This window comes from Camellia sinensis, chromosome 6, assembly GCF_055761805.1.
Source record: "Camellia sinensis isolate YWXY chromosome 6, ASM5576180v1, whole genome shotgun sequence".
Taxonomy (NCBI): domain Eukaryota; kingdom Viridiplantae; phylum Streptophyta; class Magnoliopsida; order Ericales; family Theaceae; genus Camellia; species Camellia sinensis.
In genome coordinates this window covers 193,898,733-193,970,821 of record NC_138966.1, presented here as the reverse complement: position 1 = coordinate 193,970,821, position 72,089 = coordinate 193,898,733, and the positions used below count along the sequence as shown (strand labels likewise).

General features: G+C 34.3%; 4 protein-coding genes, 2 long non-coding RNA genes, 1 other non-coding gene and 2 pseudogenes across 11 annotated transcripts in view; 2 read left to right on the top strand and 7 right to left on the bottom strand.

The window, feature by feature from the left end:
- Positions 1–1,613, bottom strand: part of LOC145793947 (mannosyl-oligosaccharide glucosidase GCS1-like) — a 3,152-nt gene extending 1,539 nt beyond the window's left edge. The window contains exons 1-2 of the mRNA XM_082876861.1: positions 1,272–1,613; positions 369–619 (exon numbers count right to left, since the gene is read on the bottom strand). Of these exons, the coding sequence (XP_082732987.1) occupies positions 369–478 (110 nt within the window). The 5' untranslated portion in view covers positions 479–619; positions 1,272–1,613. The remainder of the gene's footprint in view (positions 1–368; positions 620–1,271) is intronic.
- A 5,009-nt stretch (positions 1,614–6,622) lies between these two features.
- On the bottom strand, positions 6,623–10,702 carry LOC145788945 (mannosyl-oligosaccharide glucosidase GCS1-like; annotated as a pseudogene).
- A 7,360-nt stretch (positions 10,703–18,062) lies between these two features.
- On the top strand, positions 18,063–23,170 carry LOC114278359 (uncharacterized). 3 transcript variants are annotated; one of them, XR_014333724.1, is made up of 7 exons: positions 18,063–18,535; positions 19,587–19,676; positions 19,760–19,827; positions 19,963–20,025; positions 20,297–20,395; positions 21,060–21,218; positions 22,471–23,170. It is a non-coding gene; the product is annotated as an uncharacterized LOC114278359 (long non-coding RNA). The 3 variants fall into 3 exon arrangements; XR_014333723.1 differs by having other exon boundaries at positions 19,587–19,827; XR_014333725.1 differs by having other exon boundaries at positions 19,587–19,827; positions 22,410–23,170.
- On the top strand, positions 21,938–22,068 carry LOC114316159 (small nucleolar RNA snoR104). The gene has a single exon (XR_003648090.1). It is a non-coding gene; the product is annotated as a small nucleolar RNA snoR104 (small nucleolar RNA).
- A 242-nt stretch (positions 23,171–23,412) lies between the features above and the next one.
- On the bottom strand, positions 23,413–27,542 carry LOC145793128 (uncharacterized). 3 transcript variants are annotated; one of them, XR_014333721.1, is made up of 4 exons: positions 26,306–27,532; positions 25,406–25,543; positions 24,229–24,482; positions 23,413–24,018 (listed from the first exon to the last, which is right to left on the bottom strand). XR_014333721.1 is itself a non-coding variant. In XM_082875749.1 (3 exons), exons 1-3 carry the CDS (start codon positions 25,275–25,277, stop codon positions 23,946–23,948), a joined length of 387 nt encoding a protein of 128 aa, XP_082731875.1. In that variant the 5' UTR covers positions 25,278–25,394; the 3' UTR covers positions 23,413–23,945. The 3 variants fall into 3 exon arrangements, 1 of the variants encoding a protein (XP_082731875.1); XM_082875749.1 differs by lacking the exons at positions 25,406–25,543; positions 26,306–27,532 and adding an exon at positions 25,218–25,394; XR_014333722.1 differs by lacking the exon at positions 25,406–25,543 and having other exon boundaries at positions 23,413–24,482; positions 26,306–27,542.
- Positions 27,543–33,128: 5,586 nt separating this feature from the next.
- Positions 33,129–35,262, bottom strand: LOC145793946 (uncharacterized). The gene is made up of 5 exons (XM_082876860.1): positions 35,122–35,262; positions 34,491–34,668; positions 34,015–34,352; positions 33,856–33,915; positions 33,129–33,212 (listed from the first exon to the last, which is right to left on the bottom strand). The coding sequence occupies exons 1-5, from the start codon at positions 35,260–35,262 to the stop codon at positions 33,129–33,131; spliced, it is 801 nt and encodes a 266-aa protein (XP_082732986.1).
- A 1,195-nt stretch (positions 35,263–36,457) lies between these two features.
- On the bottom strand, positions 36,458–37,542 carry LOC145789299 (uncharacterized). Its single transcript, XR_014333726.1, has 3 exons — positions 37,415–37,542; positions 37,170–37,284; positions 36,458–36,617 (listed from the first exon to the last, which is right to left on the bottom strand). It is a non-coding gene; the product is annotated as an uncharacterized LOC145789299 (long non-coding RNA).
- Positions 37,543–46,182: 8,640 nt separating this feature from the next.
- Positions 46,183–55,619, bottom strand: LOC114295736 (sucrose nonfermenting 4-like protein; annotated as a pseudogene).
- Positions 55,620–56,145: 526 nt separating this feature from the next.
- Positions 56,146–56,913, bottom strand: LOC145793945 (transcription repressor OFP7-like). The gene has a single exon (XM_082876859.1). It carries the CDS (start codon positions 56,911–56,913, stop codon positions 56,146–56,148), a length of 768 nt encoding a protein of 255 aa, XP_082732985.1.
- Positions 56,914–72,089: the final 15,176 nt, after the last annotated feature.

Here is a 72,089-nt window from a genome sequence, read left to right as displayed (position 1 = left end):
CAATCGTTAGTACTGATGAGTGTATTCTTACAAGATCCCATAATTAATGCCTAAACTGCTAAAAATGCAAACCAATAATTCCCAGCATCTTTACTGTGTAAAATTTCAAACAAATAAAAACCATAACATAGAAAAAAATGTGTGCAATTGCCGTAAAATGGTCAATGACAGGTATATGGATGTTAATCAAGGCTAACACACATTTCTTTTTGTGCAAACCAATAATTTCCACCTCAAATTCACATGCTATTTTCTTATAGGTTGTCTTGTAGAAAATCTCCAGTTTTGGGGCTATATCCACTAAACAAAACATGCTTATTAGAGGTATTTGATAAGACAAATGTAAGATTGGTGGGAACGATATTTACTTCTCACTTTGCACATCAATTCGAACTGCCCAGTCCCCTCCATAGCCACTGCCATCTTCTTTGGATTTCAAAAAACTTGTCATCAAGGTCATATCTTGGTCAACTAGCATTGACGTCCATAATCCCGTCCATTGTGACACGTCCAACCATATGTCTTCAATTCATCTGAATCTTGGCAGACATGTCGCATGAAATATCTTCCATCCTTTAATCCAAGCCACATCAATCCAGCAACCAGAGACTGTGGAGTCCTGACAACTACAACTGTTAATTTTATTTATTTTTTGATAAATAACTGTTAATTACAACCATCTTTACCACAATGGATAAAATTGAAAGGGTTAACAACCTTCACCGTGAATTTATGGAACCTCTTGGGATCGAGGAAACAATGCTCAAACACAATATATAAATATCACATATAATATAACACCAGTCATCCTCGGCTCCTTTTATTTCAAATCAAAACACCCATTATTTTGACTCATAATTTTGAAAGCGACCCTGCTACACAATTCTGAATTAATTTCTATATGAAAATTATGTTCGTAAATCATTTTACAGTCATAAAAAAGGAATTTTATTTTCCCCTCTCTCTCTGCCTCTTCTTTGTATTGCTGTGGTAAACGTAAGTCTTAAACTGGAGGCAAACATCATAAACTTTGTTCTTAAACTGGAGGCAAAATAAGCTGTTTTTTTTTTTTTTCCTGGCTAAAGCCCATTTGTTTTCGGCTAAAAAGCAACTAAAAAATCTTTAAAAAATCAACTTTCCCACTAGAAAAAACTACATTTTTTAGAAACAATGAAAGCAACAGTTTATAGATTCTATAATATACATACACACACACACACACACACATATATATTATATGAGTTTATTCAAATTGTAGATGAAAGTTTCACCTGAGGAAGATCCATGATCTTTGGGGCAGGGAATGGGGTCACGACCCTGGGTTTCTGAGGATGTTCAACGGCAATTATAAGTCGATGAATCATGAAAAGGACAATCAAGAACGCGATGATAGCAAACCCTAGAACAACTTTGAGATCAACATTTAAGAGGCGAATGAGACTGTGGTCTCTGCTTCTGTGCTTTCGGAGTTTGGGATTGCGGAGAGGGGTTCGATCTTCGTCGGCGTCTGTATTTGATTCTGCTTCTCGCACTTCGTCGCCCACTTCCAGCCATTTTCAGATCAGTGAGCACTGAGGAGAGAGAGTAGAGAGAGAGAGAGAGAGAAGAAGATGAAGATAGAAATGTGCCGTGGACTTCGGCTGGGCGAGTATGGACCGTTGTCTGGCCCAAGTTTAGGCCCAATAAGTAATAACGCTCAATTAGCAAATATTGGCCCACTTTGAGGCCCATTATTTAATTGAAGCCCATTTTGACAAACTTTGCTGTCCAACTGGCCCAGGCAAACTTGGAAAAAACCGGAGCACAAGCAACAATCAATATTTTTAAAACTAGTAATTAAGGTCGAAAATGAACCAAGTAGTAGGTTGTTTAATTTTGATTTGATAATTTAACGAGTTTAAAATTATATTTAAATTTGATTTTTTTATATAACGAATTGATTTTGAATGAGTTTTTAACAAGTTGTACATAAGTCGAGTTTAAATAACTTTATTTTGGGAACATAGAAAAAAAGCCATCATATTGGTTTATTAGGATTATATCACCTCTACTTTTTTGTACGTTTTCTTAAAAAAAAAAAAGCCAATAAATAGCTTTGTTAGCTTTTTTCCTACTTCCCAAAAGTCAAGTAGTAGAACTTAACAAGTTTATGTTTATGTTTATGTTTGACTTATTTACATAACAAGTTAATCTCGAATGATGAGTTTTTAACTTGATTTATTTAACGGCCATACTAGTAATTAAAATTCTACCAAAGGATGCTTTTCATGGCATTGAAAATTTATAAGGAAAGAAAGAAAAAAGAAAAATATTATTGTTATTTTTCCATGTAAGCAAAAGTGTTTGTTAAATTTCACTTATCACTCGTTCTACCAAAATTTCTTTTGCCTCTGTCACTTTTAATAATTAATCTTTTATGGTTTAAATCAAGTTGCAATTAATGTCACATTTTCATTGTACATATGACCTTAATAAGTTGACAAAACTTATTATATGAGCCATAGGTATTAGCACCTTTATATTTTCATCAAAATTTCACTTTAATTCTTACATCTGTACCAAAATTTCACTTTGATATCTCCATTTTAAATTTGTTTTAGCTTCGTTAACAGTAGATAAATAGAAAATGACATCACAACTATCAAGTATAAAAAGATTAATTGTCACAATTAAGGCCAGGTTTGGCAAGTCCCACAAAAATAAAAAAAAAGTCAAAAAATTACACAAAAAGTAAAAAAGTCATTACTATTCACAAATAAAATATATTAAAAAAATATTTTATACATTTTTGTAATACAAAAGTTTGAATTACACTGTCAGCCGTACTGCCGCAGTAGGAAGGCAGGTCATACACTTTTTGGGGAAAAAAAAAATTTACATATATAAAGCCACATGGCAATGTTGGGTTCTTGGGGGCCCACTAAGGGTTCCGTTTTGATAATCCGAAGCGTTAATATGTAAAACTCGTTGAGTACTATATGTCTGTAAAAAATCACGTTGATCGGATATCATTAACTATATGATCAAATCAGTTTTGTATAAACAAAACGGATGGTGTGATAGTTAACTGTTGAAAAAAAAAACTAATCCAATCACATAGCTATCAATATCCGATCAACGTGATTTTTTACAAGCATATAATACTTGACAAGTTGTACATATTGAACGGTTCAGATTATTAAAATGGGATCTATGGTGGCCCCCACAGACCGACCATCACTGTCCAAACACTTTGCCTCGAATGAGGCAATAATTTGCTGTGTAAGACATGCTGCCCCAGCAGGGCAGCCGTACAACCTACTCAACTTTCTTTCCCTATACACATTGTATAAACAAGCTCCTCGTGCCTGGTTCGCCAAGTTTAGCTCCACCATTCATGATTTTGGATTCTCCTCCAGTGCCTATGATTCTACCATTTTTATTCGTAAGACAGAGCGTGGTATTATTCTTCTTCTTCTCTATGTGGATGATATGATCATCACTGGCAATGACACAGTGGGTATCTCTAGTCTCAAACAGTTTCTCAGCCGCCAATTTGAGATGAAGGATTTGGGTCTTCTCAGCTATTTTCTTGGCTTGGAAATCTCTCATGATCCGTCTGGTTACTTTCTTTCCCAAGCCAAGTATACTTCTGATCTCTTGGCTCGTGCTGGTCTTACCGATTTCAAGACTACCTCTACTCTCGTGGATCTTCAGACTCGTCTCACACCTCTTGATGGTCACATGTTGTCTAATGCTGCTTTATATCGTCAACTAGTTGGCAATCTTGTCTATCTCACAGTTACTCGTCCAGACATTGCTTATGCTGTTCATATTGTTAGTCAGTTCATGACTGTTCCTCGCTCTCCACACTATGATGCTCTAGTTCGCAATTTACGATATCTCAAAGGCACTATATTTCATGGTCTTCACTACTCCGCTCACTCTTTCCTACAGTTACATGCATTTTCTGATGCTGATTGGGCAGAGGACCCTACTGATCGTTGTTCTACTACAGGATTCTGTTTCTTCTTTAAAGCTGATTAATGATATAGATGATGTGAGGATGTGATATTCATAATGATATGTGTTTTTATCATGATGTAGTTTTAGTTTTGGGGATGCTTATCTATTTAATGTATTCAGCATTAAGTGGATGCTCCTTGGCCTAATGTATTGTTATTACCGCTTTGTTGTACTTCAATTGTTTTACATTATAGTGTTTTGGTTAATACAGCTTCAAGATGAAGTTATACTCTCTAATGCTGAGAGATTGCGAATGACTCAAAGTAATGTGAAATTGGTACTCTCTCTTTTTCTGTGTGCGCACCCTCAGTTTGCCCGCATTTTGGGTGCATATCATGGATTTATAATATTCAATTTCATACATGTGATTGTAGCTTCAAAGGCACTTTCAAGCTGATACTCTTCCCTGGATAAAAAGAATGAGACAGAAAAAGCAAGGTCTTCAAAGGCGCCTCTCAAGGGTAGGACCTCTTTTGGCTTTATTATTTATTTTACTTTGAGAACGGAGATGAATGTTCGAAAATTCGTTATACAAGTAGTAAGGACGTGTCTGCATGGCCGGGTCAATTGTCGTTGTCTTCTGTACTCCAAGTGGTTAAGCAACATGGTTGTGAATCATTTTGGTAGTCTGTTTGAACAATTTTGTCTAATTTGCGTAATCTCTCTCTCTCTCTCTCTCTCTGGTACATTAGAGACCATAACTTTTTGGAGGGGGCAATCTTGCCAGTGGCAAGACTTTAACCCTAAAGCTCCTAGCAAGGTGCAAGGGTTCAAGTCTCTACCTATGCTTGATTTCTACCAGATCCGCTAGGCGACGCATACATTTGTTTGCTTTGCGTTCTTGATCATTCATGTGAAAAATCAATGCATGTAGCACGGTGTACTTGTTTTTCTTATATGTTTGTTTGTATGTGGGGGTGTCAAAAGGTCATGAGAATAATAGAGGCATTGGAGGGTAAAGGTTTCAGAGTGCCTTTAATGAAAGGTGAAGCTGAATTGGCTAAGAAGTTGGCTGTAATAACTAGGCAGGTTGGTGTTCCTCGTCTTTCTTGTTTCATACATCCTATTCTTGTTGGCCTGTGGAAAAGCATCATATTGATTAGCACATACCTATACAGTTGAAAGGATCTAGAGCAGAGCTTTCTAGGAGGGTCCAAAATCTGCTTACTATGGCTCGTGTTCAGGCAAATGGTGGTGGTGGTGGTGGTTCCATTTATCTTCCGGGATCAACCAAAATATATGATCAGAGTCTTGTTGATATGCAGGAGGTGAGTGCCAATATTTGAAATGCTATTCTTGAGGCTAGAAGAGGTAGATATGGCGATTATGAGTTTTTCGTTCTTCCTTCTGCAATGTCAGTTAATAAGTGTGGATATGTCTAGAATGAAACGCATGGTTGTAATTTTTGTTCATTAAATGTGTGATGCTCTGATAAATGATAGTATTTTCTGATGCAGGTTTTACAACAGTAGACAGAAGCCATTGCAAGGCTAGGTAATGTGTTGAAGCGGGATATCAGGGACATGGAGATCATAATGGCTGAGGACAAGGAGATGACAGAAAATGGGAGTTAAAGACTGATATCTTGAATAATGGAAACAGTTTTTGCAATTTTCTAATAATGATTTTGGCGTTAAGACACCTTGCATTTGACTTGCTAGTGAAGTATTTTAAAAAAAGTGTTACACAAATTGCAATTGATTAGAGACCATTAGTTTGCATTTTAATTGTTGAAGGAGGGGTCATGTATAATCCTGCTGGACATGGCTAAATTCATTACAAATAATGCATCTGTTAGAAAGACTGGACTAATCTTGATTGCATCTAATTTTCATCTGAAACCATCCATAATCGATCCTCAAAATCCAAGCGTGAGGTTCAGCTCTCCAAACTTCCTGTTAATACTAGGGCCTTGTTTTGGTGAAAATTGTTTTTGGAAATCATTCTTTTCGCATTTGTAGCTGTTTGGAATGACAAAATGAAAAATTAAGCTTATTTGAGTAAAAAATATTTAACTTTTTGAATGGTGAAAAATGTTTTCTAGACAAATTTTAAGCCACACTATTACCATCCCATGATCATCATCACCACCTATTTGACCACCCCACCACCTTGCCGCTGCCGCCACCATTGCCATAAATGCATTATTTTCACCACCTCACCATCATCACTAACACCGCCACTAACGTATTAGTTTCAAGATTGTAATTAAACATAAGAAAACATTTTTTACGAAAAAATTTAAAAACGTTTTCCCCTGAAACAGTAGAGCCTAACAGGAAATGGTTAAATCCAAAAAGAAAATTGTTTGAGAAGCAAAAATAAATGCCATAAATATTGGCTTGATTTTGGGGTCATTCTTAAACAACAATTTTTAATGGGGTCCATTCTGGTCAGCATATCAGTTGGTTTCATCCATGATCAATGTAAAACCAGCCTGAGAGAGGAGGATATTACAAACTCTCAATAACATCATCCATATATCACAACCAATAACTTCAAACCTTACCTTTCAAATTAACTTGCGACAATAAGTATAGTGCATATCTTGAATTGGAGAGATTATACAGAACTAACAAGTTGATTTGTTTGTGGTCTTCTTTATCCTCTAATGACTTTATAATTTTCTTAGAAAATTACAAAATTGAGTCCCAAGTTCCGAGCATTCACTATAAGCTTCTACCATGATCAGCAACACGAGCGATGTCCAGCCAGGAAATACGCGTGCACCTTTCCCCTTACTTTTCTTTTGATCAAACTGTTCCCAGAAATACCGTATCTGCTGGTAATTCTTCGCAACGTTTTTGCCATAATAGAAATGAACAATACTCATCAGAATTGACTGAAGAGTTTAGATCAGAGGCATTGATTAAGAACTAAAAATGTCATACCACTTACCTAATCAAATTGCTCCTCAAGTCATTATAGATGATCTTGGCTTTGTCTCTATACGGTCCATTTTCTGCACGTGTCAATGCCATGCGTTCAGATTTTATTGAAAATCAAAGTTTTTTTTATTTTTATTTTTAATTTACAATAGATAAATCTATGTTTGTATTTGTGTACCTTTAGAGTAATGGTGAAGCGAGGAAAGAATCATGTAGTTGATGTTCATCCAAATTGGGCCTCTCCAATAGGGTGCATCATGCTCCGTGTTGTATTTCATGTACATTGAGCTTTGGCATACAAGAGGAGTTTCACAAATTAATTTCTTTAGTAGTTCTAGAATAAACATGATATCATGCAAATAACAACATACACTAGAAGTTGAGCACACAAGTGAATGCGTGTGCAGAAATAGAAGACAGTTGTCACTGTCTTATGAAAAAAGAAATTTAAATGTAGATGGAGGAGAAAAAAATTGAAATAAGAAACTTCGCAGTTACATAGGTGGGAATTTGGGCATGAGAAATATGTGACATAAGCGCTCACACCAAGTTGATCGTGTGTTTTATATAATATAATAGATGTATGGATAAAGGAGCTCATAAATGATGCACTACTTGAGAAACTTCCATCACCTTGTTTTGGAAAGAGAGCGGAGTCCATAATCAGTCCATAAAATGCTCCGGTTTGAAATGAGATTCAGCTATTGTTCTAGGATCGTTGAGTCCTGTATGTGTATTTGTAAATGCGAATGATATGTAATCACCAATTGAAAATAACATTAAGGCTGTATTTGGATCATGGATTTGGTTAGTAATTTGCTGAGGGAAAAGGAATGGAAATGTGAAATAACATCAGCTCGTATTCCATTCACATTTCTCTTCTCATTTCCTTTCCCTACACAAATCTCCACCTAAATCCAAGATCCAAACACAACCCAAATGAAGGAATGGGGATTTTTTTTGTTGAATCAGAGCTTCATACTACGACAGTGTAGAGGTAAGAAACACTAAACAGAAGCACAAATAGATTGAGAAAACATTGCTTCGTGATGAGATCCTTCATGCAACTTACAAGTGGAATAATCTTCGCCACAAATGGGAAAAGGCAAACATAGCCAATATGAGGAACAAACCTCAATCTTGGCTGTTCTAAAGCTTCCTGGACGAGCTCTCGACTTGCATAATGGTTGTTTCCCATTACTTCTCACCAAATCAAACGAACCTGGAAGGATTAATCATTTTTTAAGACTATGACAATGTAGACAGTTCTTAGCATTTTATATTATGGTTCAGTTGCATATAATAATTTCGTGAATTGTAATTATTGTGTATAAGTTGAATACGAGTTCTACATACACAAAAATTGATCAGTTGTGTCCGGTTTTGTGATCCTAGACTTTTTCAGTTGAATATAGGATAGTGGTACCATAATCTAAAAGGAATAATAAATGGGCAAGGAGCATACCTTTACCGTGTGATTTCCAAAATCCAATTAAGTTCCATGTGCATCATCAAAGTGCATCTGCAAAAACATTAAGCACCTTATTTAACTTCTTGAAACATCAGTTCATATTGAATTGGAAATAATTTTTTGATAGAATACAAATGAATTGCAGCAAAGAAGATTTCCAAATAATTATAAACTTTTCTTTTGCTTTCTACCCAATTATAGAACTACCAAAAAAAAAAAAAAAGGCATCACCAATTACAAAAGATTATAGAAGCTCTAGAAGAACAAGAAATAATGCTAGATAACATAATGAACTTTGCACAAACCTGATTTAGGATTTCAAAATTCGAGAGCAGCTTAGCTGTTGAATCATATTCCTTTCCTGCATTATTTCCATTTGGAGGTTTAATATGGCAAGACATGAACCCCGAGATGCAAATGTCTATTCCTATTGTCATACCTTCCCGAGTTCATGTTCCTTCTGAAGAAGCTTTGAGATTGAATGCATGCAATCTGCTGCAAGAAACATCCAACATCTAAGATCCAAATGACGTTCATCTTCAATTGGGTGCGACGCACATGGATAATCATCCAACCCGGAGGTCAGTGTCTGGACATTCCAGTGACAATGTTAATATGGTAACACAACCATTGGTGTGTTTGATGAATAAATCTGTTTTAAACATTGGTAATGTTACTAAAAGGGGATAAATAGATGGAATAAACTATGATTGGAGATCCAGAATCACCAGCATTCGTGTACTTCATCTAGTTACACAGCTAGTGGTTTCAAAGGTTCTTCAATGAGTTGATTATGATACTCTTGTTTCCTCTTGGATTAGAAGAAACAATCTTTGTAAGGTTTTTAAGTTAGAGGATGAGTGAAAAAGAACAGAATGTTGGAAGAAGAACAAAAATGGCTTAGGTAGATATATGGTGAACCCATAAGTTTGATAGGTTAGAGCAGGTGCACTGATTAAGGGATTCCTACAGCATATTGATTAGGATCAATTTTGATCTGATTCTGCTCAACCTTATGGATTGGCTTTAGTTGACTTGTATACATCATGTACAGAGGCTGCGCCCCTTTATGTGTTTTTTTTAAATTTTTTTTAATAATTTTTCTTCTCAAAAAAGGAAAAAAGAGAAAGAAATAGAGATCCTACTAGTGTACAGGACTACACAACTCCCAATATTTGAACCAAAAAATACTGCTTAAGAACTCATATTCCATATCATGCCCAATATTGAATATCATTCCCTGTTTAAAAGCCCATAAGTAAAAGGAAATAACGAGCATATTTAATTGGAAAAGATCACAAAAACCACATTTTTTCACAGCCTTTATCACTGCCCCCATCACAATGAGAGGGCAGGGGAAAAGTTGGTGTCCTTAGTAGGGCTGTATTTAATTATTCCGGAAATTTCATTAAATCATGTGGAGTGGAACCTTAGGATTTAATTCGCGCATGGTTGCGTTGTCTCTTCCATGCCAAAAATAGCTGCTCATATTCTTGCCTGTTAATCAAAGCACTGACTTAGAAAAGAAAATACTCACAGAAGTAAGAAACATATCAGCATATATCTTATCTTTCTCAGAAATAATGATCCAAGTTGAAACATATTTTGCAGGAATTGTGAATGTCCTTTTTTTGTTTTTGTTTTTTTGATTAGCAACAAAGAACAAAATTCTACTAATAATAGAAAAAAAGAAAAATATTCAAAATGAAAGAAAAAATAAATTGTGAATGCGTTCTCTATATAGTCAAACTCAACAGAGTCGCAAGGATCTTACTTTGCTTGGCTACATGAATAACCATTCGTCCTTTTGCTCACTTCTTTGCTATTCATGGTTTAAAATGTCTGACTAAAGGGGTAGCAGGGTCCATCAGACACATTGTTGACAGATCAATATGATGTGAAATGTGGAAAGTTTATCCTATGATCAAGACGTCTAGAGGAGACGGGCAACATCCATTGGAATGCCCAATTTTGGATTGGTGGTAGAGTTTTCCAGTGATATCTCCAAATGGAAAAAATTAACAATGCTAGGGATATTCAACTAACAATCTTATTACTAACACAACTCATAAGCTTTAATGGATCTACCATCACTTGGCATGGGACCTGCATAAACTTGTTAGTGTGTTGATAAAACTGTTCGTATCCCTAACATTTCTCAAAAATTAATCACCCAATGAGAGAGAAATAAAAATAAAAATAAAACTCCAGATTTACCTAATTGCGTAGTATTAAACCATTGAAACCATGCTTCAAGGCGAACAAATGCCCACTCTAAGACAGAAGAAATCTGATCCCTCTCGGTGGCTGTAAACTTGTTTCTTTTCATGCCACAAACTAAATCTGAAAAAAGTGAAGTTTTGAGCTTTGATTAAAAAATGTCTACATCATGATATATATATATATATATATATATTGTGATGAATAAGGAATTTTTTTATTAGAAAAAAGCACCAAGATGATGCTAAAGAACATCATGATATCATATTATTCTGTAGCAAATATATGAACATACCAAGAATACACACAGATAGACTATAGCTCAACTTAAATTAGAAAGAATGAAATATTACAAAACTTCAATACTGAAAATAATGCATAATTACAATTGGGTTAGATGTCGCTGACCAGGTACAAAGAAGATGTAAATAGAGTTAATTATTGGTTTTATGTGGATGTATGTTAAAAGGATCATCTTCAACATGATTACAATGAAAATAACCCTTTTACTTGAGAAAAAATTCTTCAAGCTCACAAGTCATAAGCCCCCTCCCCTCTTCTTTATTTATTTATGTTACAAAGTATTGTTGCAGCACATACAGTGAATAGTTGAAACACTCTCTTAAGTTGTGACCAAATGATGAAACATAGTTTCTGATATATAACATGTTTTCCTACCCCTCACAATCAAGTTGTCACTAGAACCCTACAACTTCATATTTGAATCATCTGCTGTAATTTGTACCTCAATGCAAATAAATGATCCATTTAGATGTACCATACATTTAGTTATGAACTTATATGATTTAATGTCATAACCAATACTATATTAGTCATAATTACTATCATATTGACTCATAACTTAGTTATATTCAATTATTTATTTATACCATATTACCTCATAATCAAGTCATAACTAAATTATTTAAATAATTTAACTCTCAAATAGGCAACCGGTGTAGCTGGTTACAAGGGGAAGCAAAATTGAATCAGCCGTGTTTGGCCCTTTTGTTGGCTCTTCTCCTCCCTCTTCTCTTCTGCCATAGCCGAAGCTTCCGAGGACTATCAGCCTCGTCGGCTATCCGGGCTTCAACCATGTCGACATCTTCTTCACAAGCTCTCACTCTCTGGATGTCTCCACTATGGGTTTGTGAGCAAAGACCTAGTCATCGTCTTTTTCCTTCCCTTCCAGTCGAATCGAATTTTTTCGAGAACTCTTTTCTGTAGTTCAGGTTTGTTGCTAACTCTAAGCTTCATCCAAATGTGCCGTTGGTGCTTTGATTTCAAAACCCTAACCATTGAATATCTGTTATTAATTTTTTTTTTATCAGTCAAAATTAATATCCATAGCTACCCAAGATAGTTGTGCCATTGGGGCTTTGATTTCAAAACCGTAACAAGTTGTGTAGATAGCTGCTTCCATGCCTTACAAGTTGTGTCGGTGTATGGTTTCTATGTTGTTCTTTTTCTTTAATTTAATTTATGTGTAAATTATGTACACCAACTGTTTGCTAATATGTCCTCGAAAATAGAAAATAGAAAATCTGTTGGTGTCTCAACCATGAATAAAGAGGCATTCTAACTACCAGCCACCAAAATTAACAGCTGATCTTCCTTGGAACAAGTTGCATAACACAATGATTTTTATGTTCAAAACAGACAAGTGAAAACAAATTTTGTATTATTCTATGATGTGGTTTATTGAAGAAAGGAGTATTTAATTACATAGCTGGAAGTAATACCATATCTACCATAAAATATTTCACTTCCTCAAGTGGATTTAATCAGAAAAAATGTAAAACATTCATTCTACTGGTAGATTCCAATACCTTGTGTAGTGTAGGGCCTTATTTTGACAAATTAATATGGCAGATAGACCTCCTGCAAAACATAGATAAATTCCCATCAATCAAAGCTCTTTCAAACAGAATTTTATGCCAATTAACAAAATGAAACTGGGACCAAATTAACAAAATTTCAAGAGGCGAATGCATACTAAGACGAGTAGTTCACAGACCAAATTGGTTGAAGATGGTAAGGTTGCTACAGATTCAGTCAGTCAACTCTCGGGTAAGGTTCATTCACTTCTTCGAAAAATTCAAGCCTTTGTCCCCATGCTTGATGTCTACGTATTTATGGATGTGTTCGTAAACGATTTATTCTTTATGCTTTGATTTTAATTTTAATATATTAATTATGTTTTAGAATTTTGATTAATTATAAATTTTAAGATTTAGGAATGCAACAAAAGTATGTTGAATTGGAGTGAAGGAGAATTGGGTGAAAGCATATATATGTCAAGTTTTCATTGGGTAGTTATTTGAATAAAGGAAATGGTTCTTCCTGCTTAACTTGCATTTTTGGAAACGCTGTTAGTTACAAGGAAGTTTTTTTTTTGTTTCTTATTTTCAACGTCAAAGTAACAGCTTGATAACTATTGTTCTTTTTTAATTGCTTTACTTTCATATGATGTAAATTGTTAGTATTTTGTCTCTTTTGTGTTTTTGTTCTTGGTTTTCTTCTCCTATATTGTTTTAGACGGTTAAGATGTGAAATAATTTTCTCTTGTTTTCTTCAGTACATTTGAGGAGTTCATTATGTTCATCGGTGAGACCATATTCACCTTCATCTTTGTGTCATTCTTTATTCTTTTGTGACCCGGAAATTAATTGGGATTGAAATGTTTAGGGATTAGGAATTATATTTAGAAGAATATGAAAATAGCAGTAGCAAGAATTCTTAGGACTAACTCAGGAATGCATCAGAAGTTAAAAATATTGTTTCTTCATTACATTTGTGAGTTTATCTTAATTTTTTGAGCATACACCATCAAGTCGAATAACTGATTGATAGGATCTTAATTTTTTGGGCATTCTACTCATTATACTTGATAGAGCTAATTCTCAGAGCCATTTTCCTATCAAGTATGGCATTGATGGCTTGGATGGGAGTTTGATGGACCCTGATTAGCAACCATTTGCAATTTATTATTGAAAAGAATGACTGATGTGAGATGATATGCTTGATGCCTTGTGTGACTTCATAATAATGAGATGGTTGATTGCTGGCCACTGGCCGAGTTTATGCCATGTTCTTGTGTTAGTATACTTTAGGTAAAAAAATCTTTCCTCCATGTTTCAGTCCCTTTGAGTTTGAGATCTGGTAATTGTAAGGAAATAGAAATGTGTATCTAGCATATAAGGCCTATGCTAAAGTATGTATTTAGTTGCTTAAGTTGTTGTTGTGCTCTTAAAGATTAAGAAGATGGTGCTTAGGAGGGATAAATTTAAGATGTGAAAATTGTGATCTTTGCATTTGCTTTGCTAAATTGGGAACTGTTAATGCATCAGTTATCATTGACCAGATGGGTTTTGTTTATTGGTTTTGGAGGGTCTGGTTTGATTGAACTTTAAATGAGCTTAAACAACAGATTAGGCAGTGTGCCGCTACAGATTACGCGGTGTACTTTTCACCCAAGCTTGTTCCTCAAGTCATGAGATATTAAGAAGTGTAAATTGTTCAATTTCTTTGCTGCAAATTACTCTCTAGTTTATCAAATAAATTGTTCAATTTCTTACAATGAATGTTCGTTTGAGTGTTGTATCTTCCTTTATTCTGCAGTTTGCATTGGGCTAAACTCTGTATGATTATTTGGCTGCAAATCCAAACAATCTGGTATGTAATTATTTGGCTTGCTGTTTCTTTGTCTTCTATGGAGATGTCATTACTTGATTTCTATGCTTCTATATTAGATTGATGCTTGTTATTGCCCAAATTCTATTTAATATTTGGCTCAGCCTATGTATTGTCTTTGTTTTGTTGTTTTGCTACAATTTTGTCTTTTGCTCGCCATATGTTTGATAATAATATGCCCAAACCAATAATAGCATACTTTCATTGGTCACTTACTGTTATTGATTAGGAAAAACAACTTATTAAAATTGTGTGTAACTGCACATGCAATAGCCCTCGTGTCTTTTGTGTGCACTATGTCAACTTATTACAATTGAAGGAATAGTTTCCTATTGTACGTCTTTAGTTTGGGAAATTTTTCCCTTTTGTATTCTTTTAGTAGCTGTTGGTGTATTGCCTTGATTCTTAAGGGCAGAACCATGTATAACAAAGTTCCCACTGGAAATTTGCAAAATCTAAAATGATATACACTCCACATGCTTACAAAATATCTAACTAAAATATCTACCTAACTAACTCTGTTACAAAAAGTTGAACTAACACTTGACTTGTTTGGTTTGCAGGACAACATATCTCTAGTTTGGTCTTGGATTGAATCCTAGATTGCCGAGTCTTGCCTGGTTGCACTAACTGTACAAACATCTCATTCCTATGGGGACATCATGTTGCTTGCAAAAGCCTCCGTGTCCAAACAGGTCACTTTTCGTGCTCCATGTGTTTTGGCTTTTACAGTTTATCTTGATTTTAGGTTAGCAAAAATGATCTTGTACTTCACTTAAACATTCTATGAAGTGCTAGATTTCAGCTCTTAAACTTAATTTGATGGCCTTTTTTGCAATGGACCAAGAATATTTGATGTAGCTGCAATGATGGAATTTACATTGTCTCCTTGAGATCTCATAATGTTTTAGGTGTAGGCCTTGAAGCACACCATTTAACGCTTATAATTCCTCTCTTCCAAAATAAATAAGTTGAATTAATGTTTTTATTAATGACTATTGATTAATCTATATATATTACTGAATGGAGGAAGGATCACAGATTAATTTGAAAAAATAGAGATGAAAAATGCAGCAGAGAAGTCTTGGAAAAATTAATGTGCCAGTAAAAGGTCTTGTATTCCTTTAGTTCTAGCAAGGAGATTTTTTCATCTTGACTGGAGTCTTGAAACAGATCTTTAAAATGTAAATATAGTATTACTTCTATCTATGTTAATTGGTTTCTTTTCTATGGTTTCAGTAAATAATGAATTGTTAATTAATGGAACATGAGAAAATAAAATAACTTGGAAATGAAATTTAAGGTCGTAATTTTGTGGAAGAAGAGTATACAATATGTTAATGTTTGGTGCGTTATGTCTAAGTCATAGCACTTGACATGTAGACCTTGAACCTTTAGTGAAGGTGTGTAGATAAGCCAAATCAAGCAATATATCTGGCTGTCCAAATTCTTAAGCATACTTCTAGCTGCTTAGCCTTGGCTGGTGAGGAGTAGATTGTTTTCAAACTTGGCAAGAGCTAAGCCAATCTTACTCAAGTTCAGCTCAAAGTTTTCAGACAAAAGATTGAGCTCCTAACCTTGGATAAGCTTTACGTTGTCGAAAAGTCAAAAGAATAGGGGCCTTTGGGTAAAATGTGGGAAAGAAAGGATTTTTTTGTCACGGTGCATTAGAATGGATTCTCACTTTGTTTGTTCATCAACTTTAATAAAACTCAAGGAGTAAAATTAGCCTAATGACCTGCCTGATATTTGGTATTGGACAAAAATTCCCACAACCTGTCATGTCTTACTTCAACTCTCTTTCACATAGGAAAAACAACGCCCAAATAGTACACATTAATGTGTGTTTGGGAGGAGAAAGATTGGGTACACACCTAACCTTTGGCATAGTGCACAAAGTGGCTACCCTGAGACTTAAACCCATAACCTCAAGGTTATTAGGCCAAGATTTTACCATTGAACCAATGGTTACCCCTAACTCTCTTTCACATGCATTACTAAAAATATTTTAGTGTACTCTCGTTTGCCAAGTTTGATTTCTTTCAAATTGGGTTGATTCATAGAACTTGAACTTTGTTCATTTAGCTCAACAATCTAAATTTTGCGAGCACTAAACAAAGTGTACTCAAGGCTCTAGCTGCTTGGTTCTTTTAACAGTTGTAACCTTGAGGTATGGTGAATCTTGCCTAGACATGAGCTTTTGGTGTGGTTAATTTCTAACAGCCTTCATTTCTCCGTTGTATGTTTCCACTTTGATGGAAGAGTATTTTTTTTTTTTTGTGTGCCAAATATGCCTTGCTCCTTCCAGGGAGTATATATGTTGTTTGGCAACATTGTGTTTGTTCATAGTGTTTATTGCCTAGCCCTAGAAAACTGTCCAGGAACTTTCCCAGATGCAACTTTAGCTTCTTTGTTTTCTTTAATATTTTTTCATATTTACTTGGAAATTTTTTTGTAAATTTTTCATTTTGTCTACTAACTTCTATACAAGCCTTTTTTCTAATAAATAATAATGCTAAATTATTTAAAGAGTCATGTTAATGACAGCGCGATGGGCTACCAATAAGGGGAAGAAAAGCCAAAAAAACTCTCAATGTGTTTTTTACACATCCCAAAGCATTTTCATGCATGTATTCAGATTTTTCACAAATTTGGATACACTTTTTACACGTCCACTGGTACTGTTAACAGCCCAAAGGCTGTCTTTAGCATTTTTCCTTATTTAAATTATTCAAATGTATTCCATGTCCAAGAGATATGCTGGAAGACTCATAGGAATGATGGAAACAACCAGTAGAATACTGCATGTTTTACAAAACTAAGTTGCATCTCTCTCTCTCTCTCTCTCTCTCTCTCTCTTTGTGGGGGAGTTTGAAGTCTTCTATGTACACCCTAATTTTTTTGTGATTTGTATGCTTTGTAGGAAAACACCCAATTGTGTCTTTACACAAATATGGTGAGGTTCAAGAAAAACCCATATATTACATCAAATTGTATATAGTTCTCTTTAATCTGCATGGCCTATTACGCAATTTGATGAAGTTACACAAAAACCCATTAAAAATTCACAGCAAGAACCTGACACACAACCTTCAAAGTCTTCAAAAAGTTTCAAAACAACAAATCCACAAAAGAACAGAACCACAATAACTGATGCCATTAACAAAACTCAGAGAAAAATGCACAAAACCCAATACCATAAAAACTAAAATTGAATCAAATAATTCAAAGAAAATGCAAAGAACTCGCCAAATGTCCACAATTCAAAGTGGTGGGAAAAGGGAATGAATACCTTGGAAGAAGGCTCAAAGATAGACCCAAAAATTCCAAAAGATGATGAAGCAGAGGACTCCTTGGAACTGAAAAGATCAGAAGTGAATGAGGAAGATGAAGGAGAACCCATTTGCTTATTCGCGTCCATATTTCTCTATCTTCATATCTCTCTCTCTCTCTCTCTAAAACTCTCTTTATATACCCACAAATGAGAGTAATGGAAGAGAGAGAGTCAAATATGTAGAACAACCACCATCAAAGAACACCCAGAAGGAACGAAACAGTCGACAAATTTTGCTAAGAAACAAACAGAAAGTGCAGACGAAAACAAATGAAAAAGAAACGGAGAGAGATATCGCTAATGTGTTTGTGTTTTTGTGTGTGGGAGAGAGACGGAAATCAAAATCGTTTCTTATCAATTAAGTATTGGGTAGTTGATTAAGGAAGAAAGTGAAAAACGTGGGATCTATTTTTTTTTTTTTCCAAATTACTTAAATTTCACGTGGCAGCATATGTAGAGGCTTCAATAGACCAAATTCAAGCCTCACTTCTAAGCCAGGCTTCGTGACACCAAAGTAGATGCCTTGAAAGCTCACAGGGTGGTTAATGCGAATTTGGAAACATCCAGGGACGATGGGTCTCTATGCACGTTCACCATTTGAAGATTCGTTCAACAAGAAAAGAAGACTCTCTCGCGAGCGAACACTAGGGTTTCGAAAACAGTGAGCAATGTTTCTGCCTCCAAGTCGTAATGTACATAGATCGAGCTCTCTATCTGAAAGGTTAAGCTCCTCAGATTTCTGAATCAGAGAGACAAAGACGAAGAGGCTGCAATCTCAAGCAATGTACAGTGTATCGATTGATGGCCAAGACCACGAAGCATCGCGTCCGAGGAAGATTCCACCATCGTCGTCCCTGTTATGGGCCCGAAACCTTCGCCATTACATCGGATCCGGTTCTGGTCTCGGTTCTAAAGCATTAATGGGTCTGTATTTTATCTAATTCCTTGACAATTATGTGTTTTGGTTGATCAATTGCGAAACTCAAAAAACCAATTGGCAGTTATGACATGATTGAATTTGAATAGACTATGTAATTTCACAAATTTGGCTATCTTAACAGTGTTTAAATTTGTGTCTTTTATCTGAATTTAGTTGTCTATACAAAAACAATTTTGCTGTTGTTGTTGTTGTGATTTTGTCAGTATAATCAATGCCGTGGTGGAATTGGAACCAGCTTAAGGTGGTTTCCAACTCAAAATTCAAGGCTCGGATTCCTTGCTGCCAGTCTTTTACACTATGTTTGGATTTTTAGGGGAGAAAAGAAAAGAAATAATTGTGATTTCTCTCCCTCTTGTTTGGTTAAGTTGGAAAGACTCCAAATTGTTTGGATAGACTATATAAAAGAAAAGAAAAGAAAATCGTACAGTTTATATTACCAAAATAACCGTTTATGTTTTTATTTCTTTTGTTGGTAGATGGACAATTAATTAGTAATGTTCTTATTTATTTTCTCTCCCAATCTCTCCAATTTGGAGAGATTCAAAAAGTGAGTTATGAGAGAAATCAATAGTTCCATTTCTCCTCATTTATCTCCTGTTCAGTAATCCAAACAAGTGATTAGGACCCAGAGAATTTGATTTCATTTCTTTTCTCTCCAAATCACTCAATCCAAACTAGGTGTTAATGATTTGGGGAGGTTGAGGCTTAAAATTCTGTTCCGGAGTTTGTGGGTCATCCACGATAGGGGGGTTATTCATGTGGGTATGGATTATACATTTTTAGGATTTATTTTTTTGGTCAAGCTTGATGGTAATGTTAATGTTAATTCATGTGGGTATGGATTAAAGATTGCATGTTGACAACATATTTATGTTAGTTAGTTATCTCAAAATGGGATTTCTGTATCTGTTGTTATTGGCGGCTTGTATATGGCATTTTGTGCATGAATTACATGGCAGATGTAAACATGGCCATGATTACCACGTGCATGTTTCTCTAGTAGTATAACTGTATACATTGTGCTTTGATTTATAGAACTTGAGACAGAGAATATTGCTTAATATTTTCAAAGAGAAGCAGCAAAAGAGTGCTGAAGCTGGCACAATTCCAAGCTTCTATAAGAAGGTAAGCATTGTTATTGTTGCTTAGGTGTTTGAGTTAATATAGGCCAGGTGATTTTGTCACTTTCTTTCTTGCTCTTTTTGCAGACAAAATTTGTCCATTTGTTTTGGTATCTACTTGGATAGAGCTTGAGTGCAAATGCTGAAGGGAGAAGGTTCCTTATTTTCATATAGTTTTGTTCGTTTCGTTAATATGATAATGTTTTTTACCATTTTCATTTTTTTTTTTCATATTTTGTACTTACTTTAGCCTCTTTTTTTTGTTTGTTTTCTGTTTCCCCTTTGTTCAGAAACCAGAAGAAGGCTCCATCAGTCACAGGGTCTAGAGGGTGGCTAAATATCGTTTTCTAAAGGTATCACTTACACTTTTCCTCGTTTGTTGACTGTTGTTAGTCATCATCACTTAATCAATTCATCTTTGGCAGATTGAAACAAGCATATATCTCTGTCTTTTGGTGTGATATTGGAACTCCATATTGCCATTTTTGTTTTTTTTTTTAGATTGAATCTTACAAAGTTTATTGGGTTGTGCAAGATTTCAATATGATTTCATTTGTAGTGACTAATTATTTGGTTTAGTATTAGGATGTGGATTGGCAATAATTCATCATTTCGTACATGCAGAAGCAATCTGATCTTTTACTAAATGCTGATGATCTGGATGCCATGTGGGTTTGCTTCAAAGAAAATTGTGTGATTGATGATGCCACTGGTGCTGAAAAGGTCTGTACACCTTATCGTTTTTATATAATTTTTCTTTCATGTTGCTAAGAATCTAATATATATGTTCAACTTCTTTGCAAAATGTCTACACTAGCAGTGGTAGTTGACTTATTTTCTTCTTTAGATTCTTCTGGATTTCTGACATGTCCTGATAATTTTAAGTACAATACTTTGTTGTGCAAACATTTTACCAATTCTCCGTATAGTACAATACTTTGTTTTCTTTCTCTCTCATGCCAGTTTTTGTATCTTGATTTTTCATTGTTTTTCTCTTTTTTCTGTCCATTTATTTTCTATTCAAACCTGACCGAAAGAAATGTTGTCTTTCTTTCACATTATTGAATTAGCGGACATTCACTGAGTGTGGATTAGACTGCTATAGCCACATCTGGTGCATTTGTTTTCTTAGATTTCTTGCTAACTGCTTGTTTAAGCTTACTAATTTTGAAGTTAATAATTTGGCATGTTTGATCTAATGTACAGATATTTGATGCTGTCGTACAACTCTTCTTCTTCTTTTATTATTATTATTATTATTATTTTTAACAATTCTGATTATATCCCTCGTACAGTTACAGCCTTATAACTACTCTTTTGTTTGTTTGTCTGTTTTTTTTTTTTTCTCTAATGATGCTAAAACACGTCTTGTTTCTCATATTGTTAGATGAATTATGAGGACTTTTGCCACATTGCCTCTGTGTGTACAGAACAAATAGGCCCTAAATGTCAAAGCTTTTTCAGTCCGTCAAACTTCATGAAGTTCGAGAAAGATGAGTCAGGAAGAATTGTCATCCTGCCATTTTACCTTTATGTCATGCATACGGTGGGTCTTGGTTTTCTATGCATAACAATGTCTTGTTTTCTATATGTGTCTGACATGTGTAATTAGATATTCACCTATAAAGTGTATTAAGTAATTTGAGTTAATAAGGCTCGTTGATACCAAGGTGCCTAATTATTGCAAAAAATTATTATAGTAACTTTTTCTTTGATAAGTAACAACAGTAAAATGAGTAACACAAGTATATAGGAAAATAGAAACTTAACCACCACAACCACCAATAACATAAGCTTCATATGCAAAAGAAAGGATTCAGAACAATAGATAAACAAACAGCGACTGATGTGAACTTCAACATAAAGGCAACAGGCAACATAGCATACGGACTTTATCGTTTTACATGTAGTTGGTGACATTAATAACTGTCATTAAGCCACTTTGTTCTAAATTGATTCCCAATGGTGTGTGTTTTGCTCTGAAACCTGATTGATTTTAGGATTTGATTGTGTGTTTATTCGAGGAAGAAAAATTAAAAATGAATAAGAGAGCATGATCCTTCTTGTAACAAAATATCTCTGATAAATTACAACATTAATAATGCAACTCCACAGTTGTTTTATCACTGTGGTTTGATCACGTGATTGTGCTATTACAGTGAATGCGTAAACATGAGACAAGTTTCATCTGTGGATATTTAATTGTGAACTCTGGCTTGTGTTAGTGTTAGTCTCTTTGTGGATCTCTCTCTCTATCTCTCTCTCATGTAATACTACTTTCGTATTTCACAAGCAGAGGTGTTACCTGATGCAATCTTCCTACAGAAAATCTCTGTAATTTCTTGCTTGTGGGTACTTGAGTTAGTTCTGCAAGTCCCAAATTACAAGACACATGAACCAAACTACTAAGTTTGGAAACCTTGTTGAAGGCTTTTAGACTAGGGAGCTAGTTACCCCTGAATTTGTTTTTGTAACCTCAATGCATATGTACAAGTTTTTTTACCAAGGTCGGCTGACTTTTAAACGAATTTCCCCACTTTTAAACATATTTATCAATACAGGTTGTTTATTCGAGTTGTGGTTTGGTTACATGACTTCAAATACCTTACTGTAACTTTTAAAAAAAAAAAATTGGGAAATAAGTTGAAAACTACTTTGAGATTGGGAAATATGATTTAAAATCACATGCACTTGGTAAAAAAAACTCGCATATATAGAACTATGAGCTTTGAAACAGAGATGTACACCAGAAATGGAACAGAGCTAACATAATTTTCTTCCCTGTGGGTTTGAAACAGAGATGTACACCAGAAATGGATTGAAGGAGGGAACTATGAGCTTTGTATTGAGGCCGTAAGAGATTGGGACATGGTGAAACCATCTGACCCTCTTCGGATCACTCTGGCTGATCTATTGGCTTGCAAATAGGGTGGAACTGTTGCCAGCATGCTTGTAGATGTGCGCGGTTTCTGGGCCCATGACAATAGAGAGAATCTTCTCCAAGAAGAGGGAGAACCGGAAGAAGAATGATAGACGCACCGAATTCACCGTCAGGCATGTGTTTGCTGTATCACGAGAGTTTGCAGTGTCATATAGGTTATAATTTTGTGAAATAATGGCACTAGTGGTAGTGTTAGATTGGAATCAGGGGCCACAAAAAATTGAAGGAATACTTTTGAAATCATGTTTTATGTCAATCTAGGAACCCTGTACTGCATGATTTTTTTAACAGGTATATGGAAGGCAGAGCAAAGGTTGTCATGTTGTGGGTCAGATTTCAGCTTTTCAACATATTGATGTTCATGGTTAACTTAGTCCATCTCTGTTTGGCTGTAGGAGTAGACGACCCCCTTTGGTGCAAACCTATAGCAGTGATAAGAACAACTCAACTGCCGTGCCTGTAAGAATAATTTTGTATGAAAAGAAGTAAAGAGTAAGAACAAAAAAATTATCACATTTTCATGTTGAAAGATGAATAAGTCCATTTGTTTAGTTCTACATTCCTCGCACTTATTACATATCCTGACTTAGATATATACTTGGATCTATATTGATTAGAATAATAATTTCATTTTCTTCAACTCTAATCTTCTCATCACCTATTTCTATGTCCAAATAGCAATTAAAATGAAAATATGCCCGACTATTAAGGCTATTCTCTTTCATCTAATTTTGTATGATTGTATAATATTAATCTCCCTAATAATCCGCAATAACATATGATCACTACAAGTTTGAGGTGTATAATATATCATTTTCCATAAGTATTGAGAGAACTCAATTTTTTGGCAGAAAAAATAGCCAGTTAAATAGAACTTAAGGAAATTTAACAGTCACAATATCCATTAGCCAGTATAGACATCACAAACCATATAAGCTGGATAAAAATGCGACTGGATGAAACTGATAACAAGAATCTCCAATTAGGGTGTACTATTATTTGAATAAACACCCAGATGAACAAGGATAATCTTGAATGAGGAAACTACTCGCTTGTCTTCTTCACTTCTATTGTTCTTCCCCTTGATAACATGATGCAACTCCACCCGCTTTGGCTCATTCTTCTTGGTTTGTGCAAATTGCGTGTATTGTTTTCAAGTCAGGCAGACATGCGCTGGATTAAGACCATTAAGACCATTGACTATCTCTCCAAACAGGCAGATGAAGACACAATTCCAATGACAGCTTGCACGATCCTTTGGAGCCATAGATCTTTTTGAAGAACATGACCCCCCAAGTTGCCAACAAAGCCTTTGAAATTTCTCTTCTGAACTTATTCTGACAATTTTTTATATTCAACTACAGTGTCGTATGTCTCAATGTTGAATGGACTTTCTGCAAAACACCTTAAGAAAGGCATACAGTTTTTGTTCATTAGAAAACTGTCATTCTGAGAAACAAAGTAATTATAGATCATTCTCACCTAAATAAAATGCTAATTGTTTTTAAAATTTAAAAACAAAAAATACATGCATACATAAATTAAGAATTTGGAAAAATAAATTTCTTATCTGGGCAACAAACAATCTTTTGTCAATTAAATGCAGATGATGTACCGGAGTTCATGCCAAAACATATTCATCCTTTCATGCAGAAAAGGTCGCAAAGGTTCAATAAAGTTATCCTCGAGAACAAATTGTTTGGAAGGGGCCTCGTGCTTCTCTTCAAGGCCTGAGATAAAGAGTGAGGATGCCACATGCACAATAACAGATGGATCTGGATCCCCAAGTATAGCTTTCAGTTCCCTATGAATCCATGGCTCTATTCTTTTTAGTATCCTATCTTTGACACCATTGTTTCCTGCTGTGTTCTGATGAAAACATAAGGGGGAAGTCAGCTCTCAAAAATAAAACCTTCCAGAAGGAAACAATTTTCTTTTCTTATTTTTTTTTTTTTTTGGGAAATCAAGTGCAACCTAATTCAACAAAGCCAAAGCCTAACAGTAAAACTAGGTTCAAGCATAAGATATTATCCTACACAGTAATACTAGAAACACTAGCAAACATAGTAACTAAGACACAAGAATGGCAAAAATGGCATGTGACACAGTGTTGGGTAGACATACCAACTAGACACAAGAATGGCAAAGAAGTCAAAAATGGCACGTCTCAGATTTTTTACAATGGACAGTGTATGGTTTTGCATACTTAGTGTTATGCGACATTTATGTGTTCATAATATCAATACATAGCACTCATCATGCATCCAAGGGAACAACTTCATAGAGGCTGTCGAAACAAGAACCCATTGTCCAGACAGATTTCTACGCATTCCAGACTCAATAGAGGGAGCATGCTTGACTGCCAGCTGAATTGGTGAACAACAAAGAAAATAAGAGAACCAAGTGGTATGCAATTTACTTCTAAGGAAACAAAATTTTGGCGATAGAAGGTTGTGCAAATCTTTAAAACCCTTACGTCTTGTCAAACACATGGACTTTCACAGCAATATAGATTTATTTCAAGAAATTGGATAACAAATAAACAAACAGAATTATGTCATTGTCCTCTCTCTGAATCTCAGTAGCTTGGGCTAGTGAATATACCCGCTCAAGACAACTCTGAATCGTAACAAAGTTGACATTAAGTTGTGGTTTTGAATCCATTAGCTAAATACATGAATGATAAAAAAAAGTTCAAACAATACTAGCATATTTGCAGATGACAAATCAAAATCTGACTATAGGTTAAAATAAAATAAAAATTGGGGGGAGCAGAACAATATGGAGAGTACCTAGCACGCCACTGAAGAACTCTCTCAGCAACAGAATTAGAAGACTCTGATCCTGACCTTCCAAACCATCTTTGTCTCGGCAAAGTCATCGTTCACCCATTGACACAATCAAATTCTTCCCTTAATCTTCTGAGGACCCTAAGAACATGTTAAATTTCAACTGTAATTCGCAGACTCAAACACAAACCTCTCTCAAAAACCTAAAAATTCATTAGTAAAAAAATTACTATTGAAAACCTTTTATTTTATGTTTTCTGGGTTTACACCACACAAACAGAAATATTTCATTTCTTTCACTCAATTTTCCCACCAACCAAACAAACAAGACAAAAATAACAGAACCTTGCCTCTGCTCCTCAAAAGATATCTATGACTGCTGTATAAAACTTGATTGTGTACCTTTCTATCCTAATTTTGATTCTTATGCTTCAGGTTTTCCGGGTTTACAACAAGAAACTTCAAAATTTCCTTTCTTTCACCCAATTTTCCCACCAACCAAACAAACAAAGAGGACAAAAATATCAAAACTTCACCTCTGCTCCGCAAGAGGTTCTTCATGGCTGGCTGTATCAAGCTTCGTTATTTACCTTTCTATCCCAATTTTGACTCTTATGCTTCATGTGTTTTTTGGTTTATACCAAAATCTTCAAAATTTCCTTTCTTTCACCCAATTTTCCCACTAACCAAACAAACAAGACAAAAATACCAGAACCTCACCTCTGCTCCGCAAGAGGATATCCATGGCTGGTTGTATAAAGCTTCGGTATTTACCATTCTACCCTAATTTTAACTCATATGCTTCATGTTTTCTAGGTTTACACCAAAAACTACAAAATTCCCTTTCATTTTCCCCAATTGTCTCATCAACCAAACAGAAGAAAAGAAATACCAGAATCTCACCTTCGCTCCGCAACAAGAACTCTTCGCCTGCTACGCAAAACTTCGACATTGAGCTTCCTAATATCCTCACTGATTTCTGGTAATTTGTGTTTGAGGAAGGTTCGAGAGGAGAGGTTGATTTGGGAGAACCAAGCATCGAAGACTGCGTTGCAGAGAGGACAGTTTCGCTTCAAATCGCTCCATCTGCGAATGCAATCGGCGCAATAGGCATGGAGGCAGGCTGTGATCACCGCTGCTCTGCGATGGTCGATGTGATTCAAGCATATCGGACACGATTTGCCTCGAATTGCTGGTTCGATTCGCTTCTGTTAGAATATAATAGGTAAAGTGTTTAATAATTATGTTTTCTTCCTTTGGCTCTTTTGGCCCCTTTGTAACACTCTCCCCTCTATAAAAGGAGAGATCCCTTCACATTATATACATAGCATCAATAATACATCTCATTTATTCATTTGCTCTCTCTTCTCTCTTTCTCAATTTATCTTACATGGTATCAGAGCTATAGGTTAAGCTCTTGGTGCTCTTCGCCTTCTGGCGGGCGGCAACTTTGCCTTGACCGCCCGCCGGACCTCAACCAATTTGAGACCTCCATCAACTCGCAAGATCTCTCTCTTACTTTCGCGTACCATCTCCGAGGAGGAACGGTAGTCAAACAAGAGGGTTTTGGAGAAGATGATGACCACAAAAGCAATACTCTGCTTTTTCGTGCTCTTCTCTTCTACCTCCCATGCCCAGCAGACCAACCACCCGTACCTCTACTACTCCTCAGTTGACAAGCCTAACACCACCACCAGTCCCATGGAATGTATTCTCCATAAGTTCAACTCCTGGAGCAAAAAGGCCGAGATCACCTCCCACAATATCTGGAACCATCTGAAAACAGGGCCATCTGTATCGGGAGTAGCGTGGGATAAAGTGAACCTGACCGACATTCATGTAGTTTTTTGCAGCGATCTGTCCCCTATCCGTCACTGCACCCTCCGGCCAAGAGTCTTGGAGCTATTACAAGGTTATGGTACCTTTGGGCAATATCTGCGCCATCAATTGTGACCATCTGGAGATACTTTTCTGATGGATTATCCCTCATGATCACTGGGTTGATGGCGCAGATATTGCCCAAAGGTACCATAACCTTGTAATAGCTCCAAGACTCTTGGCCGGAGGGTGCAGTGACGGATAGGGGACAGATCGCTGCAAAAAGCTACATGAATGTCGGTCAGGTTCACTTTATCCCACGCTGCTCTTAGGGAGTGCGCCATGAGGTGGCTTGAGTGGTTCCCATGGTGTATAACCATGCTCACCAGCTTGGGTGGTTCGCATGGTGTGTAACCATGCTCACCATGATATAGGTATAATGATATATGTATAACCCCCCCTCAAACTCAAATAGGTGTGAAGATAGAAACCTATTTGAGGTTGAAATAAAGTGAGTGATAAAGGGGATCAAGACAGTTTACGGGGTCATGTCGGACCGATGTAGCAGACACTGTGTGGTCGTGTCAGACCGTTGTAGAAGACAGTTTATGGGGTCATGTCGGACCGTTGTAGAAGGACAGTTTACGAGGTCATGTCGGACCGATGTAGCAGGACAGTTTACGAGGTCATGCCGGACCGATGTAGCAGCTGACCGGAATCAATGTCGGGACAGTTTATGGGGTCATGTCGGACCGATGTAGAAGCTTGTGATGGTGCACCAAGGGGGCGACTTAGGGAGTGCGCCATGAGGTGGCTTGAGTGGTTCCCATGGTGTATAACCATGCTCACCAGCTTGGGTGGTTCGCATGGTGTGTAACCATGCTCACCATGATATAGGTATAATAGAAATCTTTGAGGACTGGTTGTAGATGTATGCGTATGTAGCAGCGATCTTCGTGAAGACGAAGACGAAGACGAAGACGAAGACTCCATTGATTGACACTATGTTTTGGATTGAGTGATTTGGAAATGAAAAATCAAACGAAACGAAGAGATACGTATTTTTTTTAATTGTTTGGGTAATTTAAGTGGGGACGAAAGAGGGAAACGGGGAGAAGTTTTATTTTTCTTATAATCTTTATTTTTAACCTTTATAAAGGTTGTCCGAGAAAAGAAATTAATAAATTTTTATATTTTTATAAAAATAAAAAAAATAAAATGATTCAGTGTGTTTGGTTTGAATTTTTTGGATTAAATTCTTTTAAAATTAACTTTTTTGGTTTTCGTATTTTTTTGTTTTTAGTAAATGTTTTTTAAATTTTAAACATTTTTTTTTACTTTTTTAGATGTACCTTACTTAGATGTATCTAAAAAATAAAAATTTTGTGTAAAAATATTTTAAAAAATTAATAAATACATAAAAATACAAAAAATGTACTGAATTCTTGTATTTTTTTTTATATTTTTGGTATTTAGTGAATTTTTAAAAGATTTTTTGTACAATTTTTTTACTTTTTAGGTGTATTTATGTTAGGTGTGTCTAAAAAGTAAAAAAATTGCTTAAAATATTAAAAAAATTCAGTAAAAACAAAAAAAATATGAAAAATAAGAAAATAGAATTTTCTAAAAAATGCCTTTTGAAAAGTGAAAACAAGCAATGTGACACTCAAGTTCTTAGGGTTTTTTTATATTTAGTAAAAGGTTATTTTGATGATATAACATAAAAAAATTTCTTTTCATTTTTTTTTTTTTTATGAAATCTAACCAAATAATCATTTCTTTTCTTTTATTTCTTATTTATCTAAATAAGAGAGAGATAAATCACAATTATTTCTTTTTTCTTTTATTTTTTCTTATAACTTAAGTAATTATTTCTTTTCTTTTTACTCCTAAGTTCCAAATATAGGGATGTTTTGAGAAGTTGGTTAAAAGTCACTTCTCAACTTTTAATCTACTTCCATCTCTCACAAAAAAATCAAAAAAATTAAAAAATAATTTTTAATCATCTTCTCAAAACACCTCATACTGGGAGTGTTCCAATCAAGAAGAAGAACAAGAAGATGATGATGATGATGATGATGATGATGATGGATCGGGCAAAGACGGTTGGTGGGTTAGATGCTGGATAGGGGTGTAATTTTGGCCCATGGCCTGCGGGTGACCTGAAGCCCGCCTGCTGCCCGAGGTGGGCCCGGCCTGTGAAGGCCCGTTTAGGTCTGAGCCCAAGCCCAGCTCGAGGCCTTGGGTTAGGGCCTGGGCCTGGGCCATCGTTTTGAAGCCCCGCCCCATTGACCCGCTCAAGGCCTACCCAAAAGCCCGGCCCGCCCGGCCCACCTGATGCCGAAGTATTATTTTTAATGAAAAATAATAAAATTTTGGTGGAAAAAATTTTTAAAAAAATTTAAAAATTGTTTAGACCCGCCCAAAGCCCAAGCTCAAGCCCAGGGGCCCAGCCCACTAGCCCGCCCAAAGCCCAAATACCCTTGAGCCTAGGCTTGGGCTTGGACCCAGCCCGATTTTTTGACAGGAGAGCCCGCAAGGCCCGACATGGGCTCGGCCAGGCCCGAACCCGAATGGGCCGAGCCAGGCCAAAATTACACCCCTAATGCTGGATATAGATTTATAGGTCCGACCCTACCCTATTTGGACTCAAAGTCTGTGTCAATTCTCATTTTTAATTTTTTTTTTGTTTCCCAGAAATTATTTTATTGAGGGTTTGAAAATTCAATCATTTTTATCGTATTTTTGTTTCTGTTTATTTATGATTAAGTTTCTTAAAAGCGATAAAAAAAATATTTAATGAAAATGAATTTATGAGGATGAATTGCTTTTTTTGTTACTCAAAAATTACTTTTCTTAGTTCCATTTTTTAAAAAACACTTTTCAGAAAATTCTACTTTCTTATTTTCCTTATTTTTTTATTTTTACTAAGTTTTTTTAATATTTTAAGCAATTTTTTTTTTTTTTTACTTTTTAGACATATCTAACATAAATATACCTAAAAAGTAAAAAATTTGTAAAAAAAACTTTTTAAAAATTCATTAAATACCAAAAATACAAAAAAATATACGAGAATTCAGTACATTTTTTTTATATTTTTATGTATTTATTAATTTTTTAAAATATTTTTTCACAAATTTTTTTACTTTTTAGGTACATCTAAGTAAGGTGCATCTAAAATAATAAAAAAATGTTTAAAATTTTAAAAATATTCACTAAAAACAAAAAAAAAAACACGAAAACCAAAAAACTCAATTTTCAAAAACTTAATTCAAAAAATTCAAACCAAACACACTAGCATTTAGTTTTTTAATATAGTTTTCTAATCACATTTTTGGTATAATATTCGCTTTATTATTTTTTTAACAAAAAAATTTAATTTTGAATATATATACTGTATTTTAAAAGTTGTATGGTCCTTAGGGGTGGGCGCGGGTCGGTTGCGGCCGCGGAACCTCTAATCCGCCATCCGTCCCCCAGATTGGCGGATTGAAGAAAATCAATCCGCATCCATCCGCCAATCCGGCGGATGTGGATTGAGCGGATTGGCGGTTTGGCGGATGGATGCGAATCGGTTTGGCGGTTTAAAATTTTATAAATTTTCAACATAATTCAACTTGTGCACTTCCTCAAAAAAAAAAAAAGTATTACAGTCAATGATATAAAAAAATATTACAATCACTGTATGCCTTATCCAAATAAAGAAAGTTTGAAACTTTAGAATATCACGATCACTACATGCCTCATCCACATATTACAATCACAGCATGATTTATTCACATAAAGTATTACAATCTGTGATTCTTAAAATATAATAACAATTCAAACCACCAAAACCATAAATAGAGCAGTAGTAGAGATTGTATGTCTCTGTATTGTTATATCTACATATGTTTTTGAAAACAAAAACCAACCAGCGTATATCATATTTTCTATTTATTATTTTTAGAGTTAGATTTAAAAACAAAAAAATCTAGATAAATAATACGTTTATTTTTTTCAATTCAAAAATATATTAAAGTTGAAAACTTTTTTACAACAGAATATTTAAACTCTTTTTCAATTGAAAACACAAACATAATATTTAAACAAATTGAAAATACAAAATCTTATAAATTACTAGGGGTGCTAGCGATTTGGTAGTTTGGCGGTTCGGTTGCGGCCAAAGAAATCTCAAATCCGCCATCCGTCCGCCAAATTGGCGGATTGGAGAAAATCAATCCACAACCGTCCGCTCGTCATCACGCATCCGTCCAAAATGCGACGGATCGGTTCGGTTTAGTCCTGATCAAGCCTAACAATATGACGGAAAACATCTCAGGCAACACCAACAATCATCGAGATCCTCTAAATCTTGAGAAAACAATCGAATAAGAAGACCACTTGATCAGAAGCACCAAGAAAATTAAAAGTTCTGATTCACCTATCGCAACAACCATAGAAAATGGGGTGAACATAGAGATTTTAGAGTCGAAAGAGGGAACCCCTGCTCAAGTTCCTACTGCTATGGGATCTCCTTCCCTACCTCCCAAATCCTTCAAATAAGCTCTGAACATGAATAGAAAAAGTGATCATTTATGCGACAATAGGGTAGAAATCCTCTCATCTAATGAAGAGGATAATGAGCTCGAGAGACAAACTGAAATCCAACACTCCCGCTCAGAACACTTGGGCTTTCCCAAAGTCACCCTACCCAAAGAACTACTGGAAAAGATTAGGCAACCATGGAGGAATGCTCTAATCATCAGGCTTCTGGGCAGGAGCATAGGCTATAAAATGCTATGTACTCAAGTAAAGAATATTTGGGGTCTGCAAGGGGATTTTAATGGCATTGACCTGGGTAACAATTACTTCCTTTTTAAATTTTCTGAATAGTCAGACTGTACTCATGTTTTCATGGGAGAACCATGGGTGATCATGGACTACTATCTCACTGTGCGACGGTGGGAACCGAATTTCAAACCATCGGAAGCCTCTGAAACCACAACCGCAGTTTGGGTTTGGTTTCCAAAGCTTCCGATTGAGTATTACCAGGAGAAACTTCTTTTCGCCATTGCCAAATCTAGTGGGAAACCTCTTAAGATTGATTAGATCACGGCTATGGCGACAAGAGGGAAATTTTCAAGAATATGTATTGAAATGGATCTTAGGGCTTGTTTGGTTTGTATTTGAGAAATATGTTTTGAGATAAAAAGTACGAAAATTTGTTTGGTTTGATTTTTTTTCAAAAGATGTTTTGAAAAATTATTTTGAGAAAGAGTTTTGAAAAAAGTGATTGATTTGATGTGTATGAGAGAGAGATTTGTTTGGAAAACTTGTAAACCAAACAAGTTTTGGAAAAAAAATTTGGGAAAATTTGTTTGGTTTGACTACTTTTGAAAACTTATTTGTAGAAAATTTTTCCCAAAATTTTTTGAGAAACACAAACCAAACAAGGCCAGTAAACCTCTAAAACCAAAGTTTATTTTGGAGGATAGGAACTACAACATAGAATACGAATCTCTACACTTCTTTTGTTTTCTTTGTGCTAGAATTGATCACAAGAAAGAAAGAAGCCTGCAGGTTCAAAACTCCCAACGTCCAACCGGCGGCAAATAACATAGCCGTTACCGGCAAAGACGTCCTGACAATCCCATGACAGAAGCTAACGGATACTTGCAAACAGAGAGAGGGGAGGAAGATGCATTTGACCCATGGATACTAGTCACTAAAAGGGGTAAAAGACCAATCCAACCGAAGAGGGCCCAAGCTATACCTGGCCTAGCAATTAAAGATATTTTACAATATGGAGCACCAGTATCAAGTACTTTAATAAACAAAGAAATATTACTACAAAATATTGTAAATATATAACTGATGGGCGTGTACAAAAATATTACTTTAACAGCGCGGAGACCAATTCTCCATACTATACATGATGGAAAGATTTCCTTGGGGTTGGTGCTCGGTTCTTCACAGACTGCAATCTTTGTTTCAGATGGAAAACTTCAACCTGCAAATTTTTATGTATATGGAATTGGAATAGTATAAGCCCACAATTTTATCATAAAACATGTTACAAGGAAAATGGTATACAATCTCTATTACTTTCATAGTGACTGTCCTTGAATTGCAGTGTTCAAAACTCGATGCATTTTTTATTAGGAGGTGGTATGTAAATCGGGTCCTAATCCGAAACCAATTATGAATGAGAATTTAGAGTCTTGCGTGCGAGTTAGGATGATTACATATAACTTCGATGGCTACAATAGGCAATTTTGAGTCCAAGTACATGTCTAAATGTCAAATTTATTAATTCTCATGTCAATCACACCAAGACACAATTAGATTTTATATTTCGAAAATACTTGTTTTATTCAAATTTATTTAATTCTCATGTCAATCACACTAAGACACAATTAGATTTTATATTTCGAAAATACTTTTTTTATTTGTAAGAATAAAACGATGTTTACATACTAAACTGAACTACTTATACAAACTTGTTGGGCATGTAGGATACGTATCTCAAACTCTTACCACGGGTCAAATGCCCGAAACGGGTACTTCACAACTTTACAAGAGTCCATATAACATAGTTTAGAACAATAGTATAAACAGTTGTAATAAAGATCAATATCATTTGGCAGCCATACCTGTGGTTGGAGTGCCCTTGCCCTTTCTCCCGCAAGTACTCCTCTAGTCGAATGCAACTCCTAAAAAGAAAAGGGGGAGGACAAGCAAACCCGATGATATATTCAAACTTACAAATCACAAATTTGAATCCACATGAGAAGATGATGTAATTACAGTACCTTCTTTGTATCATCCAACACTGCCTTGAGGAAAGCCACATCATGCTCAAGCCTTACATTGTCAGAGTGGACAATATTTGATACGTTGTTGGCCTCTTCTTGTGCCAGCTCAACTCCAGCCAGCTTCTCTTTCAGCAATTCCATCTCCTTGACTGCATCTGTCAGTTTTTTTTCCATCTCTTGTCTGCTCTTGAGAACAGAAGATAAGTTCTTCTCTGCAGCTTCCCAGCTAGCCAATGCAACTGCCAGCTGTCCTTCCAAAATTTCGTTCTTTTTTATTAGGGCAGCCATTTTTGTTCCATACAGTTGATAGATGCTTGAAGGAACTGAAGGTCCTCCTGATTTACCGTCAGTTCTAATAATACGACTATATCATCATTATCAGTCGGAAGATTTTCATTTCCTTTGTTGTGGGTGTTCGAACCATCAGATTCAAATAAAGATGTTTCTTTCTGAATTGGCTTTATTCCATTTACCGTCAGTTTCTAATAATACGACTATATCATCATTATCAGTTGGAAGATTTTCATTTCCTTTGTTGTGGGTGTTCGAACCATCAGATTCAAATAAAGATGTTTCTTCTGAATTGGCTTTATTCCCAGCAATGTTAGCCTGAACACCCATATCAAGTTGTTTTGTTCTTTGCTCTGCTACCTGCTGGAACAAGAACTTGGGAATATCAGTTGGATAGGGTTTTTGAGGTTCTAAGCAACATCGGTTACTTTTTTGGTTTTTGAACTTGGGAATATCAGTTGGATGGACCGCCACAAAGCGAAAATGTTGGAATCCAGACCATTTGGTTTCAAAAGATGGATAGTGGGAAAGAATGACAACTGATGAGTGGGAACAAGAAAATCCTAGGGAAACAGGTTTCTACATCTCAACAGCTTATCTTTGATTTCAATGTAGAACATATCCCAGGCCGGGAAAAAACAAGGTAGGCCAATGAAGTCAACAATGACATACACAAAACGTGCAAAATGAACTTTCATATGTCCACAGATGATGGCATTGTTGGATTTTCAACAAGGGATATCTACTTTCAGACATTTAAATTAATATTGAAATGCAACAGTGAGCAATTACATTGGGGAATTAGTAGTTCACCTGTGAAGGACTTCCATCTTCAGAACTCTTTGCCATCATGCTGTCTTCCTCATGATGAAATTTCTTGCGGAGTGAAATATTACCAGAAATAGGATTTGAATCCACAAGTAAAGACTCACAATGATCTTCTACTAGAGCCATGGTGCTCAATTATAGATGCCAGATTTTGTTTCGCAACAGCATCAACTGACCCATTAAAAGAACCAGTACTTAATTGTGTAGCCAATCCTGTGGATGATAAGCTTGTTAGATAAATTTTTCAGAACATAAAACCTTAGAGTTTGGATCATGTATCATGTGTATTAGCAAGAAAACCAAACAAAAGCGTACCTGATTCCATCGTAATGGTTAAACGGAAGCGTGATTGTCAATACCACCTTTTGTATTGCCTTTGTTATTGCCTTCCAATCCTTTCCTTTTGGTGCCTTTAGTTTCTCCTTGAGAGGATATCAAAGAAGTTGGCAGTTCTTTTCTTATCAGGCAGGATTAGGGACCATAACATCTTAAAGTAAAAATAGGTTTTCAAAAAACAAAACCGTGTGGCAGTTTCTATGAAAACCAACTTAACCAATTTTGTTTTAATTTCTATTTCTGCCCCTCATAGAAATAGAAATTACTCAACTAGTATCTACACATTAGGTCCATGACACATATACCCTTAAGCCTATTAACTAAATTGAATCACTTAAATTGTAGGCTTCTTATAAATGATAACACCACATTTAAATATGTGGTCCCATTGAGACATTATCTAACAAAGCTGTTTTCAGAGAGTAAAGATCCTGGACCTTTACTGGGAGCTAATCACCGGCCCATAGATGATTCATTCTTTTCCATGGTCAGTACTTCAATCTACCACAAAACAATGTGTTGTTGGGTATCAACTGATGCGTTAACAGGAAACAATATTTGAAAACTTATTTTTAACCTGATTTGAAGGCTCCTTCTTGGATCCCCCGAACACAACAAGAAAATCCCTTTCCTTGTGCTGCATTAGCACAAGGCTAAACCCTTGTGAAACAGTAATCCATCAGCAAAATTGCCAACAAATAGGAGGAAGTAAATATCTATTATTCCCAAGTGACAAAAGTTGAGTGAGAAACAAAAAAGAAGAGAACAAGATTCAAGTCTTGCAGTATTATATTCTAACTAGCATACAAGTTGACAATCACAGCCATATCAGGTATGGCCAACTGGCCAAACCATCCAACTCCAAAGGAAAGCAGAAAATAATTTGAAAAAATGTGAAGGAGAAAGCATAACATAAACATCCTCAGGAATTCATTTTAATTACCTTCCAATGAATGATAAAACCTACAAGTCACACTTTGTTGAAAGTCCAATAATAATGTTGTAAAGACCTACTTTTATTAGACTTGGACAAGCTGCAAAATCAACAAACTGTACCTTGTTGGTGGTGATAGAAGATGGAGGAGATGCAACAGAAACAGACCACTCTTGTTTTAAAACATCAAAAATCAACATTTCTGTATGTCCTGGAAAATAGAGAGAATAGAATAGAAAGAAAAGTCAAGAAATTTCTCTGTAAGAGCAAACAGAAATCTAAAATGCATATTAGGTGACATGCATAAGTGTGAGTCATTGGATTCTTTGGAGATACCAAATAACTACACAACCAAAGGCAATAAAAGAACCAAACAATAGCAAAATTATAATAAATTCAAACCAATAGTCTCAAGTGCCAACTAATTTTGCCATTTTCCCTTTCTTTCAAGTAATAGGAGTTACATGGGTAATCCTTCTCTTTGATTTTATATTATTCTTCCCACTTTTAATAAATATAAGTATATTCTTCTTTCTGCTTTTAATCTTCTCCTCTTAGAATGCATACATAGGTCCCAAAGTCCCAAACCACACATGAGATGGTCACCATCATAACAAAAATAGATGAAAAGAGTAGGCAATAAGCCAAATTGTCACATTAAACCCGACATCAAAAAGAAATTATGTTCCTCATTCAGAGTTGCACCGTGGAAGAAACAGATTAGAGAAGTTTGAATACGTTCTTCTCGGATTGTGCGACATACGTTTTTTCCTGCTACCACCCCCAGCAATGTACCATTTAGTTCCACGCAGGACTCCACAACAGCCAGCTCTAGGTGATGGATGAAAACCTCGTATCTTAATTCTCGACCATATCATCTGAAGAAAACATCCATATGCATGTATCAGAAATTTGCAGATAAGATGTGATTTTGCATCACTAAAGAAATCAGATGTCAACCACCAAGACCAATAATATTAACTAGAAAAATTTAAAAGCTGAACGCACCGTCTCAAAGTCAAGTGAATATATGTCATTCAAAGTCTTAGACTTCGATGCTCCTCCAAAAATTAGAAGCATTTTATCACCATAAAGAGCAGCCACGTGGTTAGATCTTGGAGATGGTCCTTGTTCTCTGCACACATGCACAGTGCGCCAGGGACCCAGTTAATAGCTTCTAAATGGAATTTGATGTACAACAAAGAATTAAGGTCTGAAATTGTCGACAAGCAACATTTTTTTTCAATCGTTTCAGAAAATATTTTGATACAATATGCTGCAGACTACTCACGTGCAATGAAGAGGAAGCCAAGTCAAAGACTTCAAATCAAACATATGTAAATCACTGAGTTTCTTCCGTTTAGCATTTTCACCTCCAAATAGAATTAAAACAGAGTTTGCCCTAACTACAGTGTGACCACTGCGAGCAACCTGCAATGCATATCCATTTTAGTTAAATATTAAATAATTATTTTACAACCCAGTACACCATTGAAGCACATTCAATTCCCATAAATAAAAAAATTAAAATAAACCCAGTACGTCAAAGTCGAATCTTTGAATTCTACCACCAAAAACCTCAACTTTCCAATGAACAATGCCTCACGGAGTACACAATTAAAGACGCGATTTTAATGAAGCAAATACACGTACAATTCAGAAAATATAATAATTTTTTTAAAAAATTGGTCAGGTTTGAATGACTGCTAATTCAAATGTCAACAACATCCACAGTCAACAACATCCACATTAGTAAATGTCTGCTAATTCAATAATGTGAAAGAAAGATAACATTTCTTTTGGTCAGGTTTGAATAGAAAATAAATGACGGACAAAAGAAAGAGAAAAACAATGAAAAATCAAGATACAAAACTCAATTGAGCAAGTAAACAAAATACAACTAGTACTAGAAAAAAATTGTCTTCCAAATGTCCGAAAAAACGTCAACAATGACCCCGTAATGATGACGCGAATTGAGCGATAAGAAACACTCCAACAGTTGCTCGAAGTCTCTCTCCTCAAACAGCTGCTTCGCTAGTATCATCTGCATCATGGATGCCTTGAAATCTTCATATGGGTCCACCGATTCTTTCACCACCGCGAAGCTGTCCTTCACTTTCCCCTCCGCCGGAAATGACGGTAGCAGCTTCTTTACCCTCTTCTTGCGATTTAGTGAAAACGCCGCTAGTGTCACGATCTCTTCTTCTTCATCTTCTCTCTCGTAGCCAGGGTGTCGTGTCGGCGTCGTTGTCGGAGGAGGAGGAGGAGGAGGGAAGAGCTCGTTGTCAGAATCGCCGGAGATGGAAGTGGTGATAGGGTGTCGTGTCGGCGGAGGAGGAGGAGGAGGGAAGAGTTCGTCGTCGGAATCACTGGAGATGGAGGAGTTGTAGTCGCGACGTAGCGTCTCGTCCCACTTGCATGGCGGTGATTCGGGGAGGTCGTCTTCGTGCGTGCGGAACCCACAGCCTAAGAAGGAGGAGACGTGGTGCTTGAAGGAGGAGCGGTGGGGTTTTTTGAAAGGGAGCGGGGTGGCCGGCTGGCAGTTAGTGAAGAGAGGGCTTGGGGAGAGTTGGATAGGATTTTCTGGGATGTTGGACTGATTTTTGGAGCTGCAGAATTTGAAGGATGGTGTGATACGGGTGATGAAAGACTTGAATGCCATTGAATTGTTTTGTCTCTCTCTCTTTCTTTTTGTTTGTTGTAGCTGTATGATTTCAGTGTATGATTTCAGTGCAATACAATATGTATATATAGATATAGGGGGACGAAGGTGAATTAATGAAGATGAATCAATAAAAGGAAAATGAATATTATTAAATGAAACTAATTTTATAAGGCAATGGAGACCAATCAATAAAAGGAAAATATTATTATTAAAAGAAAATAATATTATAAGGCATATTAATATTATTATGTATTTTTATTTTGAAAAAAAAAAGAAAAAAAGTTTGAATCGGGATCAATTGTGCATACTGGAATAGTGGAATGTAATTTGTAAAACAAATTGAAGATTTTTAATATTTTACCAATATATATTCTTCAAAAAAAGTTTAAAAATTGAACCCATTTCTGAGTTTGCTTTGGGCGTCAAAAAATTCAGGCCGACCCTACCACATGGGCTTGGAATAGTGCCTCTTTCTCTTTGTTTGTTGTATCTGTATGATTTCAGTGTAACGATTAGCTATGCAATACAATATGTATATATAGATACAGGGGGAATGAAGGTGAATCAATGAAGATGAAGGAAAATTTTATTATTAAAGGAAAATAATTTTATAAGGTAATTAAGACCAATCAATAGAAGGAAAATATTATTATTAAAAGAAAATAATATTATAAGGAATATTAATATTATTATGTATTTTTATTTTAAAAAAAAAAAGTTTGAATCGAGATCAATCGTGCATACTGAAATAGTGGAATGTAATTTGTAAAATAAATTGAAGATTTTTAATATTTTACCAATATATATTCTTTAAAAAAAGTTTAAAAGTTGAGCGTCATTTCTGAGTTTGCTTCGGGCCTCAAAAAATTTAGGTTGACCCTACCATATGGGCCTGGATCATTCTGGTCCATGAGGCTGTGAGTATAAACACAAGAAGTCAAACTACATTTGGTTGTTTAGTAGTGAGGACCTAAACAAGACAACTAACGGATGTTTGAAATATTAATCAACAATTAAATATCCTATTGAGACACATTTAAGAGAATGCTATGAAATTCCTTAGAAAACTGACACAATACAACAATCATTCAATGGAAATGAGGTAATGGACTCAACCAAAACACCATATTATGGAAAACATTGCAAAAAGTTTCTAGGTACAAATCCACTTTAACAAAGAACCAGAAGAATAGATTGAATTGCACAACTCGGGAATTTAATCATTAGGGTTTTGAATCATTTGCATCAAATAAATTCTAAAATAAAAAATAAAAATAAAAATAAAAACTCCTTGAAAATTCATTGGAATAGTGCCTGTTCTAATCAAAAGCGAAAGCAAATGCTCTGATAAACCTAATTTGTAAACCCTTCAATGTCTTTAGACAAGCAATTGGAATCGAATTCTATTTGAATCACCATTTCAGCTTCTTTTTAGGCCGTTTCACTACAGCATCTACAGTGTCCTTTGATGACTGCAATAGAAAAACATTAAAGACTAAGCAAAGATATAAGAGAGAGAGAAAGAGAGAGAGAGAGAGAGGTGAGACCTAGGTTTGAGTTTGGATCGGGAAGGAAAGGAAACAGAAGGAGGAAGAGAAGCGAATTTGCTACCACGAAGAGCCATTCTTTCTTCATCTGTGAGTCCTTCCATGCCCCTCTCTCTCTCTCTCTCCACCATTGCCTCTGTTACGGCGCACCTACAAGAAGTTTGGGAAATAGTTCTTCCTAACAAGACAACGTCGTATTAACCTGCCTGCCTTTTACTCAAATAAGGTCTTGTTTGGGAACAGGCTATTAGTTAAAATATGAGATTAAAAAAGAGTTAATTATCTAAAAGTTTTATTTATAAATGTTATGACAACTCAGGTTTTATCTAAGATTTTTTGAAATAGTAAGTCCTATTTAGTAAACTAATAATATTATTAGTTATTTTCTAATTTTTAAAACTAAGAATATTATCAATTTTGTATAGTAATATTCCACATAATTGTTTTACTAACTGATAAAAAAATAGAGCATGAGATTTAACGTTTTTGTCTGTCTACTCATTAGTTTGATTCAACTATCTAATAAAATCGAAAATATTATTAGTTTTTTTCAGTTTTAAAACTGAGAACATTATCAATTTTCTCATTTTTTTAAGTTTTTTTTTTTTTTTTTAGTTTTGCACATCAACGTTTTATCATCATGCTACTTTATAGACATAAAATTTGCAGTTTTGCACACAAAAAAAAATTCAAATTTTTCAATTTTTCAAAAAAAAAAAAATAGTTTTTGTTTTCAGAAAACACTTTTCAGAAAATTATATTTTTTTATTTTATTTTCCGTATTTTTTTTGTTTTCAATGAATTTTTTTAACATTTTAAGTAATTTTTTAAATTTTTAGACACCTAATATAAATACACTTAAAAAGTATAATATTTGTGAAAAAAATCTTTAAAAAATTCACTAAATATCAAAAATACAAAAAAAAAAAAAAAACGAAAATTCATTACATTTTCGTATTTTTGTTTATTTATTAATTTTTAAAAATATTTTTTCACAAATATTTTACTATTTAGAAACACCTAAGTAAAGTGCATCTAGAAAAATAAAAGAATTACTTAAAATTTTAAAAATATTCACTAGAAACAAAAAAAAAAAATGAAAATAAAAAAACTCAATTTTTTCAAAAAACTGAAACCAGAAACACTTTTAGTTTTTTTTTTTTGCACATAAATTTTTTTTTGTTTTTTCAATTTTAAAGTTGATGTTTCAAAATTTTGAAAATTAAAATAAATACAAATTATCATGTTCTTTTATAAATAATCATAAATGATAAACAATCATTGTTTGAAGGACAATTCTAACTATTAAAAATTTAATGGGACTTGAAGGTTTAAAATTTTGTAATTATGACTTAATGAAGTATAAGTTCATAAATTAAGACATGTATGTAAATGCTCCTGAAAAAAATTTATTATATTTAGAATGACTTTTTAAATTATTATTAAAAAAAAGTGTAAAAAGTAAAGAGAAAATCAAATTTTTGACTTTTTTATATAATTTATTAATTTTTAATTTTTAGCTAGGGTACGTTTGTAAAGAACTATTTTAGCTTCACTCTTTGACTCTTGCCTAATTTAGCTAGTCTAAATTAGCTACGTTTGGGAAGAATTTTTTAACTTTTTTGTTTGTTTTAGAAAAAAAAGTAAAATGATTATGGTTTGAATGTAAAATTTTACCTTATTGACTTATTTAGTCTATTTTGTTTTTTCGTATTTTTTTAGTCTCAACTAAAAGCCAATCCATTTGTCAAATGGGAGTTAAAATTTAAAGTTGCCAAATGAGGATAAATTTTAAAGTCACCAAATTTTAAATTTAGTTAAAATTTTGATAAAACTTAGATCTAATTTATTCATCAAATTTTTAATAATTATTTTTACTTAAATTTGAAAAAATTATTAACAGATGAAGGATTGAAAATTATTTTTTTTTCATTGAATTTGTTAAATAAGGTTTTTAGATGGGTTAGGTATTTTTAAAAATATTTGATGAAAATTTTGATTTACACTCTTGGAAAAGTGAGCTATATATCAAATCGTGCTTTTAATTTAAATTGTTGAATAAATTTGATGGAAAAAAAAAAAATATATATATATATATATATATAAAGAATTGGAGATGTTTCAAGAATAAAATAAAATAATTATCTTATTACATTCTCACATTTAATTTAATAAAAAATTATTAAATAAAATAATCATTATGGTCCAATTTTGTCAACTGACAACGAATTTCACGTGACATTGAAACTTTCCCGTTGAATTTTAATTTTGCCTCATAAAGTATTACATTTTCCCACAATTATGTTTTCTGGTCAACAACCAACTAAACCACATAGACACAATTTGAATATTTTAATTATCAAATTGAAGAAAAAAAATTAAAGGCTAAAATGGGATTTAATCAATACTTTAGATAATGCAAATGTAATTTAACAAACTCTTGGAACTCGATTTTCTTTATAAACTGCATATCCACCATGGTTGTGATCGAACATGCAACTTGGTCAAATTAAATTAAGATTATATTAATTTTTATAAAAAAAATTGGATAATAAAATGAGATATTGGAGAAAACAAAATTATATTTTATGAAATTATAAAATAATTGTGATAGATAAATTGCATTATTGACATAAATTAGATAAATGATTTAATAAAGATTTTATCCTCATTCAATCATTAGTTTTGTGATATTTAAAAATATATATTTAACTAGTTGTGTGATACAGTAAAAGTACAAAATTCAACTAAGTTAATAATTTTTTTGAAAAGTTTATCTTGCTCTTATTCGTTACCAAAAAGTTTTTTGAAATTTTTTTTTCCCTATTTCTATAATGCTAATGTGGTGACATGAAAGTGAAAAATTAAAATACCTTATAATAATGTGTTTCTTTATTGTTCAAAATGATGAAATTCAAAATTTATTGTTAATCGAATTTCAATTAAATAATAGTTAATACAAACATAATAACGCTTAAATTTGGTTATTACAAGTCCAAAAAAAAAAAAAAAAGAGAACGCAATTGTGAAAGGCGAGCGCACTTCTTTGTTTCTCGCTTGCAAATGTGATGAAACTGAAAACAGAGCCTGAAGTTTTTTCTCTCCCTCTATATATGAGAACTGATGGAGACTCCCAATTTTCCCCACCTCCACCACCCCACACACACATGGGGGTTGGTTATTGGAAGAAGAAAAAAAAAAAAAAAATTGCACCAATCAGACCCCTCTGGGGGTACTGGGGTCACCCCCAGTGGGGGTCTGAAACATTACACCTCTATATATATACACAAATAGTACTTCACTTCTCTCTCTACAAACACCTTTCACTTCTGCACTTGAAAGAGCTCTCCCAGCTTCATCACCATAATCCGGCTTGGTAATGCCCCTCTTACTCCACATTTACACACATTTCTTTGAAGATTTTCATCAACTTTTGTTTGCGATGAATGAATCAAAGTTTTCATCTCTCTTATGTTGCATTTTTAGTTCTTGCCTAGGATTTCAAGATCTACATATACATATATAGATATATGACTTTCTCTCTATATATATCGGCACGCACGATAATTCATCCGGTATCTCTCGTTCTTTCTAATTTATGAGCGATTGATTTAGTGTTTCTGTTTATGTTTTTGTGTGATTGATTCTGTTTCAATGCTTTTCTGTGAAAATATATATACAATTTAATTGACAAATATGAAAGAACTAGACAAGTTATGAGATGTTTGGTAGTGATAAATTGACAAATTGATGAGATTTCAATTGACATAAGAGGCTAATGCTAATTTTAGCCTCCTCTTCTTCTCTCTTCCTCTCTATGCTAAAGTTGACATTTTGAATTTTGTGTTTATGTCTATCGTTTGTTTTTACCTAATAAACTTATTTAACTATCATCATTCTTCCAATCATGTGTATTATAGATATAAAAATAATGAAAGTTCAAAAAAATATTTTAGTTTTAAAAATATGGACATGTTCATTTTCTGAATAAAGACATGGGCAAAAATAAAATATGTCCGGTATTTTTTTATTTCAAAGAGCATGGTATAATTATGCCAAATAAACTATCAAATTAGTTCATTTTTTTTGTGAAAAAAATAGTATAACTAACAATTTTTTTAAATTTAGAATTAAAAAATAGTATTGAGTGATTTGCTGAGTAAAGCATACCAAAAAAAAAAAAAAAAGGTTAATTTTTTTTTGTTTGGTATTTTTTTTATTACAAAGGGCATGTTATAATTATGCCAAATAAACTACCAAATTAGTTCTTTTTTTTTTTTTTTGAAAAAAGTAGTATAACTAACAATTTTTTTTTAAAATTTAGAATTAAAAAATAGTATTGAGTGATTTGCTGAGTAGAGCATACCAAAAAAAAAAAAAAAAAGGTTTAATTTTTTAAAATAAATGTGATCATTACAAATAAATGCTTTAGATCATCGAAGTAAACCCATCTGTTCCAACACCACCTCTCCAATCGGATGCTTAATTAGAGAGAATTAAATTCCCAAGGACAACAACATTTTCCACACGTGATCATCACAAAAATATAACATGGGCATACATGAAATCACATCTCAAAATTATGAGCAAGCCAATAAAAAAGGCAACCGTGTGTTCTTCCTTATTTCAGTTGATCAATTAAATTAAAAGAATACAGGCCAGTTTGGTTATAAATTCACCATGTAAAGTATTATTCAGCAAGAAACAATAAAATATTTGCTCTGCAACACTAATCCTCATGAAACTCTCCCAATCATGAAGCACTGCACGTATGTTTGAACTCCAAATCTGGATGGCCTCGGACAAGTTCATTAGTTAAAACCCTCAACCATCATAACTGCATAGTATATTAGTGAGGCTTAAACAATGCAGTTAGGAAAAAATTCAAGACATATTGAAAATGAAAGTAGATAAAGTTACAATACCGGCATTGCTAGAATGGTACTACTGAGGAATAAGGGGTTCAGTCAAGCTTCCATTGACAGTAATGGATTGGCACAATGGCACTTGAATGACACGGTTACATTATGTCCACTGAGGCCATTTAATTGAACCGGTTGACCCCTTCCTCAAATTTAATCGGGGAGCTGTCTGCAGAGTCGTGCCATACCATCTCCATCTGGTAGGCACCAAAAAGACCTTCAAATTTCTTACTGAAACTAAAAGTGAGAAATGTAAAGAAGATAAAGCTTTGAGTTGAAAATGAAGTTGGCAAAAGACAAAAAAATGAAACTTGAGAAACAATATCGTGTGAACTATTGAGATCTTTATGAACCAATAAAGAATCAAACTTAAAATGTTCATCCTATTCTATATTTCCTTGAAAATTAGTCTTCTCTATTTGGGAGATAAACGGTAACAGTTCATCATGATTGATCAAATTCAACCCTGTGCTCCACATACGTCAGTCGAACACATCAATTTTCCCAAAAGGAACACAAGAATCTCATTTATTGGTAGATGGGGTGGCCATGAGTAACTCCTAATCATATTTTTAATTTTATCAAAAATCCAACAGCTTTTATCATACATTCATATACTCCAGATTTTAGTCGCTCACAAAATTAGCACATTTCACATAGCATAAATAAGAGAGAATGAAAATAACCTGGATTTGCCAATCGCTCCATCACTTTATGCAGTGGATCAGATCGTAAACACATGTGACATCTTTGACTGTTGGATCCATATGGAGAATATGGCTCTTGTCCCAGCTGCAATGCCTGGATATTTTCCAAAACAAAAACAAAGAGAAAATGAAAAGATTTTCAGCATTTCTTGCCAAATTTGTACTAACCCAAACTCTTTCAAAATCAATTCATGTAGTTTTTGCATGTACTCAAAAAAGTAGTTGATATCATAACACAATTCCTTAAACAAAGCCTATGATACATCATCACTTTTTATTTTTTTTTTAGGTAAGTAATCAAGATACTTGACTTGGAAAGCGCATAACCTCAACAATAACAAATTGAAGCACTTACCTGATTAATAGTCATCTCTTCAAGATTAATATGAGTATAAATTTTGTCCTTTGCCAAAGCAGTAATATCACTGTCAAGAAGAAAACAGACATATCACTCTTGATGGTGGAATTGTAATTGAAATTTGACTCATAATGCAGAGTCCTATATTAGAACCAGAACTGACCTTCCAGAATATACATTTAATAATGAGTCATTGTCATCAACAATGGGTAACTTGAGTGGCAAAGACAAAAGGCGCAATAACATGAGGATGAAAGGACAATGGTGAAATATAAGTAAAGCATTCTCACTAATCTTATCACCCAATCCAATCCCCATTATCCCTTTTGTCCATAATTTTGTTGAACCAAAATTATATGAAGGAACAAAAATTTAAGCACAAAAGATAAAAACTAACACATCATTCCATTCCCAACCAAAGTTATAGTGAAAGTAAAATAGCCAATAAAATATATATATATATATAAACCAATTGCTTGAATTTTTTTGTAGTTTAAATTACCCAAATTACTTGAAGAGTAGAACAAACATCTATTATCTATATCATAAAAAACTAGTTAAATTTGGCACAGATCACAATGCAATTACAAACTCTATACTTAAATTTGACCAAAGCTATGTATTAACAAAAAACATGGTTTCAGAATCACCAATGCATCCCTAGGCATTCCCATAGCAAGGGACTAGTCACAATAACATCCAAATTTATTTGTCCATTAAGAATCACCAATCCGAAGTTTATACCTCAAGTAGGAGTATGGGACCTCAAACAGTTTAACCCAACAAACAGACAAACAAACCATGAAGAAACACTTCTCTTATGCACATTAAGATCTGCTGATCAAATGAAGCACAACCCTTCAACTTACCAAGCAAAACTAATTATGAGTAGTTGACAGAAATGCTTGGGGCTCAAGGTCGGCAAGTTTACCCCTCCCAGAAATAATAACCTGATATTCTCTTACCTTGAACTAACAAACTCAACGCTAAACCAAGAGAAGAATGTGGTCTCAACATTGCCAATGGCCGTCGATTTGTTTCCCCAATTCCCGGAACCCAGGTACCTAAAGGAATTGCACAGATTGGTAGTTGGAGCATCGGTAATGTCCCCAGAAGAATGTTTAAAGTACCTGCAAATGCCTGAAAATTAGCAAGACATTGGTTAGTAAGAAAACACCAATTCTTGTTCAGGAAACTAAATAAAACCTTACATTTTAGTATTCCAGAAAGTGAGGCAAGGTGTAATAGCTGCGGAATCGAGGCATCGCCTGAAGATGAATGGATAACAGGAACTGTTGCCACATTATTTTGCAAAATCTTGAGAGCAACATCTTTCAAATTCTCATCTGGCCCAGCCTACTAAACCAACATAAAAGTCAGCAGACAAGACCTACTCATGCTGGATATTAAAATGAAGAAAATCCCTATTTCAGAGGTGGAATTCCAAAAACAGATTAAATAATTTATGTGTCACTTGCTTCCTCAAGACTGACATGGGAGGCAATAATAAAAAATTATATGAATTCAATTAATTTAACAAAGCATATAGCCCTCAATAAAGAGGGATGGCGAAAAGGGGGCTCAAAGACCCCCTTAGTGTTTTGGTTTTCCTATCCTCTTGATGTGTTAGAAGCATTTTTATTTTGATCAAACCCCTCAGGTTGTGAGGGTCTTGTGTTCTCTTTGGAGATCAGGTCTTGTTAGGTTGCCTTAGTGGCATATGTTATCCTTGAAATAAAACACTAAGAAAAAACCTATGCTTGAGTAAACCTACAGGGGTTAAAAGTGGCACATGTAGGGGCCAAATTGTTCAGTTTGAAAAATAGGGACCAAAGTAAAATATGGGTAAAACTACAGGGGTTAAAGGTGTAATTTATCCATAAATCAAATGGAACTACACACGTATCATTGATTGCAGGAGAAATATGACCCAATATTGATAGCAGCTTAGTAAAGAATTCCATCTAGTAAGACTTTTTTTTAGTCAAAAGAAGCTGGAATTAAGATGTTGTAAAGGAAGACACAAGAAAGAGCCAAAAGGAAGTTACGAAAAGGGGTGTTCATCTTTGCTCATTGCAAAGATGTCAATGGCAAAGCCAGCATCCCAAAATTTTTGCCACAAGTAAAAATCTTTGCTCATTGCAAAGATGTCAATGGCTACTAATAACTAAAGTAGCCAACCCTGGTGATTCATTTACATGCCACAAGTAAAAACTCAGGTTCTTGTGTTCTCTCCGTGTCTTCCTTATATTCTCTTTGGAATTCTTTCCTTGGGCCAGATCTCAACATCAGCAAGTTCATCTGGAGCAATATCTTACCTCCCAAAGTACATTTCTTCGAATGGTTAGCATGGAAAAACAGAGTTAAAACAGCGGTGTTTCTGCTCGATATTGGTGTCCTAGGCAGCAATGTTTCTCCTTTATGTCCTCTCTGCAAATTGGCCCCTGAAACTGTTTCTCATGTTTTGCTTCATTGTCACTTCTCTTGGACCATTTGGTCATCTGTGTTATATGAATGGGGGCTCTGTTGGTGTATCCCACAATCTGTAGCAGCTCTGTTCAATTGGTGGATGGGGGATAAATTCAAGCACCCACTCAGGAAATTTTGGGGAGCGATCCCACTGGTAGTCCTCTGGTCCCTTTGGAGGCTTAGGAATGAGTGTGTTTTTAGAGATGCTCATCCTAATTCTGCAGAATTGTGGGAACTTATTAAGATCAGATTAGCTCTTTGGCTTAAAGGTTCTATTAAGGATTTCCCCTTCACAGTCGAGGACGTGGTTCTCAATTGGAGACAAACCAGGCTATGCTATTAAGTTTAAAAGAATTCTATCTGTGTGTTGTTGAGCATCAGTTGCAGCATTCTTGGTACCTTTGTGTCTTCATTTGCTGATGTTATCTCACGGGTGGTTCTGCTGTTTCTGCTATTGTTCTGTTACTGATCTGATCTGTCAGTGATCTGCAATCTGCAATTTGTTGTTAGCCCATACTGTTGGTGATCTGTTGTTCTGCTTCTGAACTGGTTTTCTGGCTGGTGGTGTTCTGCTGGCTGCTGCTGCTGATTATGTGGTTAATTTAAACACTCCAACCATCTTTGGAGTTGTTCATAGGTGATTTTGGTTATGAGAACCTTGCGGAGCAAAATGTTTGTTTTGTTCTGCTGAATTGGTTGAGGCTGCTGAATTTGTTGAGCTAATCTGATCTGTTGGGCTGGTTCGGGTTTTATCTGCTGAATTGGTTGTTTGCTTCTGTTATTTTGTTTTCTCTTCGTGTTGGTTTCTCACCAACCGGAGCTTTGAGCTGTCCTAGCTCTGAGCTCCTCTTCATTGATGTAACCTATTACTTTGTTTGTTTCCATCAATGAAGATTTATTTTGCCAGTAAAAAAAAAACTCACATGGACAAGTTGTCATGGAAATAATCTCCCATTCCCATCAATTTGTCTGCTCAGGTATGATTTTGTATCTTTCCAAGCAGATATAGTGTGTGTCTCAAGCTCTTCCTCCATCAGATTGGAACCATGGCTACCGAGCTGCAGAATAGGTCAGAAACATTTGTTGAAATAATCTTACACTAGTTCACATCTGACTTAACGCAAAAATATAGTATGATGTTAGTAACTAGAAAACCTATATATCTTGTCTACAGCCCCTAAATTTAGAAGCTTTCAAACTTAAAGATCATGACCAGATAAGCCTACTTAGAAGCTCAAAGATTTGTACCAATGACAACACAAACACACTGCACACAAAACAAACAAATTTACTTTAAACCCCCAAACATACCTCTCTTACAATCATGATAAAATCCAAAGCACTAAGAACTCCAACAAACTGTCCATTGCAGAAGTCCCAAAGAGGAGCCATAGGAATTCCCTGGAAATAACTAGTCTCAGAAAGGTACATATAAATGCTAGTTATTAAAAAAATAAATTAAATGCCTGAAAACATTGTAAAGAATTGACACATAAAAATGTGATCTGAAAGCATAGATGAACTTCTAATAAAATGTGACTTCAGGGAATTTGCAAATAACTACTGAAATAATCTAGTATATTGCACAACCCCACAGAATAAAACGATATTACTCATTTCTCCAACCAAATTTGGAATCCACTGGATTACATGCCAAATATTAGATAATTACACTCCATGATTTGCCAGAAAATCATATTTTATATAGTAACTTCATTGCAAACTATTTGCTTGTACACTCAATAAACTAACACTATACAGTCATTAGCACATCTTTCTAAGGTAAATAACACTCCAGCAATATCCAATAAATTTTAACATCGGAGAGAGAGAGAGAGAGGGAGAGAGAGAGAGAGATACTTGTTCATGCAGAATATGAAATGCTTGTTTTATAGGTAATCAACATCTAAGGCAATGACCTGCGAGCCACATGCATCTATATGAGAAACATGAAACATAGTTGCAGCAATCAAATCTATTTGATCTTCCAAGAGTAGATAAAAATAAAATAAAGTCAAGGGAAAATTATTCAAACCTTGCCTGACTCAAGAAGCAGCTCATAAGCCATGTGAGTAGATAGAAATATAGTAATACGGTGGCGGGAAACCTCTAAATCAGCTTCTGATACCCTTGGCAAGGCTTCATGCAATGGACCACCTGAAACTCTAACCTGCAATTATATACAAGTTGATAAATTAAAAGTCATAGAAAAGATCATCTAGCAATACTTCAAAGTCCACCTTTATCAATGTTCTCACTGATATAAGATGTGAATATGCAATACATAACACTTAAAGACAGATGTGAGCCAAAAAAAGATTTCTTGATTTTTTTTTTAAAAAAAAAATCTTTTAAGACTCATTAATCACATTCCAAACTAGGGAAACCTCCATTGGCTTTAGACACTTCCTTTTTGCATTTTCTAAAATAGGGAATAAAATTTCTTTTTATTTCAAATTATTGAAAGAAATTCCAAAATTCAAATGGGGTTATACTTTTCACAGTTTTGAGTCCATCATATTGTTTCTGATTCAGGCGATTTTAGGAACGATCACATTGATTTGATAAGACAAAAAGGTGAAACCTGAATTAAACCAGTTATGCCGACTGTATTAGCAAGAGAATAGTAGGCAGGAAAAATCTGAGGGGTAACAACGGCAGACAAGCCCAAAACTATAGCAACAGTATGCATAGAGATAACCAAAGAATTTCTGACTTCAGCGATAACAACATTAGGTAACATCCTATACTATACACGTAGAAATCCACCAGTATCTGACTTTTACCACCAAAATACACAAAAGTTTGTAATAGCAAGAGTTCCTAATGGGTATCATGATTAGTCAAGTACAAGTGTATACAGGATGGAAAAATGCTCAGCATGCTTTTGTTTGAAAATAGAATTTACATAGGAGCAAATGACAAGAGATATTAGGTTCCAGGCAACTAGCTGTAAAAAAAAAACAGTTCATTATATCAGTCTCATACCAAACGTTGAAAAGCCTCGTTATCCACATCCATGTTAGAACCAGAATGCATTTGTGGATTTAGGATTCCAGGAACATAATCAGATTCCCTGGCTAAGAAAACAATGTTCACTATCCCATAGTTCCCATTCTCAAATGGCTAGTGCTCATCATGTCGCCACTCGCCATCAACAACAATCTTGTACTGTATGTAACAGAATCAAACAAACAAACACATTCTATGTTCCTGAATTAAGTGGCAAGTATTTGCAGAGCTTAAATAATTCAGACAGTTCCCAAGCATATTTCAGCTGCAGTAATGAATTAAAAATTTATTGCGAACCATCATGCTTACTTGGACCACGTATCATTTAGTTCTTTTCAAGTTTTCACTACCCCACAAATAGCATCATTCTACTTCAGGGTAGTTCTTGATTATCTACAATCTCTTCATTGCTCTTTCTAATATGTATTGCAAAAGCTCTTCATTTATAAGCCCATATATCGCTTAACTACCAAAATTTAATTTCATAATAAATTTTAAAAAAAAGAAGTAAAGTTTACTTTAAAACTACACTTTGCGTAACTTTAGGCTGCCTACTCTGTTGAATTGCCCCGTTGTCAGTGGTGGGGGTTTAATTTATTAACGCTGTGTTTGGTTGGAGGATTTGAGAAGAGAAAAGAAAAAGGAAAAGGAAAAGGTAAGTGAAATGTGAATAAAATACACCTATATTTCACCACATTTCACACACCCTTTCCATTTCCTTTTCCAAATCCCTTTCCAAATCCCCCAACCAAACATAAGTGCCAACTTGGGCATCATGTACCTTCCTTGCATTTAAAATGGTCAAATAGAAGATTTGACTAATTTAGAATGCAGTTTCATTAAATACTCTTGACTTTCTACAAACATTTGTAAGCATTTATTTATGTGTGTATATACATATGTATATGTATTCTGGCTCTGAAAATTCTTTGAACTAGGTACTCTAAAAATCACCATCACTCTCGTTCTACACTCCAATTAGTCAAAGTACAACCATACTTGTTACCTGTATACAAAGCATTGATGCTTGCATGAGATTACATAAAGCAAAGCAAACTTAGCCATATAAATTAAACTTGATATTAAAACTTGAACCAATAACTCTATAATTCATTTTTCATTACAAGTGGACCAAAATTAACTCCTTGAAATAACAAAAGTGAGCAAAATTTGCACTCAGAAGTGTTGGAAGTTAGCCCCCCAATGTTAAATATCATAAAAATTATTGCACTCATACCAGATTTTTGCTACTAAGCTACATTAATGAAACCCACAATTGGGGTGAATATTGCATATTGGGACATTTTATTTTAAGAGAAGTTGTGCTACATATGCTTCTTTTTTCTTTTTCTTTTTTCTTTTTTTTCTCTCTACCAAAAACCATTAGAGTTCTATTACATTATGTTTGAGCCACATTTACCATAAAAAACTAATACCCTCAATGCACTACCTTAAACAAGATACAACTCTTATCCAAAACTGTTAATTTAGCGATTTGAACATTTTTTTTCGTGTTTATTTCCTTAATGTTTCCTTTGTGAAGCCAAGTAACATGGTATGAGGAGTTATTTTTCTGAAGTGAACCCCACAATTTATTGCATAGGCCTCAGTTTTGGCTTCATTCACCCTTTGCCAAAGACCAAGCAGGACCATGCTATTTTGTTTATTGTCAGGAACAAACTTCTCATGGAGTACACACATCCTGGGGTTTTTCAGAAGTCAAGTTATTTTATTTTTACATCTTGAATATATCTTTACTACAGTATTGGTGTAGCATTCACCGTAGCCTATACACCGGTTGCTTAGGCTGGTTAATTCAGAATGTTTCACGATGCGAGTTCATGAATGCATCATGGGTGCCAATGACAGCATGATGTAAAGAATCCCGCAAAATGTTTACTAATTTTTTATGCCATAAAAGAAAATAAGAGTCAACTGAAAGTGCACCCTAAAGTCCCTATTAATAACCATTAGCTTCATAAACCAATAGGGTCAATATGGTGAACTCCTCACAAAAACCTAATGCATTATGCAAAATGAGCATACGAAGAAATAGAAGTCTACTGAGTTGAATTGTGCTTACCAAATAAAAAAGCCCACTGATAAAGACTTTCCATGCTTAGAGTTAATGACATATTTTAACATTGGTCAACATATAATTCCAAAACCTTCTAATCCAACTTCTTTCTTATTTTAATAATGTTCTTTTTTCCTTCACTAATGTGCCAATTACAGCTCTTAGCAAATGTGCTAAATTCAACTTAACAAAATGAAAAAAAACTACATGAGGGTTCAAAAATATTGTTATTACAGATCATCACGGTAAACTTTTTGTGGAAATAGGAGGAAATCAAATTTAATATTGGGGTGTTTAACGCATTCATTAATATTCCATTCATTATGACAACACATCCAAGTGAAGATCCCAAATTAACTCCTCTGAATCTAAACCTTCGCTGATTTTGTACATCAATTTAAAAATAAAATCACAAAATAGTAAATAAATCATTTAAAATAAATGATCACATGATAGCTAGGACAGAATCAGTTCATCTTCCAAGCTCAACAACATTATGTTCTTGTGTGCAAAGAAGACACATCTTCTAAGCCGAGAAGAAATTTCTATACTTTGTGTTCAATTAAATTAAGAGAGAGAAATCATATCTGAACAATTAACAACAATACACTTGCTTCTTTGTTCCATAAGCATTCAAAATAATACAACTGAATTACCTCCCTTGTAATAAGTATTATTTGCAAGAAAACAAGATGGTGCATGGAGAAATACCAAAATGGGAAGAAGTGTTTACAATCGCAACATATGACAGCAAGAACTTAGGGGATGAAACAAATTTTAAGAAAAAATATAGCACCATTTTCACATCCAACCACATCAAAAGGCAACATACCCCAAAGGGTTGCTAGAATTTACCACCAAGCACGTACATAAGTTTCACTATGCCCATAAAAAAACATAAATGTTTTGTTTGTTCATGGAACCCATTTACCATATATGAACTCATCCACCATTAACGACACATAATTGACAAATTTGCATGAAAAAAATAAAAATAAATATGATTTAACAGGAAATTATTTGACAATAGTGATCAAGGTATTATTGAATTAAACTCGGCTCGAGTGGAATCATCAAAACCTCCTGAAGTTATAAACCAACTTGATGGTAACTTGGCTGCAAATAGTCTGAAATACAGTGAGACACCCTTCAACAGGAGTCATTGGATAATGGGCAGACCACCTTTACCAGAAAAAAAGTTTACTTCCCATCAATTAAAATTAAACAAATAACAATCAATTGAACTAAGAATTACAACAAAGTAATGAACAATACAGTGCAGCTAACAAATAAAACATCAAAATCACACATGTGCATTTGAGTCTCACCCTGTAAAAGAGCTACAGAGAAAAACACTTCCTCCCCGATAAGGCCACACAAACCGCGTCGGGATTAGCGCTGTGCCTGCAGCAGTTTCACCGGTTTCCTTTGCATAATCCATGCCCGAATAGAACATTCACTCCCAAAATAATTGGTAACCCTCCAAGCAACAAACAAATTTCCTATTAACCCTAAAAGGATAAATAAAAATCAAAATAATTATTTTACAACCCAGTACACCATTTAAGCACATTCAATTCCCATAAATAAAAAATTAAAATAAACCGAGTACTTCAAAGTCGAATCTTCAAATTCTACCACCAAAAACCTCAACTTTCCAATGAACAATGCCTCACAGAGTACACGATTAAAGACACAATTTTAATGAAACAAATACACATACGATTTAGAAAAAATAATAATTTTTAAAAAAAATTGGTCAGGTTTGAATGCCTACTAATTCACACTCAACAACATCCACACTCAACAACATCCACATCAGTAAATGTCTGCTAATTCAATAATGTGAAAGAAAGATAACATTTCTTTTGGTCAGGTAACAGGTTTGAATAGAAAATAAATGAAGGACAGACGAAAGAGAAAAACAATAAAAAATCAAAATACAAAACTCAATTGAGCAACTAAACAAAATACAACTAGTACTACAAAAAAATTGCCTTCCAAATGTCTGAAAAAGCGTCAACGATGACCCCGTAATGATGACGCGAATTGAGTGATAAGAAACACTCCAGCAGCTGCTCGAGGTCTCTCTCCTCAAACAGCTGCTTCGCTAATACCATCTCTATCATGGATGCCTTGACATCCCCATGTGGGTCAACCGATTCCATCACCACGGCGAAGCTGTCCTTCAGTTTCCCCTCCGCCGGAAATGATGGTAGCAGCTTCTTCATCCTCTTGTTGCGAGTTAGTGAAAGTGTCACGATCTTTTCTTTTTCATCGTCACTCTCGTAACCACACAAACCACTGTCGGCCGAGGAAGTGGTGACAGGGCGTGGTGTCGGCGTCGGAGGAGGAGGAGGAGGAGGAGGGGGGAAGAACTGGTTGTGGGAATCGCCGGAGATGGAAGTGGTAGGGTGTCGTGTCGGCGGAGGAGGAGGATGGAAGAGTTCGCCGTCGGAATCGCTGGAGATGGGGGAGTTGTAGTCGCGACGTGGCGTCTCGTCCCACTTGCATGGCGGTGATTCGGGGAGGTCGTCTTCGTGTGTGCGGAACCCACAGCCGAAGATGGAGGAGACGCGGTGCTTGAAGGAGGTGCGGGGTTTGAAAGGGAGCGGGGTGGCCGGCTGGCAGTCAATGAAGAGAGGGGTGGGGGGGAGTTGGATAGGATTTTCTGGGATGTTGGACGAATTTTTGGCTCGGCAGAATTTGAAGGATGATGTGAAGCGGGAGAAGAAAGCCTTGAATGCCATTGAATGTTTTGTCTCTCTTTCTCTTTCTCTTTCTCTTTCTCTATGTTTGTTGTATCTATATGATTTCAGTGTACGAATTAGCTATGCACTACAATATGTATATATAGATACAGGGGGAACGAAGAACGAAGAACGAAGGTGAATCAATGGAGGAAAATTTTATTATTAAAGGAAAACAATTTTATAAGGCAATGAATATGAATATTATTAAACGGAAATAATTTATAAGGAAATGAAGATCAATCAATAAAAAGAGAATATTATTATTAAAAGAAAATTATATTATAAGGAATATTAATATTATTATGTATTTTATTTTATTTTTTTTTAAAAAAAGTTTGAATTGGGATCAATCGTGCACACTGGAATAGTGAAATGTAATTTGTAAAATAAATTGAAAATTTTTAATATTTTACCACTATATATTCTTTAAACGAAAATAATTTATAAGGCAATAAAGACCGATCAATAAAAGGAAAATATTATTATTAAAAGAAAATTATATTATGAGGAATATTAATATTATTATGTATTTTTATTTTTAAAATATTATTGTATATTATTATAAAGAATGTAGCTTCAATAAAGAAAAATACCATATTAAATATTTAATATTATTAGTATGTATTTTTATTTTGGATCATTTGCATCAAATAAATTCTATAAAAAAAAATTAAAAAAACTAATTTAAAAAAAAAAGTTTGAACCGGGATCAATCGTGCATACTGAAATAATGAAATGTAATTTGTAAAATAAATTGAAGATTTTTAATATTTTACCAATATATATTCTTTAAAAAAAATTAATATTATTAAAGGAAAACAATTTTATAAGGCAATGAAGATGAATATTATTATTAAACGGAAATAATTTATAAGGAAATGAAGATCAATCAATAAAAGGAGAATATTATTATTAAAAGAAAATTATATTATAAGGAATATTAATATTATTATGTATTTTATTTTATTTTTTTTTTAAAAAAGTTTGAATTGGGATCAATCGTGCACACTGGAATAGTGAAATGTAATTTGTAAAATAAATTGAAATTTTTTAATATTTTACCACTATATATTCTTTAAACGAAAATAATTTATAAGGCAATAAAGACCGATCAATAAAAGGAAAATATTATTATTAAAAGAAAATTATATTATGAGGAATATTAATATTATTATGTATTTTTATTTTTAAAATATTATTGTATATTATTATAAAGAATGTAGCTTCAATAAAGAAAAATGGGGGATGCACCAATAAATCCCAAATTAATAACTTATGCACTGTTTAGTCCTAAAAGTTTTCTTATAGACTGAAAGGTCCATTACAATGTTAATAATATCAGATACAATGTTAATAACATCAAAGTCATGTTACAAACATTGGATTTCAAACATCTAATGTTCATCAAATTTCAATAATGTTTGAAAATATAGGATGAAAAACATTTAATGTTCATCAGATTTTAATAAATTTTGAAATTATAGAATGAAACATCAGATCATTTACATCATTCACATCATGTTGATGTAAAAATGGGACTAAATGGAGCATAAGAAAACTTTTAGGACTAAATGGTTCAACGTTTCAAAAATTAGGACTTATGGGTAAATTTTCCAAGAAAAATACCATATTAAATATTTAATATTATTAGTATGTATTTTTATTTTGGATCATTTGCATCAAATAAATTCTAAAAAAAAAAATTAAAAAAAACTAATTTAAAAAAAAAAAAGTTTGAACCGGGACCAATCGTGCATACTGGAATAATGAAATGTAATTTGTAAAATAAATTGAAGATTTTTAATATTTTACCAATATATATTCTTTAAAAAAAGTTTAATATTATTAAAGGAAAACAATTTTATAAGGCAATGAAGATGAATATTATTATTAAACGGAAATAATTTATAAGGAAATAAAGATCAATCAATAAAAGGAGAATATTATTATTAAAAGAAAATTATATTATAAGGAATATTAATATTATTATGTATTTTATTTTATTTTATTTTAAAAAAAGTTTGAATTGGGATCAATCGTGCACACTGGAATAGTGAAATGTAATTTGTAAAATAAATTGAAAATTTTTAATATTTTACCAATATATATTCTTTAAACGAAAATAATTTATAAGGCAATGAAGGCCGATCAATAAAAGGAAAATATTATTATTAAAAGAAAATTATATTATGAGGAATATTAATATTATTATGTATTTTTATTTTTAAAATATTATTGTATATTATTATAAAGAATGTAGCTTCAATAAAGAAAAATACCATATTAAATATTTAATATTATTAGTATGTATTTTTATTTTGGATCATTTGCATCAAATAAATTCTAAAAAAAAAATTAAAAAAACTAATTTTAAAAAAAAAGTTTGAACCGGGATCAATCGTGCATACTGGAATAATGAAATGTAATTTGTAAAATAAATTGAAGATTTTTAATATTTTACCAATATATATTCTTTAAAAAAAGTTTAATATTATTAAAGGAAAACAATTTTATAAGGCAATGAAGATGAATATTATTATTAAACGGAAATAATTTATAAGGAAATGAAGATCAATCAATAAAAGGAGAATATTATTATTAAAAGAAAATTATATTATAAGGAATATTAATATTATTATGTATTTTATTTTATTTTATTTTAAAAAAAGTTTGAATTGGGATCAATCGTGCACACTGGAATAGTGAAATGTAATTTGTAAAATAAATTGAAAATTTTTAATATTTTACCAATATATATTCTTTAAACGAAAATAATTTATAAGGCAATGAAGGCCGATCAATAAAAGGAAAATATTATTATTAAAAGAAAATTATATTATGAGGAATATTAATATTATTATGTATTTTTATTTTTAAAATATTATTGTATATTATTATAAAGAATGTAGCTTCAATAAAGAAAAATACCATATTAAATATTTAATATTATTAGTATGTATTTTTATTTTGGATCATTTGCATCAAATAAATTCTAAAAAAAAAATTAAAAAAACTAATTTTAAAAAAAAAAGTTTGAACCGGGATCAATCGTGCATACTGGAATAATGAAATGTAATTTGTAAAATAAATTGAAGATTTTTAATATTTTACCAATATATATTCTTTAAAAAAAGTTTAATATTATTAAAGGAAAACAATTTTATAAGGCAATGAAGATGAATATTATTATTAAACGGAAATAATTTATAAGGAAATGAAGATCAATCAATAAAAGGAGAATATTATTATTAAAAGAAAATTATATTATAAGGAATATTAATATTATTATGTATTTTATTTTATTTTATTTTAAAAAAAGTTTGAATTGGGATCAATCGTGCACACTGGAATAGTGAAATGTAATTTGTAAAATAAATTGAAAATTTTTAGTATTTTACCAATATATATTCTTTAAACGAAAATAATTTATAAGGCAATGAAGGCCGATCAATAAAAGGAAAATATTATTATTAAAAGAAAATTATATTATGAGGAATATTAATATTATTATGTATTTTATTTTTAAAATATTATTGTATATTATTATAAAGAATGTAGCTTCAATAAAGAAAAATACCATATTAAATATTTAATATTATTAGTATGTATTTTTATTTTGGATCATTTGCATCAAATAAATTCTAAAAAAAAAAAATTAAAAAAACTAATTTAAAAAAAAAAAGTTTGAACCGGGATCAATCGTGCATACTGGAATAATGAAATGTAATTTGTAAAATAAATTGAAGATTTTTAATATTTTACCAATATATATTCTTTAAAAAAAGTTTAAAAGTTGAGCCCCATTTCTGAGTTTGCGTTGGGCCTAAAAAAATTCAGGCTGACCCTATCATGTAGGCCTGGATCATTCTGGTCCATGAGACTGTGAGTATAAACACAAGAAGTCAAACTACATTTGGTTGTTTAGTAGAGAGCGTGAGGACCTAAACAAGACAACTAACGGATGTTTGAAATATTAATCGACAATTAAATATCCTATTGAGACACATTTAAGAGAATGTTATGAAATTCCTTAGAAAATTGACACAACACAACAATCATTCAGTGGAAATGAGGTAAGGGACTCAACCAAAACACCATATGGAAAAGATTGCAAGAAGTTTCTAGATACAAATCCACTTTAACAAAGAACCAGAAGAATAGATTGAATTGCACAACTCAAGAATTTAATCATTAGGGTTTTGAATCATTTGCTTCAAATAAATTCTAAAAAAAACTAATTGAAAAAACTAATTAAAAAAAAAACTCCTTGAAAATTCATTGGAATAGTGCATGTTCTAATCAAAAGCGAAAGCAGATGCTCTGATAAACCTAGTTTGTAAATCCTTCAATATGTCTTCAGACAAACAGTTGGAATCAAATTCTGTTTGAATCACAATTTCAGCTTCTTTTTAGGCCGTTTCACTACAGCATCTGCAATGTCCTTTGATGACTGCAACAGAAAAACATTAAAGACTAAGCAAATGTTACAATTTTGATTTGACTAGCATGAAATGGTCAATGGCAACAAACTTTTTTTTTTCCCCCTTATCTTTCTTCTTCTTCTTCTTCTTCTTCTTCTTCTTGTGTTTCTTTGACTCAATTTTTTCACCTCCATCTTCCAAAGTATTCTATCATATTTTCAACCAATTAGGAAGAAAAATAGGTCATAGAAACACACCGATTTATTGAAGCTTTTCCAAAAATGATTACAAGAACACAAAAATAAACCACCTCATAATCGCCAAAAGAGTCTACATGTCGAACTATTCTTCCTGAATGTGAAGCCCCACATGTTATAGAAAGAACATTAGATTTTATTGCTTATTGCAATATGAGAAATACTATAGGGATATATGTAACATCCCAGATATCATTAATGTGAGTAGATCAATCACATACGAGCAGGAAAGGCAACCATCATCATAACGTAATAGATGAAGTATAAAACAAGTGAAATTATGAGAATACATTCAAGTAAATATATACTGTATCAAGGATTTTGTCCAGAATTGATCAAATTGAATACTCATTATTTCCACACACAATGTACAGAGAGAACCAGTTGCCGCATTGCCAAACCTCCATACAAACACCAAATGATAAGAAGGGAAGAGATCAAGCACCCACCAACAAATACAACCACATCCCAGTAGATTGATAGTCTATGAGTGAACACTGGCCGGTAAGCCCACCTAGAACCAATTAGGTATAGTACCAATTGTAAATACAAATGAATGCGAGTACAATACTACTTTGTCAAATAGGGATAAAAACACTAAACTTTTGTAAGTCATTATCAGGATAAGACAAACCAAATTTGGAGAAAAAATCCGTTAATGCTTACTATAGTTAGCTGTTAGAATTCCAACTCTAACAAGAAATTAGATTACAGATATCTTCTTTTAACTATTCTGCATATATTCATCTGAATTATGAAAATACCAGCTACTTGAATATGGACAAGAATAAAAAAGAAACAAAAGTCAAAATCAATGAGATTTAGTAAATCACTATTATACCAAGTCTAAACCATATAATCTAACAGGAAAGACTCTTCGAAGAAAAATTAGGTCATGAGTTGGGTCATGTATATAAGGCTTATAAGTCATGAATTTGATCTGCATTGCACATAAGGAAAAAAAGGGGTGTCCACAAACTTGACTAGGTTTAACCAGGTCCATAGCCTAGTTCGAGAATAAAGGAATTTAACACCATTGGGAAAAAAACTACAAGATATAACTGGTAATTACTTGCATTTACAATATCCTTTGCATTTTTGACAGCCCGTTCAACAAGTTTGGGCTTTATAGAAGCCAATCCATTAGGCTCTTGAAGTTTTCTTTCAACGAACTTCACCAAAGTCACAGCCTTGTTTGTTGTCAATGGCCCACCGGGGTGAGGTAACCTACAGAAAAAGCATCATATTGTGAACAAAAGGCTTAAATTTCAAGTGATTTTTTTTATATAAAATTATACAAGTTATAGATTAATGGAGAATTCAGTAGGGAATTTCTTCTTATTTAGGTTATTGAGTTGGGTACTTGGAAATTTGAGGAGGGGATGAAAAAATAAGAATTGGGTTGTGCTATATTAATCAAATAAATATTATGCGAAAACATACAACAACCGACATGATACTCGAACAATATGCTTGATCTATTCCATCTAATTGGGGGCAAAGTCTGAATTTTCAATTCAACACTCTTTCTCATGAAATTCACCTAAGATACAATAATAGTTTCATAATTCAAGGTAGAGAGTTCTAAGTTTTGGTATGAATTAGTGAAAGGGATCAAAGAATGAATTCAGATTAGTCTGAGAGGTTGCAATGAGAGGGTAGTTGAGTAGGGTACTTGGAAATTTGAGGAGGGGATGAAAAAAATAAAAATTGGGTTGTACCATATTAATAAAACTCAATGCGAAAACATCCAATAACCCACATGATATTTTTGAGAGGGAGCTTTTTTAGTATGTCTGCATGTTCTTTAAATTTTCATCTATTTATGCTGCAAGATAATCTTGTCATATGTCTATTACTTTCATATACCCTTGTGGCAATATTAGTTGTTTTGCAGACTGTGGCACTAATAACTATTTTTTAGATGATAGCACTAATAGCATCTTGATTAGTTGTTATGGGTTGGGGTGATTAGGATTTTATTTGTTAGGTGTGTTCTGTCACGGAATTGTCAAAGGGGGAGATTGTTAGGTTTTTGTAACTGGCAATTCCGTTTGACAAAACTTTTTTCAATTATAATTTTATTCGCTCTTATATTTCAATGAGGATGTGAGTATTTAGTTGTGAATCCAATCTGAGTTGTGCCTATGCAGAGTAGCTTGTGATCTTCATCCTTTCATTTTTGCCACTTCACTGAAGCAAAAAGCAAAAATACTGTCGAAGTTGTTTGACCGCTTGAGCAGTCATTTGTGCGTTCCAGCAAAGAAAAGAATCCCTCAATACTTTTACAAAGCACCTAAATTTCTAGGAAGAAAGTTTTACTGCTCGAGTGGTGAATGTTGCGCTCGAACGGTCAGCCTATATGTTTTGCATCACCTTTACTCACACCGCTTGAGTGGTGAAGTGTGCTCTCGAGCGATCTTCGTGATCTAATTTTCTATAAAGTGAGCTATTTGTTATTTTTAGGGTTTGAGCCGTCCAGATTTTCAAAGAGGAAGAAAAAACAAAGTATTTTATATTGGATGGTGCTTTAAAAGTGCTTTCTTGATGATTTAAGACTAATCAATGGATCTGTAGGTTTTGTGTGTTTTCTTTAATTCAAAAATGAGAGAGTTGTTCTTCGATGAATTTCAGAGAATTTGGGCCTAAAATTTTGGTAGATTCCGGAGTGGCTCGCTGTCGTGAATTCGATATCCGCGTTGTAGATTCAACGTTGGGCAAGCCAATTCTGAGGTGAAGACGGTAGTGGAAGAGGCATATTGGAGTTGGTTAAATTCGGGTGTGGATTCGTTAGATAATTGAGGATTCACATATGTAGTTCCTTTCTATTTTCTTAGTGGATTGTTTTGTGACTTTGGCCCGTAATTTTTTTTATCACAATTGGAGGCGCTCCAATTGTGATTTTTTCACGTTAAATCGGTGTGTTGATTTGTTTTTGATTATTTAATTGGGCTTGTTCTTCGTTATTTAAAAGTGAAACGTAATCACAAATCAATATCTAAGGGATTTTAATTTTTTCAATATTCAAACAATATGCTTTATCTATTCCATCTAATTAGGGTAAAGTCAGAATTTGCAGTTCAAGACTCAGTAAAATTCTCATGAAAGTCATCGAAGATACAATAATAGTCTCATAATTCCATGAATAGGGAGTGAAAGAGATTGCAAAATGAATTCTGATTAGTTTGAGAGGTTGTAATGATGATTAATAAACTAAATTGATTTTTTTTTTTTTTTAACTAAAGATTTATAAGAAAGTAGTTGAGTTGGGTACTTGGAAATTTGAGGAAGGGATGAAAAAAAAAAAAAGAATTGGGTTGTGCCATATTAATCAAATATAAAGCAAAAACATACAGTAACCCACAAGATATTTAAGCAATATGCTTAATCTATTCCATGTGATTGGGGGTAAAGTCTAAATTTTCAGTTCAATCAAGACCCAGTAAAATTCTCATCAAATTCATCAAAAATACAATAATAGTCTCATAATTCCATGAGTAGAGAGTGAAACAGATTGTTGAATGAATTCAGATTAGTCTTATAAGTTGCAATAACAATTAATTAATAAACTAAATAGATTTTTTGAAAGAAAAAAAAACTAAAGATATAAGAGAGAGAGAGAGACCTGGGTTGTTAAAATCGCGGTTCAATATTTTTTTTTTATATAAAATCTATACACTTTTTCTATACTTCTTCCGTCTCAAAATATTAGTCCCTTATTTTATTTTTTATTGTTCCAAAATATTAGTCACTTTTTAAAAATCAAAGACTAAAATAATATTTATTTTTTATTTTTCCCTTCTTTTAAATTAAGGGTAAATTACAAACACCTCTTTAGGTTTGATTAAAATACAAATCACCCCTCTGTGGTTCTGAAAATTACATCCCACCCTCCGAGGTTTCTAATTTCATAACAAATCGCCAATTTTATTAATAAATTATTAAGTCAATTAACGATTTTTAATGATATTAGAAATATGTTTTAATTAATAATTTAGGTAATTTTATTCATGTATAGGAGATCAATTATGAATTTTATTTTTTTAATTAATTCTGTTAAATAAAAAATTCTAATAAGGAAGTATTTGTAATTTTTTAAATCACAGGGGACAATCTGTATTTTAAGCAAATCTCAAGGGATGTATTTATAATTTATCCTTAAATTAATTAATACCACAAAAAATATAATTATGACAAATAATATTCTCTAAAAAAATATACTCTCAAAAAACAATTTTCAAAAATTAATTTTTTAAGGTAAAATAATTATACTATAAAAAAATTAAATTTCCCAAAACAAAATTATATTATTTTTAAACGAAGTGAGTATATTTTTTCTAACATTTCAATTTTAACAAGTGATGTTCCTTATCATATTTATTGATCTACAACACTGTTTATTGTATTATTTCAAAGAAAATAATTAAAGCCTACACCTATAGCCTACACCTATTTGTAGAGGGCATTGGAGATCTAAAAGGTGAGATTGAAACACGGTTTACTCTCTCACCCAAACTCGGTATATACACCTGTTGGCTTTTTGGCTTTTCGAAGGGTATTTTTGTAAATGTGAGCGTGCCAGCAAGGATCAATCAGTCCTTACAGAAATTGTGATTGCCAACCAATTATCAGACGATTGTGTTTTAGTTCTTTTCAGCCTCAATGAAGAGGACTTTTACTGGTGGCTTGACTTAGGAGAAATTAAGAGAAATAACAGTAATATGAAGAACAATTGAAGTATTTCATAAAAATGAACACTTACAATGGTCCGAACTCAGCCTCGGAGAGGTCTACAACAGCAATCTACTTGAATCTACTTGAAGCTACTCCTATGAATCGAAGTGCAGTGCGGGTATTTAAAGTGCAGGTATTTAAAGACTGGAAATGTAAAAGACTGGAAAAGAAAATATATGAAGTAAATGACTCCTTTGTCTGATCTCCGTCCTCTCTTTCTGGGGGCTGCCCTGCTATTTATACTCGTCAGTGATGACCTTCGAACTGCACTTCGAACCGTCGAACTGCTCCTCCATGATTGCTGATCATGCTTCCTTACAAGTAGCTCCACTACGCCATTACTGGCAGTTGAACTTCCCTCTTGTACTTGAATTTGAATATGAGTAACCGTTGAAGCTATGTCATCTTGCATCCCGTTATTGATCTAGTGTTACTCAGATCATGTGAGAACCAATATTTATTGCCACGTGTACGATCAGGATTGAAGGCTTGAATAATCTTCCTTTATTACCCTTACTCTGCCACGTGTCGAACTGTAACTGGCTTTTACAAAATATGTAGCCAACATTACCCCCCGCACTAATATACCCAATACTTGGCGATATTAGTGGATTACAGTTTTCCCGCGCCCCTAGAACGTGTATGGAGTCCAAATTCTGGAAACACAACCGTCATCCATTTGGTGATCATTTGCATTAACTCGTCGAACATCCCAATACCTTAGTATTCGAACAGGCTATGGCTGCATCAACTTCCCTTTCTACTGATCAAGCATATGAAGAGCCTTTGAGTGATGTTGTTCCCCCTCGAAAGAACCTCCACGCATTCATTAGCCACCTTTACCCGCCCTTCTCTATTCAGGTAATGGAGGCTTTTGCAGATTATAAACCTTTGGACTACGAACACATTGCCTTTAATCCCTTGGTTTACAAACTTACAGATACAAGGAGTTCTTTCCCTAAGCTCCCTTTGTACTTTGACCGAACTACTCTCAAGCCTTTGCTTCGACAAGTTGCAAATATGGACTTAGGAAACTCTTCTTCACAGACCTCTGCATGGGATGAAGCTGTAACCTCTTCACCCTCTGGGGCTTCTGGCTGGACAAGCTGGTCAACTCCTGAGACTTATGATTTAAGGGAGCGAATCAATCACCATTTTGTTGAGTTCACTGACCCCTTGGAGTTTCCCTCCTACGCTCGAAGCTCAGTGGTCTACCCTTACGTGCCCATTAACCTTCGACGTAGCTTGGAAGAGACTCTGCTTGTGGCTTGGTATACTTCTTCCATGCCTACAAAGATAATGCACCCTGCCCAACGTCCAGAAGAAGCACAAGGGTACACCCCTTCATTCTTAGCCAAGAAGGCGAAGATTTGTTCTTCTGATTGGCTTGATTACATTAATGCCTTTGTTCCTTCTGCTCCCGTGCCATCTCCCATGATAGAGGCATCCACACCCTCTTCTGCATCTTCTGAGATAGAAACATCTACTCCCTCCCCTTCGTCTTCTAAAGCAGAGCCATCTACTCTCTTCCCATCTTCCGAAGCAGGATCATCTTCTCTTTCTCCTTCTCCCATTCTTTCCTGGACAGAGAAACTAAGACTTGCCCTTCCAATGGACAAAGTTTTTCCATCTTACCAACCTCCGTCACCCCCTTCTCCAGCCGAGCGAAAGCAAGCTCAACTTTTGCTCGCGGCTTTCTCCCACCTGCCCTTCAATGTTCTTAAGGATGACATTCCTCTTAAGAACTTTCAATGGGCTTGTGATGTCCTGACTAGGGGTCATGTCCTCAACCCTCTTGCCCAAACAGAGCTTCATTTGTTTTTGGACCAACTCCCAGTGCTCCTCTACTGGCATCAGAATTCTAAGATCACCATCCAAAATCTGGATCAACTTTTATCTCTCCGAATTCATGCCCAGTATGAAGCAGAGAATTTTATCGAAGAGTTCGATTACTTCAGGAATAAAGATTCTGCGTACTGGGATGATTTGGTTATAGATGAATTGGAACAAAAATCGAGGGAAGAGGCTTTCGAAACAAAGGCTGAAGAACTCTATTATGAAGTGAGAGCTCATCAGCTTATGCAACCAACTTTAGAAGAGATAGAAGAAATAATAAAGAAAGAACAGAAATTTATTGACCATTGCTGGACAAAATTTCATGACCTTGTTATTTATTCTATTCCTTATTTTTATGAGCTTGAATTTGTACCCAGATAGGGTTACTTAATGTAATCATCTTGGCTTTAATATAAACAAAGTCTTTCTGTACTTAACACTGTTTGACTCTGTTTCCTTTCATCTCTAAAAGCTAACTCATAACTTCGAATTGAACAATCTCATCCTTCGAGTCAATTGTTTAATGAAATACTAAAAGAACCAACATGTCTTATTCCAATTTGTGGAGTAAAATTGACAATTCTGGCCGATATCGTCTGGAATTAATGCTTTAAATTTTAACAATATTACCCCTCAAAGCCAATTACGACCAACATATGGTCATGGTTAATATAATCAATCAATTTCAAATTGACCATTTTTTTCTTTCGAAGAGTAATATGTATAAAAAACCAACAATTGGTTTTGATGCTTTGAACAGTGTTTCTCATACTCAGAGAATACTAGGGTTTGCTCCGAAGGTCGTTACTTTGATTCATAATCCCTAAACAGGTCTTTAAACCCTTTGAAATAGACCAATAATCAAGCAATTTAGCACCTTTACACATATAATGGGCTTCGAAGCCGGCTTATGTATTTCGAAGCCGTTGTTGTTTGATTTTTTGGCGCCAACATCTTGTCTTCGAAGCCAAATATTTCATTTCGAAGCTGGCCCCAATTCCGGAATAAGCTCTTCCCTCCAAAACTATCAATATTGGAAGAGATTCCTCGCATTCGTACTTTTAATACTTAACGACTCACAGGGTATAATTTCGGACACACAGATTTTAAAACCCTCTCGCTTCGTGTTCCGAAATCTCTTGCCTTTTACAAACCCTTCTCTCTACTGGTTCCTCTTTGCTTCGGTCTTCATCTTCTGAAAAGTGTATCATCAATGGCTTCTTCTTCACAAAAAGTGCCAGCCCTAGCATAGGCTCATCTTTAGCTTTGAAGAGGCTTATTGACGCAGAATGTGAGAAGTACAAGGCTGGAGAGAAAAGTGCTATCGATGGGCGTATCTTCATCCCTCGTCATCATGAGCAGCAGAACTACGTGCTCGGACCAATTTTCAAGGAAGTCCTTACTGAGCTCCCAACCTTTTATCCGCGTCTGGTGGACCAACGTCTCCTTTATGAAAGTGGCCTTGACTGGAAGAACTGGAAAAGCAATCGTCCTCATCGATGCTGGCCCACGATAAGACCGGAATGGCAAGAATGGTATGATCGGATCATTCCTGCTAAGACACTGGATCTCCAAGAGCTCTGCCTCCTCGATGCCCTTCGACTATCTAGGGTAACTATCTCAGAGGACCCTTTCCTAGTTCCTACTGCTTTGTGCTTTTGGAACCCCGTCTTCAATTTCTTTCAATTCAGATGTGGGATGATGGCCCCCACTGTTCTTGATATTTGCCATCTATTAGGAGTATCCCCCATTGGTACCCCCATCACACCAGATTTTCCTGACTTAGCAGTCCCTTTCTCCCTCCCCTCTCTTAATTCATCTTACAGTGATTTTGTTAGAACCGAGAACAAAAGAGTGGGTCCAGTAACTGATAGGGAATTCTTTTCCTTTTTATTATATTGGCTTTGCAAATTTCTTTTCTGCACCTCCTTCCAAAGAATCATGCCTGAATTTGCCCCTCTTGCCAAAGCCTTGGTTTTGCAGAAAAGAGTAGCCTTAGCCCCATACATTCTGGGTCATGTATATAGAGTTTGTTCCCTCTTTTGTGAGAAACCCTTAGATGCTAGTCAAGGGGGACCATTTTGGATCCTTCAGCTTTGGCTCTTTGCCTATTTTACTGAACTACAATCCAAATGCCTTAAATTTTCTGGGCTACACTCTCTCACTCATGGTATAAAATTAGCCAATGCTTCACTTTATCCAGCTACTTTTGCCTTTTATTTCTCCTTCTTTCATCAACTACCAGCTGCTCTTCCTGATCACCGTTTCCGTCCCTTCGAAGCTAGCATAGGTCCAGCCTGGTTGAATCACTTCCTCAGTGGCAGGCTCTGTGCCTTGCCTATTCATAAAGACATGTGGGCTTCCCTACTGATCCCCAGAGAACTGTTTATTGGGACCACCAACCCCAGAGCCTATAAATGCATAGCTGAGCCTTATTGTCCTGCTCAATTTGCTAGACAATTTGGCCTCACACAAGGAGTTCCAATACCTCTCTGCAGCAACACCAACCTAACTCTGACCAAGAGAGATTTGAAGGTTCGAAAGTCAAGGCTAGAAGAGGCAACCTTCAAGTTTATGGATGATCTGGCCACTTTTGAGTACATCCCTTTCATACCTCAAGGCGCCTTTTTGAAGAGATATCAGAGTTGGTGGGTGAGTAATATGGAAGTTTATTTAGTTGAAGGTGATCAGAAACAAAAGAAGCAGAGACTGCTTGAGCCTGAGAAGAAAACAATTAAAGTGCAAGAAGAAGAAAAAGAAGATGCAAAAGATCAAGAGCATGAGTCACCCTTGATGAGGAGAAAAAGGGCGATTGATTTGCCCCAAGAAGAGACAACCACTAGGGAAGTAGAGGAGGAGGTTATTTTTAAGGAATCCGAACCTCAGGCTGAAGGAGCTGAGAAAACAATTGAGGAGCAGACAATACCAATTCAAAGAAAAAAGAGAAGAAGAATTACTGTCTCTTCTTCTGAGTTTGATATCTCCCCTTCCAACTTTGATGAGGATTCTGATTCTGAGACAATTGCCCAAGCCATAGGAAAGAGAAGGAAAATGAATGCTTCAACTACTGCCTTGATTGAAGATCCCCTTCATGAGGCAACCGCCAAGGCCGTGGAACAAGAACATTCCAAAGCCATAGTCGTCTTTGAAAGGGCTGAGAAAAGACGGCAACAACAAATTTTAAGAGAAAGAGCTGCTGCTGCTGATGCATTGCAAAGGGAACTAGCCAGAAAACAACGGACTGCTGGACACTATTCTCTCCGCAGTTCTCCCATCAGCACCAGTGCTTCTGGAACAAGTAATTTCTTTCATACCTCTGCTTTTTTTTTTTTTTACTTTGTCAGCTTGTGGTATTGAAGTTTAACATTGTTCTGCATTTCTTCCTTTTGCAGTGACAACTACTGCACTCACCTTTCCAATAAGGCCTTCCTCAATTTCGGTTGAGGTTGATCAAATGCAGAATGTCAGGGTTGTTCGAATCGCACTTCCACTTCCAAAGCCTATATTTGACGTACCTTCCTTAAGTCCCAGTATTCCTGCATCTCCTTTTCTTGGATTAAAGCCATACCTCCCTTTTTTGGCTCGTGACCTACCTCAGTCTACTTTTCCTTCGAGCCTTGCTCTTTTCCCGTCCTTTACAGAAACTCCAACTGCTGCTCCATTCCTAGTGGCAGTTGATTCTTCCACAGAGGACACTGGTAGCTCTTCAATTCATGGCTCATCACCAATGCCAACTTCCAGCCCCTCTTCACTTGATTTGCTGGTGGCCAAGACCATAGAGGCTGCCAAAGATGCTCCATCCGTTTCTCCCATCCCCATGCAGCCCTTTGTGTCTTCCACCACAACACTCTCTATGCCCTTCATGTCAAGGGACGAGGTAGACATCTTCGAAGGAAGACTAGCTAGTCTCTTTGACATACCTTCT

What these genes read in the sequence shown, in the direction of transcription:
- LOC145793128 (XM_082875749.1), bottom strand. Translation starts at nt 25,277, where the DNA reads ATGGATTCAAAACCACAACTTAATGTCAACTTTGTTACGATTCAGAGT. An exon ending in TTCAGAGTTGTCTTGAGCGG is followed by an intron (nt 24,483 to 25,217) that starts GTATATTCACTA and finishes TGTTTTCATCAG; the next exon opens with AACACAGCAGGAAACAATGG. An exon ending in ATGTTTTGGCATGAACTCCG is followed by an intron (nt 24,019 to 24,228) that starts GTACATCATCTG and finishes GCCTTTCTTAAG; the next exon opens with GTGTTTTGCAGAAAGTCCAT.
- LOC145793946 (XM_082876860.1), bottom strand. Translation starts at nt 35,262, where the DNA reads ATGGCTCTAGTAGAAGATCATTGTGAGTCTTTACTTGTGGATTCAAAT. An exon ending in TGTTGGATGATACAAAGAAG is followed by an intron (nt 33,916 to 34,014) that starts GTACTGTAATTA and finishes TTTTCTTTTTAG; the next exon opens with GAGTTGCATTCGACTAGAGG. An exon ending in CAAGGGCACTCCAACCACAG is followed by an intron (nt 33,213 to 33,855) that starts GTATGGCTGCCA and finishes AAAAATTTGCAG; the next exon opens with GTTGAAGTTTTCCATCTGAA.
- LOC145793945 (XM_082876859.1), bottom strand. Translation starts at nt 56,913, where the DNA reads ATGGCATTCAAGGCTTTCTTCTCCCGCTTCACATCATCCTTCAAATTC.